The sequence below is a fragment of the Mytilus trossulus genome, chromosome 14, assembly GCF_036588685.1.
Source record: "Mytilus trossulus isolate FHL-02 chromosome 14, PNRI_Mtr1.1.1.hap1, whole genome shotgun sequence".
NCBI classification, from domain to species: domain Eukaryota; kingdom Metazoa; phylum Mollusca; class Bivalvia; order Mytilida; family Mytilidae; genus Mytilus; species Mytilus trossulus.
Window position 1 is genome coordinate 52850595 of NC_086386.1, and position 72089 is coordinate 52922683.

At 31.8% G+C, this 72089-nt stretch overlaps 1 protein-coding gene across 2 annotated transcripts; it reads left to right on the plus strand.

The window, feature by feature from the left end:
* Positions 1 to 18847: 18847 nt before the first annotated feature.
* On the plus strand, positions 18848 to 44791 carry LOC134697182 (motile sperm domain-containing protein 2-like). Of its 2 annotated transcripts, XM_063559269.1 has the most exons (17): positions 18848 to 18920; positions 22334 to 22388; positions 23377 to 23541; positions 25089 to 25175; positions 26128 to 26282; positions 27154 to 27214; positions 30887 to 30925; positions 31782 to 31906; positions 32582 to 32653; positions 33772 to 33849; positions 34450 to 34467; positions 35338 to 35426; positions 36282 to 36381; positions 37382 to 37478; positions 38769 to 38889; positions 40933 to 41026; positions 41984 to 44791. In XM_063559269.1, exons 1-17 carry the CDS (start codon positions 18903 to 18905, stop codon positions 42170 to 42172), a joined length of 1563 nt encoding a protein of 520 aa, XP_063415339.1. In that variant the 5' UTR covers positions 18848 to 18902; the 3' UTR covers positions 42173 to 44791. The 2 variants fall into 2 exon arrangements, with proteins under 2 accessions (XP_063415339.1, XP_063415340.1); XM_063559270.1 differs by lacking the exon at positions 34450 to 34467.
* Positions 44792 to 72089: the final 27298 nt, after the last annotated feature.

The window sequence follows — 72089 nt, forward strand, 5'->3', positions numbered from 1 at the left end:
AAGGGGGATACCTTGAAATGGATTTTCAAATGATAAACATCAGCTATAAAAGGCGAAATACCTTCACTGTTTAGTAAATGAGCAACAACGTTGTTGACGCATAAAACAGTCATATCAATCATAGGAGATGCAGTGTATACATCAATCAAACCAACAACTCAAAACTGAACGTTATGAAATTCGCTGTGTTTTGTTTGTTGTATTGTTTTAGGAGAATCTCAGTGTAAAAAAAAAATACTTCTGTCCACGTGCAAGTGGTGGAGTTTCAAAAAAATAGTCTGACTATTGTTGATATGAAAAAAGAATTAATCCAGAAAGCCGTGGCGGAGGTTTTTTTTTCTTTTCTGTTTGGTCATTTGTCTCTTCGTTTAGTTTTTGCTTACATGTACGGGTAAATTCAGTAAAAAAATCTCCCATTGACTTTAATGCTAATCTATGTGTGGGAATAAATTTATACCTGATTTACCTTTATAAATTAAAATCTTTCATATATCATTCATGAAAGTACAAATGTAGCCCTATCTTTTGCAACAATAAAAACATAGGGTCATGCGGCATTTTTGGGCATTCACATGGCCTTGTTTACAAACAATGTAGATTCGCACTGAATTCCTATACTGACCCCCATTACTTTTCAACCCTGAAGGGAAAAAAGTTAGTACATTCAGCATATATTTTTTTTTTCAACTCTAGTTTTGATCCATCTACCAAAAATATTTATTACAAACATTATCTGCCAATCAGAAGAGCATATAACTTCAGTGTTATACAGAAAGCTCTCCCCGAAATGGGCGGTCCCTGATGACGTATGTTTATTTACTGAATTTACCCCTGTATGTGTCTGCAGAAAACTAGTAGTACACATTTTAGACACAATGTAGTTCCTACGAGTAGCTGTTACTTTGTGCAAAAGTAAAAGACAATGGGCAATGAATTGATACAAATTGAAAGGCTCCACGTTACAGGGTGACGGTGGAACCCGTGACGGAAGTTTCACGTGAATAATGAAATAAATATTTGAAAGTATGATGTGTTTGCCTTGTTGCCCAAATCGGAAGTACCTGTTCTTATACTATGATCCACTTTTCGGAAACCAGTGTGCTCTACCATGTAATATGTTGCCTTTTCTCATCACAGTCAAGTCGGGATCAGATAATTTGGCTATCAAATAAATGCCACTTTGTTGTAACTTAAGTCGAAATAGTCATCAATGCTTAAGATTGCATAGTGGTTTTATTTTAGAAAACACATTTGAAGCAAGTGCGTGTGTGCAATTCTATATCATTCGTGTTTTTTTCTCTTCTTCTCTCACAAAAATACAAATAAAAGCTAATGTTTAACTAGACTTGAGGTGAATTTCTAACACAATGGCTTTAATTTGCATGGAATATTTGCCACTGGACGTTAAGCAAAAACAATCAAATCAATCCACTACACTTGATGCAGAGAAACACTCGCAGTGCTTATTCTATCCGATTTATATGATATTTTTGTCAGCAATTAGTGCACATGGAAAATTAAGTACTGCGTGAATAAAAGGAGAAGAGAGGTCCTTGACAATGAGCAAAAAGGGGGGGCATAGCCATTTAGATATGATAAACGACCTTTCACGACAACGTACCTGACGTGGGACCCACACACGTTTAATAAAATGTAAATGGGATGATTATACAGCTCTTTTTTTAAATGTTATTACTAACACCCCCCTTTTGTCAATCATCTGAAGAGGACAGAAAAGGGAAACCTGGTAGCTAAGATTAAAGTCTTTCGCCTCACGAACGTACCGGTTTCATACCGTCCCGTTCAGGGCAACGTTCCCAACAGATTTAGACTGTGGTTTGAAATCATAGCATGCAGTGCAAACTTAAATGTATAGATTATTCAATTAAAAGGGTGTACTATATCGAATTTTTGCAAAATTTTTGTTTGTTATTACGAAAAAGCCCTGACAAAGACTCATTCTATGATTGAGTCGGTGTTTTAGATTTTTACAGATTATTATATTTTAATCTATGCAGAGCACAACTTCAAAAAACAAGAAAAACGCCACAAGCCGCAAACGTATACTATACGTATATAACCAACCAGATTTTTGCCAATACCTTCTCTGAGGAAACTTTACAAAATGGGTAGTATATAACGATTTCAAACCCATTACATCGTATGCTTACATCTGAAAGACGAAGCTTGTTTTGTTACGGTAATGTTTGGAAAACAATTTTTTGGTGTTTTTTGCTTTTTGCATTGTTTTGGTTTAAATTATTTTATGAGGAAAAGGGGGATACCTTGAAATGGATTTTCAAATGATAAACATCAGCTATAAAAGGCGAAATACCTTCACTGTTTAGTAAATGAGCAACAACGTTGTTGACGCATAAAACAGTCATATCAATCATAGGAGATGCAGTGTATACATCAATCAAACCAACAACTCAAAACTGAACGTTATGAAATTCGCTGTGTTTTGTTTGTTGTATTGTTTTAGGAGAATCTCAGTGTAAAAAAAAAATACTTCTGTCCACGTGCAAGTGGTGGAGTTTCAAAAAAATAGTCTGACTATTGTTGATATGAAAAAAGAATTAATCCAGAAAGCCGTGGCGGAGGTTTTTTTTTCTTTTCTGTTTGGTCATTTGTCTCTTCGTTTAGTTTTTGCTTACATGTACGGGTAAATTCAGTAAAAAAATCTCCCATTGACTTTAATGCTAATCTATGTGTGGGAATAAATTTATACCTGATTTACCTTTATAAATTAAAATCTTTCATATATCATTCATGAAAGTACAAATGTAGCCCTATCTTTTGCAACAATAAAAACATAGGGTCATGCGGCATTTTTGGGCATTCACATGGCCTTGTTTACAAACAATGTAGATTCGCACTGAATTCCTATACTGACCCCCATTACTTTTCAACCCTGAAGGGAAAAAAGTTAGTACATTCAGCATATATTTTTTTTTTCAACTCTAGTTTTGATCCATCTACCAAAAATATTTATTACAAACATTATCTGCCAATCAGAAGAGCATATAACTTCAGTGTTATACAGAAAGCTCTCCCCGAAATGGGCGGTCCCTGATGACGTATGTTTATTTACTGAATTTACCCCTGTATGTGTCTGCAGAAAACTAGTAGTACACATTTTAGACACAATGTAGTTCCTACGAGTAGCTGTTACTTTGTGCAAAAGTAAAAGACAATGGGCAATGAATTGATACAAATTGAAAGGCTCCACGTTACAGGGTGACGGTGGAACCCGTGACGGAAGTTTCACGTGAATAATGAAATAAATATTTGAAAGTATGATGTGTTTGCCTTGTTGCCCAAATCGGAAGTACCTGTTCTTATACTATGATCCACTTTTCGGAAACCAGTGTGCTCTACCATGTAATATGTTGCCTTTTCTCATCACAGTCAAGTCGGGATCAGATAATTTGGCTATCAAATAAATGCCACTTTGTTGTAACTTAAGTCGAAATAGTCATCAATGCTTAAGATTGCATAGTGGTTTTATTTTAGAAAACACATTTGAAGCAAGTGCGTGTGTGCAATTCTATATCATTCGTGTTTTTTTCTCTTCTTCTCTCACAAAAATACAAATAAAAGCTAATGTTTAACTAGACTTGAGGTGAATTTCTAACACAATGGCTTTAATTTGCATGGAATATTTGCCACTGGACGTTAAGCAAAAACAATCAAATCAATCCACTACACTTGATGCAGAGAAACACTCGCAGTGCTTATTCTATCCGATTTATATGATATTTTTGTCAGCAATTAGTGCACATGGAAAATTAAGTACTGCGTGAATAAAAGGAGATGAGAGGTCCTTGACAATGAGCAAAAAGGGGGGGCATAGCCATTTAGATATGATAAACGACCTTTCACGACAACGTACCTGACGTGGGACCCACACACGTTTAATAAAATGTAAATGGGATGATTATACAGCTCTTTTTTTAAATGTTATTACTAACACCCCCCTTTTGTCAATCATCTGAAGAGGACAGAAAAGGGAAACCTGGTAGCTAAGATTAAAGTCTTTCGCCTCACGAACGTACCGGTTTCATACCGTCCCGTTCAGGGCAACGTTCCCAACAGATTTAGACTGTGGTTTGAAATCATAGCATGCAGTGCAAACTTAAATGTATAGATTATTCAATTAAAAGGGTGTACTATATCGAATTTTTGCAAAATTTTTGTTTGTTATTACGAAAAAGCCCTGACAAAGACTCATTCTATGATTGAGTCGGTGTTTTAGATTTTTACAGATTATTATATTTTAATCTATGCAGAGCACAACTTCAAAAAACAAGAAAAACGCCACAAGCCGCAAACGTATACTATACGTATATAACCAACCAGATTTTTGCCAATACCTTCTCTGAGGAAACTTTACAAAATGGGTAGTATATAACGATTTCAAACCCATTACATCGTATGCTTACATCTGAAAGACGAAGCTTGTTTTGTTACGGTAATGTTTGGAAAACAATTTTTTGGTGTTTTTTGCTTTTTGCATTGTTTTGGTTTAAATTATTTTATGAGGAAAAGGGGGATACCTTGAAATGGATTTTCAAATGATAAACATCAGCTATAAAAGGCGAAATACCTTCACTGTTTAGTAAATGAGCAACAACGTTGTTGACGCATAAAACAGTCATATCAATCATAGGAGATGCAGTGTATACATCAATCAAACCAACAACTCAAAACTGAACGTTATGAAATTCGCTGTGTTTTGTTTGTTGTATTGTTTTAGGAGAATCTCAGTGTAAAAAAAAAATACTTCTGTCCACGTGCAAGTGGTGGAGTTTCAAAAAAATAGTCTGACTATTGTTGATATGAAAAAAGAATTAATCCAGAAAGCCGTGGCGGAGGTTTTTTTTTTCTTTTCTGTTTGGTCATTTGTCTCTTCGTTTAGTTTTTGCTTACATGTACGGGTAAATTCAGTAAAAAAATCTCCCATTGACTTTAATGCTAATCTATGTGTGGGAATAAATTTATACCTGATTTACCTTTATAAATTAAAATCTTTCATATATCATTCATGAAAGTACAAATGTAGCCCTATCTTTTGCAACAATAAAAACATAGGGTCATGCGGCATTTTTGGGCATTCACATGGCCTTGTTTACAAACAATGTAGATTCGCACTGAATTCCTATACTGACCCCCATTACTTTTCAACCCTGAAGGGAAAAAAGTTAGTACATTCAGCATATATTTTTTTTTTCAACTCTAGTTTTGATCCATCTACCAAAAATATTTATTACAAACATTATCTGCCAATCAGAAGAGCATATAACTTCAGTGTTATACAGAAAGCTCTCCCCGAAATGGGCGGTCCCTGATGACGTATGTTTATTTACTGAATTTACCCCTGTATGTGTCTGCAGAAAACTAGTAGTACACATTTTAGACACAATGTAGTTCCTACGAGTAGCTGTTACTTTGTGCAAAAGTAAAAGACAATGGGCAATGAATTGATACAAATTGAAAGGCTCCACGTTACAGGGTGACGGTGGAACCCGTGACGGAAGTTTCACGTGAATAATGAAATAAATATTTGAAAGTATGATGTGTTTGCCTTGTTGCCCAAATCGGAAGTACCTGTTCTTATACTATGATCCACTTTTCGGAAACCAGTGTGCTCTACCATGTAATATGTTGCCTTTTCTCATCACAGTCAAGTCGGGATCAGATAATTTGGCTATCAAATAAATGCCACTTTGTTGTAACTTAAGTCGAAATAGTCATCAATGCTTAAGATTGCATAGTGGTTTTATTTTAGAAAACACATTTGAAGCAAGTGCGTGTGTGCAATTCTATATCATTCGTGTTTTTTTCTCTTCTTCTCTCACAAAAATACAAATAAAAGCTAATGTTTAACTAGACTTGAGGTGAATTTCTAACACAATGGCTTTAATTTGCATGGAATATTTGCCACTGGACGTTAAGCAAAAACAATCAAATCAATCCACTACACTTGATGCAGAGAAACACTCGCAGTGCTTATTCTATCCGATTTATATGATATTTTTGTCAGCAATTAGTGCACATGGAAAATTAAGTACTGCGTGAATAAAAGGAGATGAGAGGTCCTTGACAATGAGCAAAAAGGGGGGGCATAGCCATTTAGATATGATAAACGACCTTTCACGACAACGTACCTGACGTGGGACCCACACACGTTTAATAAAATGTAAATGGGATGATTATACAGCTCTTTTTTTAAATGTTATTACTAACACCCCCCTTTTGTCAATCATCTGAAGAGGACAGAAAAGGGAAACCTGGTAGCTAAGATTAAAGTCTTTCGCCTCACGAACGTACCGGTTTCATACCGTCCCGTTCAGGGCAACGTTCCCAACAGATTTAGACTGTGGTTTGAAATCATAGCATGCAGTGCAAACTTAAATGTATAGATTATTCAATTAAAAGGGTGTACTATATCGAATTTTTGCAAAATTTTTGTTTGTTATTACGAAAAAGCCCTGACAAAGACTCATTCTATGATTGAGTCGGTGTTTTAGATTTTTACAGATTATTATATTTTAATCTATGCAGAGCACAACTTCAAAAAACAAGAAAAACGCCACAAGCCGCAAACGTATACTATACGTATATAACCAACCAGATTTTTGCCAATACCTTCTCTGAGGAAACTTTACAAAATGGGTAGTATATAACGATTTCAAACCCATTACATCGTATGCTTACATCTGAAAGACGAAGCTTGTTTTGTTACGGTAATGTTTGGAAAACAATTTTTTGGTGTTTTTTGCTTTTTGCATTGTTTTGGTTTAAATTATTTTATGAGGAAAAGGGGGATACCTTGAAATGGATTTTCAAATGATAAACATCAGCTATAAAAGGCGAAATACCTTCACTGTTTAGTAAATGAGCAACAACGTTGTTGACGCATAAAACAGTCATATCAATCATAGGAGATGCAGTGTATACATCAATCAAACCAACAACTCAAAACTGAACGTTATGAAATTCGCTGTGTTTTGTTTGTTGTATTGTTTTAGGAGAATCTCAGTGTAAAAAAAAAATACTTCTGTCCACGTGCAAGTGGTGGAGTTTCAAAAAAATAGTCTGACTATTGTTGATATGAAAAAAGAATTAATCCAGAAAGCCGTGGCGGAGGTTTTTTTTTCTTTTCTGTTTGGTCATTTGTCTCTTCGTTTAGTTTTTGCTTACATGTACGGGTAAATTCAGTAAAAAAATCTCCCATTGACTTTAATGCTAATCTATGTGTGGGAATAAATTTATACCTGATTTACCTTTATAAATTAAAATCTTTCATATATCATTCATGAAAGTACAAATGTAGCCCTATCTTTTGCAACAATAAAAACATAGGGTCATGCGGCATTTTTGGGCATTCACATGGCCTTGTTTACAAACAATGTAGATTCGCACTGAATTCCTATACTGACCCCCATTACTTTTCAACCCTGAAGGGAAAAAAGTTAGTACATTCAGCATATATTTTTTTTTTCAACTCTAGTTTTGATCCATCTACCAAAAATATTTATTACAAACATTATCTGCCAATCAGAAGAGCATATAACTTCAGTGTTATACAGAAAGCTCTCCCCGAAATGGGCGGTCCCTGATGACGTATGTTTATTTACTGAATTTACCCCTGTATGTGTCTGCAGAAAACTAGTAGTACACATTTTAGACACAATGTAGTTCCTACGAGTAGCTGTTACTTTGTGCAAAAGTAAAAGACAATGGGCAATGAATTGATACAAATTGAAAGGCTCCACGTTACAGGGTGACGGTGGAACCCGTGACGGAAGTTTCACGTGAATAATGAAATAAATATTTGAAAGTATGATGTGTTTGCCTTGTTGCCCAAATCGGAAGTACCTGTTCTTATACTATGATCCACTTTTCGGAAACCAGTGTGCTCTACCATGTAATATGTTGCCTTTTCTCATCACAGTCAAGTCGGGATCAGATAATTTGGCTATCAAATAAATGCCACTTTGTTGTAACTTAAGTCGAAATAGTCATCAATGCTTAAGATTGCATAGTGGTTTTATTTTAGAAAACACATTTGAAGCAAGTGCGTGTGTGCAATTCTATATCATTCGTGTTTTTTTCTCTTCTTCTCTCACAAAAATACAAATAAAAGCTAATGTTTAACTAGACTTGAGGTGAATTTCTAACACAATGGCTTTAATTTGCATGGAATATTTGCCACTGGACGTTAAGCAAAAACAATCAAATCAATCCACTACACTTGATGCAGAGAAACACTCGCAGTGCTTATTCTATCCGATTTATATGATATTTTTGTCAGCAATTAGTGCACATGGAAAATTAAGTACTGCGTGAATAAAAGGAGATGAGAGGTCCTTGACAATGAGCAAAAAGGGGGGGCATAGCCATTTAGATATGATAAACGACCTTTCACGACAACGTACCTGACGTGGGACCCACACACGTTTAATAAAATGTAAATGGGATGATTATACAGCTCTTTTTTTAAATGTTATTACTAACACCCCCCTTTTGTCAATCATCTGAAGAGGACAGAAAAGGGAAACCTGGTAGCTAAGATTAAAGTCTTTCGCCTCACGAACGTACCGGTTTCATACCGTCCCGTTCAGGGCAACGTTCCCAACAGATTTAGACTGTGGTTTGAAATCATAGCATGCAGTGCAAACTTAAATGTATAGATTATTCAATTAAAAGGGTGTACTATATCGAATTTTTGCAAAATTTTTGTTTGTTATTACGAAAAAGCCCTGACAAAGACTCATTCTATGATTGAGTCGGTGTTTTAGATTTTTACAGATTATTATATTTTAATCTATGCAGAGCACAACTTCAAAAAACAAGAAAAACGCCACAAGCCGCAAACGTATACTATACGTATATAACCAACCAGATTTTTGCCAATACCTTCTCTGAGGAAACTTTACAAAATGGGTAGTATATAACGATTTCAAACCCATTACATCGTATGCTTACATCTGAAAGACGAAGCTTGTTTTGTTACGGTAATGTTTGGAAAACAATTTTTTGGTGTTTTTTGCTTTTTGCATTGTTTTGGTTTAAATTATTTTATGAGGAAAAGGGGGATACCTTGAAATGGATTTTCAAATGATAAACATCAGCTATAAAAGGCGAAATACCTTCACTGTTTAGTAAATGAGCAACAACGTTGTTGACGCATAAAACAGTCATATCAATCATAGGAGATGCAGTGTATACATCAATCAAACCAACAACTCAAAACTGAACGTTATGAAATTCGCTGTGTTTTGTTTGTTGTATTGTTTTAGGAGAATCTCAGTGTAAAAAAAAAATACTTCTGTCCACGTGCAAGTGGTGGAGTTTCAAAAAAATAGTCTGACTATTGTTGATATGAAAAAAGAATTAATCCAGAAAGCCGTGGCGGAGGTTTTTTTTTCTTTTCTGTTTGGTCATTTGTCTCTTCGTTTAGTTTTTGCTTACATGTACGGGTAAATTCAGTAAAAAAATCTCCCATTGACTTTAATGCTAATCTATGTGTGGGAATAAATTTATACCTGATTTACCTTTATAAATTAAAATCTTTCATATATCATTCATGAAAGTACAAATGTAGCCCTATCTTTTGCAACAATAAAAACATAGGGTCATGCGGCATTTTTGGGCATTCACATGGCCTTGTTTACAAACAATGTAGATTCGCACTGAATTCCTATACTGACCCCCATTACTTTTCAACCCTGAAGGGAAAAAAGTTAGTACATTCAGCATATATTTTTTTTTTCAACTCTAGTTTTGATCCATCTACCAAAAATATTTATTACAAACATTATCTGCCAATCAGAAGAGCATATAACTTCAGTGTTATACAGAAAGCTCTCCCCGAAATGGGCGGTCCCTGATGACGTATGTTTATTTACTGAATTTACCCCTGTATGTGTCTGCAGAAAACTAGTAGTACACATTTTAGACACAATGTAGTTCCTACGAGTAGCTGTTACTTTGTGCAAAAGTAAAAGACAATGGGCAATGAATTGATACAAATTGAAAGGCTCCACGTTACAGGGTGACGGTGGAACCCGTGACGGAAGTTTCACGTGAATAATGAAATAAATATTTGAAAGTATGATGTGTTTGCCTTGTTGCCCAAATCGGAAGTACCTGTTCTTATACTATGATCCACTTTTCGGAAACCAGTGTGCTCTACCATGTAATATGTTGCCTTTTCTCATCACAGTCAAGTCGGGATCAGATAATTTGGCTATCAAATAAATGCCACTTTGTTGTAACTTAAGTCGAAATAGTCATCAATGCTTAAGATTGCATAGTGGTTTTATTTTAGAAAACACATTTGAAGCAAGTGCGTGTGTGCAATTCTATATCATTCGTGTTTTTTTCTCTTCTTCTCTCACAAAAATACAAATAAAAGCTAATGTTTAACTAGACTTGAGGTGAATTTCTAACACAATGGCTTTAATTTGCATGGAATATTTGCCACTGGACGTTAAGCAAAAACAATCAAATCAATCCACTACACTTGATGCAGAGAAACACTCGCAGTGCTTATTCTATCCGATTTATATGATATTTTTGTCAGCAATTAGTGCACATGGAAAATTAAGTACTGCGTGAATAAAAGGAGATGAGAGGTCCTTGACAATGAGCAAAAAGGGGGGGCATAGCCATTTAGATATGATAAACGACCTTTCACGACAACGTACCTGACGTGGGACCCACACACGTTTAATAAAATGTAAATGGGATGATTATACAGCTCTTTTTTTAAATGTTATTACTAACACCCCCCTTTTGTCAATCATCTGAAGAGGACAGAAAAGGGAAACCTGGTAGCTAAGATTAAAGTCTTTCGCCTCACGAACGTACCGGTTTCATACCGTCCCGTTCAGGGCAACGTTCCCAACAGATTTAGACTGTGGTTTGAAATCATAGCATGCAGTGCAAACTTAAATGTATAGATTATTCAATTAAAAGGGTGTACTATATCGAATTTTTGCAAAATTTTTGTTTGTTATTACGAAAAAGCCCTGACAAAGACTCATTCTATGATTGAGTCGGTGTTTTAGATTTTTACAGATTATTATATTTTAATCTATGCAGAGCACAACTTCAAAAAACAAGAAAAACGCCACAAGCCGCAAACGTATACTATACGTATATAACCAACCAGATTTTTGCCAATACCTTCTCTGAGGAAACTTTACAAAATGGGTAGTATATAACGATTTCAAACCCATTACATCGTATGCTTACATCTGAAAGACGAAGCTTGTTTTGTTACGGTAATGTTTGGAAAACAATTTTTTGGTGTTTTTTGCTTTTTGCATTGTTTTGGTTTAAATTATTTTATGAGGAAAAGGGGGATACCTTGAAATGGATTTTCAAATGATAAACATCAGCTATAAAAGGCGAAATACCTTCACTGTTTAGTAAATGAGCAACAACGTTGTTGACGCATAAAACAGTCATATCAATCATAGGAGATGCAGTGTATACATCAATCAAACCAACAACTCAAAACTGAACGTTATGAAATTCGCTGTGTTTTGTTTGTTGTATTGTTTTAGGAGAATCTCAGTGTAAAAAAAAAATACTTCTGTCCACGTGCAAGTGGTGGAGTTTCAAAAAAATAGTCTGACTATTGTTGATATGAAAAAAGAATTAATCCAGAAAGCCGTGGCGGAGGTTTTTTTTTCTTTTCTGTTTGGTCATTTGTCTCTTCGTTTAGTTTTTGCTTACATGTACGGGTAAATTCAGTAAAAAAATCTCCCATTGACTTTAATGCTAATCTATGTGTGGGAATAAATTTATACCTGATTTACCTTTATAAATTAAAATCTTTCATATATCATTCATGAAAGTACAAATGTAGCCCTATCTTTTGCAACAATAAAAACATAGGGTCATGCGGCATTTTTGGGCATTCACATGGCCTTGTTTACAAACAATGTAGATTCGCACTGAATTCCTATACTGACCCCCATTACTTTTCAACCCTGAAGGGAAAAAAGTTAGTACATTCAGCATATATTTTTTTTTTCAACTCTAGTTTTGATCCATCTACCAAAAATATTTATTACAAACATTATCTGCCAATCAGAAGAGCATATAACTTCAGTGTTATACAGAAAGCTCTCCCCGAAATGGGCGGTCCCTGATGACGTATGTTTATTTACTGAATTTACCCCTGTATGTGTCTGCAGAAAACTAGTAGTACACATTTTAGACACAATGTAGTTCCTACGAGTAGCTGTTACTTTGTGCAAAAGTAAAAGACAATGGGCAATGAATTGATACAAATTGAAAGGCTCCACGTTACAGGGTGACGGTGGAACCCGTGACGGAAGTTTCACGTGAATAATGAAATAAATATTTGAAAGTATGATGTGTTTGCCTTGTTGCCCAAATCGGAAGTACCTGTTCTTATACTATGATCCACTTTTCGGAAACCAGTGTGCTCTACCATGTAATATGTTGCCTTTTCTCATCACAGTCAAGTCGGGATCAGATAATTTGGCTATCAAATAAATGCCACTTTGTTGTAACTTAAGTCGAAATAGTCATCAATGCTTAAGATTGCATAGTGGTTTTATTTTAGAAAACACATTTGAAGCAAGTGCGTGTGTGCAATTCTATATCATTCGTGTTTTTTTCTCTTCTTCTCTCACAAAAATACAAATAAAAGCTAATGTTTAACTAGACTTGAGGTGAATTTCTAACACAATGGCTTTAATTTGCATGGAATATTTGCCACTGGACGTTAAGCAAAAACAATCAAATCAATCCACTACACTTGATGCAGAGAAACACTCGCAGTGCTTATTCTATCCGATTTATATGATATTTTTGTCAGCAATTAGTGCACATGGAAAATTAAGTACTGCGTGAATAAAAGGAGATGAGAGGTCCTTGACAATGAGCAAAAAGGGGGGGCATAGCCATTTAGATATGATAAACGACCTTTCACGACAACGTACCTGACGTGGGACCCACACACGTTTAATAAAATGTAAATGGGATGATTATACAGCTCTTTTTTTAAATGTTATTACTAACACCCCCCTTTTGTCAATCATCTGAAGAGGACAGAAAAGGGAAACCTGGTAGCTAAGATTAAAGTCTTTCGCCTCACGAACGTACCGGTTTCATACCGTCCCGTTCAGGGCAACGTTCCCAACAGATTTAGACTGTGGTTTGAAATCATAGCATGCAGTGCAAACTTAAATGTATAGATTATTCAATTAAAAGGGTGTACTATATCGAATTTTTGCAAAATTTTTGTTTGTTATTACGAAAAAGCCCTGACAAAGACTCATTCTATGATTGAGTCGGTGTTTTAGATTTTTACAGATTATTATATTTTAATCTATGCAGAGCACAACTTCAAAAAACAAGAAAAACGCCACAAGCCGCAAACGTATACTATACGTATATAACCAACCAGATTTTTGCCAATACCTTCTCTGAGGAAACTTTACAAAATGGGTAGTATATAACGATTTCAAACCCATTACATCGTATGCTTACATCTGAAAGACGAAGCTTGTTTTGTTACGGTAATGTTTGGAAAACAATTTTTTGGTGTTTTTTGCTTTTTGCATTGTTTTGGTTTAAATTATTTTATGAGGAAAAGGGGGATACCTTGAAATGGATTTTCAAATGATAAACATCAGCTATAAAAGGCGAAATACCTTCACTGTTTAGTAAATGAGCAACAACGTTGTTGACGCATAAAACAGTCATATCAATCATAGGAGATGCAGTGTATACATCAATCAAACCAACAACTCAAAACTGAACGTTATGAAATTCGCTGTGTTTTGTTTGTTGTATTGTTTTAGGAGAATCTCAGTGTAAAAAAAAAATACTTCTGTCCACGTGCAAGTGGTGGAGTTTCAAAAAAATAGTCTGACTATTGTTGATATGAAAAAAGAATTAATCCAGAAAGCCGTGGCGGAGGTTTTTTTTTCTTTTCTGTTTGGTCATTTGTCTCTTCGTTTAGTTTTTGCTTACATGTACGGGTAAATTCAGTAAAAAAATCTCCCATTGACTTTAATGCTAATCTATGTGTGGGAATAAATTTATACCTGATTTACCTTTATAAATTAAAATCTTTCATATATCATTCATGAAAGTACAAATGTAGCCCTATCTTTTGCAACAATAAAAACATAGGGTCATGCGGCATTTTTGGGCATTCACATGGCCTTGTTTACAAACAATGTAGATTCGCACTGAATTCCTATACTGACCCCCATTACTTTTCAACCCTGAAGGGAAAAAAGTTAGTACATTCAGCATATATTTTTTTTTTCAACTCTAGTTTTGATCCATCTACCAAAAATATTTATTACAAACATTATCTGCCAATCAGAAGAGCATATAACTTCAGTGTTATACAGAAAGCTCTCCCCGAAATGGGCGGTCCCTGATGACGTATGTTTATTTACTGAATTTACCCCTGTATGTGTCTGCAGAAAACTAGTAGTACACATTTTAGACACAATGTAGTTCCTACGAGTAGCTGTTACTTTGTGCAAAAGTAAAAGACAATGGGCAATGAATTGATACAAATTGAAAGGCTCCACGTTACAGGGTGACGGTGGAACCCGTGACGGAAGTTTCACGTGAATAATGAAATAAATATTTGAAAGTATGATGTGTTTGCCTTGTTGCCCAAATCGGAAGTACCTGTTCTTATACTATGATCCACTTTTCGGAAACCAGTGTGCTCTACCATGTAATATGTTGCCTTTTCTCATCACAGTCAAGTCGGGATCAGATAATTTGGCTATCAAATAAATGCCACTTTGTTGTAACTTAAGTCGAAATAGTCATCAATGCTTAAGATTGCATAGTGGTTTTATTTTAGAAAACACATTTGAAGCAAGTGCTACGGGGCGCCGAATGGGACTCATGTGGTTTTGTACTCAAAATTCAATTTTGTACGGACAAAAGTGACTTTTGTTCAACAAAAATGAGTTCATTTTAACAAAATTTGTATCATACTACTAATTTAAAATTTTGTCATACAAAATTATCTATCAGCGGACAAAAGTCACTTTTGTGTTGACAAAATACATTTTTGTTACACAGAATTGAATTTTGTTACCTAATTTGAAAATTGGGCGACAAAAGTGAATTTTGTATTCAAATTAGTTAAGTTTGGTTTCTGTGAACTAATTTGCATACAAAATCGACTTTTGTTACACAAAATTGACTTTTGTTACACAAAATTGACTTTTGTTACACAAAATTGACTTTTGTTACACAAAATTGACTTTTGTTACACAAAATTGACTTTTGTTACACAAAATTGACTTTTGTCTCAACAAAATTGACAAAATTGACTTTTGTCTCAACAAAATTGACAAAATTGACTTTTGTCTCAACAAAATTGACAAAATTGACTTTTGTGAGACAAAATTGACCAATGTGAGACAAAATTGACTTTTGTCTCAAAAAAAATTGACAAAATTGAATTTTGTCTCAACAAAATTGATTTTTGTCTCACGAAAGTCAATTTTGTCTCACGAAACTCAATTTTGTCTCATAAAAGTCAATTTTGTTGTTACAAAATTGAATTTTGTCGTCACAAAAATGAATTTTGTCGTCACAAAAATGAATTTTGTCGTCACAAAAATGAATTTTGTCGGCACAAAATTGACTTTTGTCTCAACAAAATTGACAAAATTGACTTTTGTCTCAACAAAATTAACAAAATTGACTTTTGTCTCAACAAAATTGACAAAATTGATTTTTGTCTCAACAAAATTGACAAAATTGACTTTTGTCTCAACAAAATTAACAAAATTGACTTTTGTCTCAACAAAATTGACTTTTGTCTCAACAAAATTGACAAAATTGATTTTTGTCTCAACAAAATTGACAAAATTCACTTTTGTCTCATCAAAATTAACAAAATTCACTTTTGTCTCAACAAAATTGACAAAATTGAATTTTGTCTCACAAAAGTTAATTTTGTCTAACAAAATTGAATCTTACCTCACACAATTGACTTTTGTGATTTAATTTCCATATCAGGTAACAAAAGTCAATTTTGTATGCAAATATGTTTATATTTGCATACCTTTTAGACAAAATTGACTTTTGTCATGACAAATATGAATTTTGTCTACAAAAATGAATTTTGTAATGACAAAAATGAATTTTGTCTACACAAATGAATTTTGTCATCACAAAATTGAAGTTCTCACAAAACAAGTCTGTAGCACATAGTTTTGTAAGACAAAAATGATTTTGTTATGACAAAATTGAATTTTGTACAAAACCATAAGAGTCCCATTCGGCGCCCCGTAAGTGCGTGTGTGCAATTCTTTATCATTCGTGTTTTTTCTCTTCTTCTCTCACAAAAATACAAATAAAAGCTAATGTTTAACTAGACTTGAGGTGAATTTCTAACACAATGGCTTTAATTTGCATGGAATATTTGCCACTGGACGTTAAGCAAAAACAATCAAATCAATCCACTACACTTGATACAAAGAAACACTCGCAGTGCTTAGTCTATCCGATTTATATGATATTTTTGTCAGCAATAAGTGCACATGGAAAATTAAGTACTGCGTGAATAAAAGGAGATGAGAGGTCCTTGACAATTTAGATATGATAAACGACCTTTCACGACAACGTACCTGACGTGGGACCCACACACGTTTAATAAAATGTAAATGGGATGATTATAAAGCTCTTTTTTTAAATGTTATTACTAACACCCCCTTTTGTCAATCATCTGAAGAGGACAGAAAAGGGACATCTGGTAGCTAAGATTAAAGTCTTTCGCCTCACGAACGTACGGGTTTCATACCGTCCCGTTCAGGGCAACGTTCCCAACAGATTTAGACTGTGGTTTGAAATCATAGCATGCAGTGCAAACTTAAATGTACAGATTATTCAATTAAAAGGGTGTACTATATCGAATTTTTGCAAAATTTTTGTTTGTTATTACGAAAAAGCCCTGACAAAGACTCATTCTATGATTGAGTCGGTGTTTTAGATTTTTTTAGAGATTATTAGATTTTAATCTATGCAGAGCACAACTTCAAAAAAAAACAAAAAAACGCCACAAGCCGCAAACGTAAACTATACGTATATAACCAACCAGACTTTTGCCAATACCTTCAGTCACGTTTAGGGGTTAAGAGGGGTCCTTATCCCGAAATCCCGGGCTTAAAAACACGAAATCCCGAGGTCCCGATTTTTTATAAACTTTAAATCCCGACATCCCGATAATCGAAAAAAGAATTCCCGGATCCCGAAAGAGTCTATCCCGCAATCCCGAGCTTGATCCCGGAGTCCTGATAAAAATCCTATCCCCCTCATACCTTATAACTGTTGAGGATCTCGGAGTAGCAAGGACCCTAGAGATGAAGAGTGTAGACCAATCGGCGTGTGGATACCTTGCCCCAGCTATGGGTTAATAGCCGGCTAGATGGAAGTCGTCAGCCTTTGAAGGCAAGTCATAAAGGAGAAGAAAACTCTGATATAAAATTCCGGGTAGATTTGACTGGTCAGCCTTGGCCGGCAATGGATATATGGGCGTTTTTCAATAAAAACGTGTTTTCTGGTCCCAGTCACTTTTAAAAAAAATGTGTTTGATCTTTGCAAGTGTTTTTTGTGCAGTCAGTATATACATTGATTTTTAAGCAAAGAAACAGTTTATTTTTTAGAGGGATTGATAACTCCTGAATGGTCCAAAACAACCGCAAAAATGGCATGTCCCTAGACCGCCTGTTCAACATTCATACTCTAAAATATCGTAAAAAAATGTAAAAATACATGTTATTTTTCTTAATATAAGTTCTTTAATAATTCAAAAGTATGTTTAGAGCCAACATATTTTAATAAACAGCTTTTAACATAGGATTTTTTTAATTTTATTTCAGAAGGTGTGTCTCTGACAAAATGTCCACTACGAAACGAAGTCATTAAAATTTGTTAATAAACAGTTTTGATAAAATCAATGTACATAATTTTGTTTGCAAGAGATATAAACATTAGGGTCTTTCAAAAAAGTGATGCTTTTATATCGGCAGTTAAATTGTTGGTAAGACAATGTAATTTTAGTATTTTTTTATTAACATAGAATAGGACACTACGAAACGGTTTTGTCCACTACGAAACGGTTTTGTCAACTACGAAACGGTTTTGTTAACTACGAAACGCATCAAAATGTCCACTACGTAACATGAGTTGTATGTGAAGTACTGTCTAATCTGTATCGATAAAAAAATGCCGGTTCTCCAATTCAGAAAAAAATTAGATTTTTCTAGTATTTAGAGTAAACAAACTGGAATGTCTATAGGAGACATTTAAAATTGCAATAAGATGTGTGCTGAAGCAGTTTCGTAGGGGACAAAAGTCCCCTACGAAACAGTACACAAATTTTGAAAATAATATCATTTTAAAGCCGAGCATTTTTAAGCCTTGCCCTTTTTGTTTACAAACAGGTCTATAATAGGGGTAATCAAAATAACTCTTGAAATAAAATTTTAGACAAGTTGATTTTCCATTTTTTTTAAGGTCTGAAAGTCACGCTTTTATTGAAAAACGCACATATACATTTTTGTAGGAAAGAAACCTTGAGTAAAGATTCTCTGTTTCTCCAGGTTGGGGATTGAGCGCAGTAGGCCAACAATCTATCCTTGTAAAATAACTTAAAAGTTACAGAAACTCGAAATAGTCCTTATAGTCCCCTTATAATAAGGTTCGAGTTCACTTTATGTACGTTCCCTGTTGACTTATTGACAGTCCCAGTACTCATTAGGACCGATTTAGTTGTCTGTTTTACATACGGTCCGAGTTACATTTGGGCCGAATATCACACGAGCGTTATCGTCCCTGGAGGTCAGCAGACGACAACAACAATGGCGGATGGCGATAAGGTTTAAAAATATTTATTTTGAAATCCTCGCATGATGATCTTTTTATCTTTGTAAAAAACTATTCATGTAGGAAATGAAAAGAACATTTTGAATGTTAAGGCTGTGAGTGAAAAAAAGCTGGTCAGGTTGTGATGAAACACCACGAAATACATAATAAACAATGTTTCTTATCAACTGATCGAGAACTGATCAGTCCACGGTCCATCAGTGTCATTTCATAACACAAATGCCTGAAATTTCACCAATTCAGATATCTAGCGCAAAAAAACCCAAACATATAAAATATAAAATGATCTGAAAACCTAGCTATAGCCAATAATTTCTGTGACATAAAAAACTGTTCAGACTCAGTGTACATGTAGTCCAAATAATTATGACGTCTGGGACGGCTATTTTATTATTTTTCTGGGACGCCTTCCTACAACGTCGTAGGAAGGCGTCCCAGAAAAAAAAAAAAATAGCCTTGCCAGACGTCATAATTATTTGGACTAGTGTACATGCAATGACATGTGTATTGACTAAAATTGCAATAAAATTTACACCTTGGTGGTCTTAAGCACAGAAGTTTGAAATCCTATCAATAACGGGGTAAAAATATACTGAACTCGAACTATCACAGAAGAGCTTCTCTGGTCAAGTTTGTTATATTTTCAAGAGAAGCTCTTTACTGTAATAGTCGAGTTTGGTATATGGACCATAATTTGCTATTGGGCTCCGTTTCCTATAGTCCAAATAATTATGACGTCTTGAAAGGCTATTATAATTTTTTTCTTTGACGCCTTACATCAACGTCGAAGTAAGGCGTCAAAGAAAAAAATTATAATATCCTTTCAAGACGTCATAATTATTTTGACTACGTTTCCTATAACTATAGAAAAGTGATAAAATGTGAATTACTGTAAGAAAAGTTGTAACTACATCTAAAGATGCCATTATTTTTATCAACATACAAGTGTATGCTACTCTTCCCTAGAAAAAAAATTGAAATACATTCTACAACCGTATTTTTGTGTCGTTTCTCGCGTTTCTTCTTTTTGCTTCCGAAGAGCATAACGCTGACTGATTTATAGATAATCGTCACCGGCAAATTCGTAACTTTTGCTTTCAAATAACAAAGAACATCGACTAATAAGAATAGTGAGAAGAAAAATGCAGAGAACTATAAGTATTTATGTAGCAGATGTAAGAACAGTGGCGTGATTTTTGTGTCCGATTTCGTAACGCAAATTTTAGATGATGTAATCTGCTTTGTTGTAATAGAATTCTTAAAAACAATATGCAAATATGAACTCTCGCGAGATGTTCAAACAGGTAAATCAGAGATGATTGACATTCTTGTTTTGATCTTCGTAATAATTAAGTAAGAAAATGACGTTATCGTTATGATTTACATTTCACACGAAACAGAAGTCCAGTTATTTATTAAAATTGTTTTTGTCCTTAAGTTCTAATCATTTCCGGTCATACGTGAAACATGTGACTAACATGTGATAACGCCATTACGGCCGGATGTACGAAATACTAGGTCTTAACATTGTTTTTGTTTCCAACGGGATGTTAGCAAACATAATCTGTAGACTTGTTTCGTTTTGTTTAAAAGAGGAAAATACAATTGTCAAAGAGATTGGGCCGGTGGTCTGTTATTTTTCCTATGTGCATAATGTTACATACGATCCTGTGTGAAAATAAATGCCCAATGACTTGACAAAATCGATTTCATATTTGACAGACGTTAGAACACACTTCGTTTCCCGATAACGTGAAGAGTCCTTGGAAAAATCAATCGAAATTACGTCTCTTATCATTGTACCAATGCTCGTTGGATTGATTTAACTTCAGCAGTAAATATTACTGGATATTTTAGGTGAATAAATATAATTTAATAAAAAATACATGTTAATACATGTATACCGTTACACTTGGAATGTACAAAGTTGGCATCTTTGTCACAGTTTTTAATTAATATTTTTTATTCATGTTCTGCAAACTCTTATCAGAAACGCAATAAACTTGTCAAAGGAGAAGTAAACTTTTACCATGCATGACTTGAAAATGAAAGGAAGTACTTTATTGATTTTAGTTCCAAGTTAAAAGTTTTTTTCTTTACTGGATTTAAAGAATGTTACATTGCCAATGATTTGGAATAAATTGTATATAACTGGAATATCAAAACCAAATATAAATACATTTTTTTGGCTTAACATCAAGATACAACGATTATGGTATCCTGTATCAATGAAGAAAATATGGAAAATTCTGAATAAATTGTACTGATTGTTTCCAAAACAAGCACATATTTAGGAGTTTTTTTAATACTGTTACATTTAAGATGGATTTTAAGAAAAAGTATACTGTTCAGATTATTTTAAGCAGATTTTGCAATAAAATTAAATTAAAAAAATGCTTTCGGTTTCTTATGGTTTCCTGTCAGGTTTAAAAAAAACTTTAATATAACATTGAAAATAGATTTTAAATATTAACATGAAGCAAGTAACACTATTAATGGTGTTTATTTATGCCTTTTGAATTATATTGTGCAAAATAAAGAAAATAAAGATTGGTTTCCTGTTTGGTTTCATGTCACGTAAACGGTGAATCAAAATGTATTAATTTTTTCTCGAAAAACTCAATTGTTCCATTCATAATATTCTAACACCAACACAACCCACAAAATAAAAGTTAAAATTTTAGAACTTATAAAAAAGGATACAAAAAGAAACCAAAGGCCTAATACCAAATTATGGTCCATATTTTTACCTCGTTATTGATAGGATTTTAAACTCCTGTGTCTCAAGGTAGGTTTACACTATAAACGGTACCAATTTTTGAACATAATTCCTAAAATACTTACTGAAAAGTGAGGTTCCCATACCTGCCAATTGTCACTATGTTGTATTTGGAGTACTTATTTCACCAATGTCAGACATGTCAGAAAGCTTCCAAATGGAAATTTTGAAAGTGCAATTTTTTTTCCCACAATTTAAAACAAAACAATCATTTAACATCCATGGCTATAGATTTGTATAAGTGTGAAGAAGTGAAAAAAGGCCCTTTAAAGGTTTTACAGAACTTTGTCTGAGAGCCATCTTTCACATAAACATGATAAAACCCCTGTTTGCATATTGAAATTATGGCATGTGGAGTGGGGGGGGGGGGGGTTGTCAATCAATCCAAAGACTTTACAATTGGTATTTGCTGCTTCTATGCTAAGCACTCATCTGTTAAGAAGTACAAATGTAAGAGCAAATATGATGTACAGCAACAAATGACATTCACTGACTTACAGGCTCAAGAGTACTCACTGTAGTGATAGACCTATTTTATTAAGAATAAAATGAGTTAATCCTCCCCTTACCTGCATATATTGTTTATATATATTTCCATTCTCAATTTTCTATTTAATTATTTTTTAGGCCATAGAGAATGAAGCTGACAAATTAAGAGTAGCTTTTCATGGCAAATACAGTGGTGAGTAAATTTACTAAGTTACATTGTCATGATTTTATTTCAACAATTGCCAGCTGATTCAAATCAGAAAAATACAACAACAAAGGGAAACAACTAATTGGTACCAACTTTTTCCTAGTGAATTCAAAGCCCATCAGAGAGGAACCAGCATGTATTATGCAGAATCTTACAACAATTTTGAATTAGCAAGAGCTTAAATTTGCAGTTACACCAATGTACACATTTGATAGAAATTTGCAAAAAAAACCATGAAGATGAACATTGATGAAATAAATGATAAACTCGAAGAAAACCATAACAGTTTACGAAATTCATACATTTTCTATCCATAAAAGATACATTGTACAGTTAAAATGAGGAGATGTGGTATGATGCCAATGGAACAACTATCCATAAGAAATTATTTGAAGTGGATGTAAGAAATTATACATGTACTATGGCAATGTATGGAAAGACCTTCAACAATGAGATAAACCCAAACGTACATTGTTATATCTGTAAAAAAAAACTGACATGGAAAATGTGAAACATTTAATTTCAACATGTTCAAAGAAGGAAAACAAATATGACAGACATGAATAAATGACAACCACTAAACTCAAGGCTCCTGCATGACTTGGGACCGACACATAACAGACTGACAGAGAGGCAAAAGATACCAAAGGCATATATTCAAACTTATAAGTCCAAATTAAACTGACAATATCATGGCCTAAACAGAAAACGACTGTAAATCAAACAATTAATATTATAGTACACAAAACACCACAAACACTAAAGACTGAGAAAAACAGACCCCAATGCCACCAAAAACTGGGGGTGATATCAGGTGCTTCAGAAGGGTAAGCAGATACTGTTCCATATGTGACACTCTGACATTGTGTTGCTCATGAAAGAGCTCACATAAAGAATTTGGCTCAACCCTTCCTCTAATCTGGGAGAATGGTGTAACTGCATATTCAATTGGTCAGTCATTCTTTTTTTTTAGTTTCAGATTTTGTGGAGAAGAAGTTGTATGACCAAAGAGATATTGACAATATAAAAAGTAATGATTTATATGTACAACAGTTCATTAGGAAAACAGAACCTATAACTGAGGCTGCAGACAGATTACACGAAGCATTGAAATGGAGGAAAGAATGTGGGATCAGAGGTAATGAATATTGTTGATGATAAACAAATTATATCATCATATATCTGGCTTAGGCCATGGAAAAATAATTGATGGTTTCCCCTAACCCGACCGGATCATTTTTTAACCGCCGGGTCATTAAATTTTATTGCAAAAATTATGCCAGTTTATAGTTTCACTATAGAAACAAAACATATAGATATAAAATTATGTATGGTAACAAAAAAAAAAAAGCCTGCTGCCGGGTCGTTAAAATTTTCCCATGTTAGGGGAAACCAACAATTCATTTTCCATGGCCTTATCAACATAATAAATTTACTAGACATTATATTTACCTACCATATCATACCAATTATGAATATAATTTCACTGCTAAAATTGTTTTACCACACATTAACATAATTGAATCATTGTTGATAAAATGTGATAATTGACAGCTTTCTTACTCAAATTTTAAAACACTATAACCACAAAGTAAGAAAAAATATCCTTGCCCAAATCAGTGTCAAAACAGTTCCAGAAATATTGATGTTTTTTGGGGGGCCACTGACTGATTTTAGAGTTGAATCATTCCTGTGTAAGCTTGAAATTATTACATAAATATACAATGTACCATGTGAACTTATGGCCCACTGAACATTTGTCAGATAGTAAAGGATAGCAGAAACTTGTCATATATATCATAATGGGAAAAATATGCTGATCTGAAATTGAACTTATATATTTTTCTACTGTAGATTCAGAAATTATGGCGTGCATTTATTATTGTGATTTTGTCATTTCGGACTAAAATGTGATTTCAATTTTTGCCATATTGAGAAAATTCCTGTTTAATTCATATAACAAATTTCAAAATGCAAGTTTAAATTTTTGCAATTTTATAACCCTGTTGCTTTTTTCGCGATGATAAAAACATCGCAATAATTTCTGAAAATACAGTATTGTATTTTAATTGCTTATTATGTTGTTTGAATGACTATTGGATCATTCCAATATTGATCATATTCTTTTTATGCCCACCTACGATAGTAGAGGGGCATTATGTTTTCTGGTCTGTGGGTCTGTACGTTCGTCCGTCCGTTCATTCGTCCCATTTCAGGTTAAAGTTTTTGGTCAAGGTAGTTTTTGATGAAGTTGAAGTCAAATCAATTTGTAACTTAGTAAACATGTTCCTCATGATATGATCTTTCTAATTTTAATGCCAAGTTAGAGATTTTACCACATTTGCACAGTCCACTGAACATAGAAAATGATAGTGGGAATGGGGCATCTGTGTACTATTTTTGTTTTTCAAATAACACAACGACATCCTCTTGTATTTACAAACCAATTTAAAAAATAAAAAATATTTGACAATTAAAGATGAATGCTTATTTTTACAGCTTACCTTTACTCCTTCTACATAATGTTTATTTTTCATTTATTCTCCTTATTCACAACAATATAATATAAGTTTTACATGTACATGTATATTACATATAAATGTGATTGTTGTGCTGTGTCTCTATTCCAAAGTCATGATATAAGTATCTTGCATCTTATTATTATATAAAATGTTTATTTTTTAGATGCCACAGAAGAATCATTTCCTCGATGGGCTTTGGAGAGAGGTGCAATATATTTTCATAATGTAGATAAAGATGGTAAAAAGTTGTGTAAGTGTACTATGTCTTCAAAATCATGCTTTGATGCCTTTTATCATTAGTTTTCATTTTATTCTACATACACATCAATTCATTATCCTCAAACAGGAAGATCAACACTTCAAAAAATATTTGAACGATTTTTTCTTGAATTTTTCTTGAAATTAGATTTTTATATGTGTTTGACATTTAATTCAAAATTATATAGTTCCCTTTAAATGTACTAATGTTTGGAGAAAATTTTTAATTATCTTGTATATAAGGGAAATTATTTCTAAGGTAAAAAAAAAATATAGTTATGAATGAAATAAAAGATAGAATATATTTATATGCTCTTGTTACCTTAAACTTAAAAAAAACAATATTAAAACCATTTCATATGCAGTGATAGTGTTTTTGCTAAAATGTTGGGTTGTTGTTTCTTTTACATATTCTCTTTTCCATTCTTAATTTCAATTATGTCCCCTTGAATTTTCATTCTAGATCAAATCACAAATTAAATGTGTAAGAAATTCCGAATTATATAGATCTGGATAAGACAAAATGTTTAAATAGGTAATTATTATATTAAAGTTAATGTAAGGGATCATAGATTTATTCTTACGAGGAAGCTGAGCATGTTTGGAGGATGCTCAGAGCTTTTTCAGTAGACTCTTCTCTGCAGTTTATGTGAAAATAATTATCATGATCCATTAAAATGTTAATCAAATCTACACCACTTCTATAATAAGGAAAGTAGAGCATTAAAGAGGAAGCTCAATAAACACCTGTGTAAACAAATCATCTATTCAAATACATTTTGCCAGAAATTTAACAAAACTATAGAACAGGTAAGAGCTTCCTCGTAAGAATAAATCTATGATCCTTAATAATCTCTAATACCACTTTGCCAAAATTGTTAATTTGGATTGTCAGTCTTTCACTAAAGACAAAAGTCTTGTTTTACTGATTCTTTTATCTTTAGTATTTGTGAGAGTGAAAGAACATAAGAAAGATGCCAGCGTTTTACCAGATATTAAGAGGTTCTTTGCCTACCACCTAGAAACACAGTATAATGAAGATCCACATTCAGAAATCACACTTGTATTTGATATGGCTGATGCAGGCTTATCTAATTTAGTAAGTTTTATTTTAAAAAGATGAACATGAAATATGTAAATTATCCATTGAATAAATGTGATTCCATATTTTTCAATTTCAAGCTCTCAAATTTTCAGAAATAAATTATGATTTAGGACCTATCATCGATGATTATCAAATATATTTCAATTTATATTCTATTTTCAGAATTAAATAATGAATTTATGGACTTTGATATAAGACAATGCTTTTTTTGTTTAAAATATACCTTTTTCATGAGTTTTACATGCATGACATGACAGTAAAATAATGAAATAATGCAAGATATTGACTATTAGGCAATGTTTCATTACTTTGTGGACTTGCAGGGCCAAATAAGACCAAAAAGTACCTTGTCCTTTAAAATCTAACGGTCAGAAACTTAAAAATGAAAAAAATCTGTTATTGCCTGAGATCAAGTAATTGATTTTGGTAATGTTACCTACTTTTTGGATTTACATATATATAATATATAAACAAATGTTTTCCTTATATAGAGTTGAATTATCTTTTTAGAAATCCTCATCATTTTCTCAGAAATATTTGTCTGATAATCATTATTTATGACCATTATTTTAAGCAGTAACTGCATACATGGCATATGAGCATATGTATTGTAAATTCTGAAATTAATGGGAGGTTTTTATTATTGCGAAAAATGCAACTGAGTTGTAAATGCAATAATTTAAACTCGCATTTTGAAATATTTTATATGAATTTAACAGGATTTTTCTCAAAATCGTAAAAATTAAAATCGCATTTAATTCTAAAATGACAAAATCACAATAATAAATGCACACAATAATTTCTGAATTTACAGTATTTTATTGTTTGACAATGATGTATTATCCTAATTTGTTGTTTCTTTCAGGATATGGACCTGATTAAGTTTGTTATTACATGTTTCAAGGTTTATTATCCATCTCTTTTAAGTAAGTTGATAATTACTTCAAGTTTAGTTAAATATCACATGAGTTAATGAAAATGTCTTACATGATATTATACAAATATAGCCTTTGTATGAGGTCGATACAAGGATATATTGACCTGAAAGAAGTATATTGACTGAGGACGAAGTCCGAGGTCGATATACTTCTTTGGGTCGATATATCCTGTATTGACCTCATACAAAGGCTATATTTGTTATATTATTAATTTCCAACCATATTTGTATCAAAATCGTCATTTAGGTTTGTTGGAATTTTATAGATATAACATCAATCTGTCTCCTTGACAATAACAACATATTACAGTAGATTCCGGTTATTTGCATAGCCTATTTGTCAGACAAAATTATGCAATAAAGCGGAGTATGCTTATATCCGAAATGCCAAATGACAGAGTCAAAAAACATCGATAGAACAGGTCAGGAAATCCCTGAAGAAAGCCTGTAATCCACATACGGCATACTGAATGTTGATTTATTCTAATAAAAATTCTATGTCTAGTGTCTTATGTGTTATTATATTTTGTTTCTTTAAATAAAGATTATAAACACATTTTGATTTAGTTTATTTGTGTTCCGACTTTGCTTTACCTGGGGTACAAAAACAAACTGTTCTAAAAATAGATTTGTTTCTATGACCCATATGTACTATGTCATTGCTATGCTTTGATTAAAATAAACTTTTAAACAATACTTCACAGTTTATAATTATTTTAACAATAGATGTGTAATGAATTGCCTTTGATATGCAGTTGGACAGTGAACTAACACATCGTTAGTTTTGAATTTGTAAATGCAAAGCAGTAATGGGGCCCTGTACGGGTTATTTGCAGGACACAAGTGTTGAAAGTGAGAAATTATAATAATAAAAAGTGAATGCTCTTTTCATAAAATATCAAAAATAAATGATTGATGTATAAAATTCTGTAACCATATATAAATGCCCTACAATATTTAACATTAACATACAAATCACCCCAAGCCCAATTACTAAAGTTCACATTGGTTATGTCATGATCGATAATTAGCCGGAATTAAGCCTATTGTTTTTTTAAATTAACCCCAAATGTTATCTATGGACAATTGTTTAAATCCAATCAATTATTAACACCCTTTCAAGTTTGAGATAGAATGGTCAGTGTTTTTACAACAATTATCTGTTTGACATTTTTATGACCTCGAGGCTTAAAATAGAACATGGGAAACTTTACCTGTGTAGGCATAAAAGTTTATTTTTAAATCAAATTCCATAAAATAAACATGAAAGAAACTGTTTTAAAACTTTATTTTAATAACACAAAAGTAAACATGAAATAATAACGAAAATAAGAACGCATTTAAGAAAATTATACTTACCAAATTGCCGTTTCCGGTAAAAAATCTCGTCAGTTTTAACTGAGCATATCTAGACGGCAATAATTTTCTATGCAATAAACCGAAAGGCCACTTGTAGAGCTATGCATATAACCGGACAATTTAACATTAGATGAATGGGGAATGGTTTTGTGCAGGAGAAAACTATGCAATTAACTGAATTATGCTATTAAGCGGTATGCAATAAAGTGGATTCGACTGTAGTTGTTATTTCATTTACTTTTTTTTGACATCTTATGTATTTGAAGATTTTTTTCGTCAAATTATCGATCACAGATATCATGTGTTTCAAAACGATAAACAATATCCTAAAATTCATTACATGATGTCACAAAGTTTGTGACGTCATGTAATGAATTTTAGGATATGAAAGTATATCGGTTTTTAGATATTCTAAAAATAACCGTGCGATATGCTTTTTGCTGGTCAATATGCTTTTTGCTATACGCCGTTTTCTCTCTACCTTTGAAAATATAGTTTAACATGTGACTATCCCTAAACGAATCAAATTTGTTAAATTATACGAATTAATAATATACAGCAATACAACAGCTAATGATATTAGTTAGAATAATGTATTTTTTGTTGGTAAAAACTGTATTTAAAGTTACAAAAACTTATAATCCCTGAGGCATTCAGACATAAGCAATGACAGCTGTAGAAGGGCAATACAAGTATTAACCTTCTACAGATGAGCATGCATTCTTCAGCATCATATTTGGTCTGCAGCTTGACAGTGATGAGTTAGTGACTGTTACTTAGGATTTCTGAAGAAAGGACACAAAAGGGAAATTCAAACATAAGCAGTATGCGCCAAAAACTCTTTCATCTACCAGTCCTGAAACTGAATTTCATAAAATCACCCTATATAACTATATAGAATTAAGAAAATTTTCACTAGTCCAAATCAATATTTACTAGTCTGGGCATCAGACTAGCGGCTTACAGTGCTGACTACATAAGTCAAAAATAAACAACAATGCATGGCAACAAAAGAAAAACGCAAACAAACAAACAACAGTACACAACACAACAAAGAAAACCCAAGATTGAACAACACCAACCCCATCAAACCAGACGGTGATCTCATACATGTACTTCGGAAGAGTAACCAGATGTTGAATGAAAACATATGTTTTCAACAACACCCTTTTCATGAACTACTTAACAGAATTGAGCTGCGTCCGATGGAAATCGATCTAACGCAAGTGTATGTAAATATGTACATCTATAAGACTCTGATCGACATGACTTTGGTTCCACAACTTTTAAAAAAAAGGTTTGTTGTTTGCCCTTTTATGAATTTGCAGAAACCTACAAAATTGATCTAATACTTTTAATTTTTTGAAAAGTTGAATGGAAACAATTTTTGTCTCACTTCCTCTCTGGAACTAATTGACAGAATATTTGGTCAACAGCTTGAAATAAAATTGAGAAAGGAAATGGGGAATGTGTCAAAGCGACAACAACAGACCATAGAGCAGACAACAGCTGAAGGCCACAAATGGGTCTTCAATGTAGCGAGAATTCCCGTACCCATAGGTGTCCTTCAGCTGGCCCCTAAAAATATGTATACTAGTACAGTGATAATGGACGTCATACTAAACTCAGAATTATACACAAGAAACTAAAATGAAAACATGAAAGCTTGAAAAACACTAATTTTTCTGTTCTGAGATTCATTGAATGATGACATAGTATTGTTTTGTTTAGCATAATATTTACATACATTTGAGCTGCGTCGGATAGAAATCGACCTAATGCAAGTGTACATAAATATGTACATCTATAAGACTGATCGATTTTGGAACATTCATACACAAAATACAAGAAATATAAGATGAAATTTAGTCCCTTTTGTAGCATTTCATTTACAATTCAACTTGCAAACCGTCTCGGACCTTCCGTTGATTATTTTTTCAAAACCGAAATAGGTTTTAATACAGATTAATGCATTAAAAAAACAAATATTTTATCAAGTAAATTGAAGTTAGATATTGTTATGAATATCCTTTTCATATTGCATTAAAATTTTATTAGGGCTGATGCAGACATTTTGTAGTCAAAGCATTTCAACTGAGGTACTACACAGGCGTCAAAAGGCGTCATTATGGAGGAAAGGGTTAAGATTCACTTGTTCATGGAAATATTTTTATTCCAGTTACAAATGAAACTGAAAAAAAATACTCATATTGCTAGTATGCAAACTCAATCCAAGTATTAAATTCATCTCATCAGCCTACAAGCATTCTCTGTATTGATATATATTATATATATTTTTCAGATGTCATGTTAATTTATGAAATGCCTTGGTTGTTTAATGGTAAGAAGATTAAAATAAGTAAAATTAACTATGTTGTGTAAGATGAAATATTAAAATTACCTGTTTTTAGATTCAATTCATGGAGGAATAAAAGGTTATGCTTAGCAATAATCTAATCTTGGTCAAAAAAACATATGTGGTTTTAGTAATATTTTGTCCTTTATTTTTTAAATACAAAAATGTGAATTGATAACTTTTGAAAATTTTGATGTAATTAACTGATATTTTGCTATACAAAAAGTCATCTAGTTAATTTGTACTAGATCTAGATCAATCAAATCTTACACTAACAAGTTTCATATACATGCAAAACATATAGCATGCAAAGTATTCAGACTAATGTATAAAGGGAAATGTTTTTCAGAGGTTTATCTTTTTTCTAATTTTGGGATGAAAATATTTTACTGTAAAATGTCTGTCTGCCATTCATGTCATAAATAAATAAAACTCGAAAAGGAAATATCATTAACATTTAGATCCTACAAATCGTGCATTCAAACTCTGTCTTAAGGTGATATGGGTCTTTCGCCATCTTGGATTGTAAAAATCTTTTCCTAATTTATTTTACAATTCTATCTTTTTGTTTAGTTCTATTCACAAAATGCTGTTTTTTCCTGTACAATAAATTTATCATTTTGTCACAACCTGTAGCTTGAGAAAATGCCCGGTAACCTATCATTTTTATAATATTTTTGAACATGTATCAATAGATACTACATTTTAACAAAGTATGAATAAATTCTATTATTTTCATTTTATACTCCCATACCACCTAAAACAATAATAATACAAAGCATAACTCGATTACATACTATCATTCTTTTGTACTCCATTACATATTATTATTCTTTTGTAGCTGCTTGGAAAATTATAAAGACATGGTTAAGTGCTGAGGCTGTCAAGAAGATAAAATTTATAACCAGAAGTGATGCACAAGCATATATTAACAAAGATCAACTATTAGAACACATGGGTGGAACAGTTGAGTTTAAATTAACATATAGAATTTTGCCAATTTAAAATCTTAACCATGGATGAGTCTGAATGCCTATTGATTTACCGTTTTCTGTCAGTATATAAGTCAAAGTTATATAAGCTTGAAATTTGCTTTCAAGTTGATTTTTTATAACATAAGAAAAAGATCAATAATTTCTTATCAATGCATGCTTCTTTTGAAGGCAAATTGTGAGCTTAAATGAAAGGTAACCACCTTTTTATGCCCCACCTACAATAGTAGAGGGGCATTATGTTTTCTGGTCTGTGCGTCCGTTCTTTCGTCTATCTAGATCTGTTACACTTCAGGTTAAAGTTTTTGGTCAAGGTAGTTTTTGATGAAGTTGAAGTCCAATCAACCTGAAACGTATACATGTTCCCTTTGATAAGATCGTTCTAATTTTAATGCCAAATTAGATAATTTATTCCAATTTCACGGTCCAGTAAACATAGAAAATGAGTGTGCGAGTGGGGCATCCGTGTACTGTGGACACATTCTTGTTTAATTTTATTTTTCAATTAATTATATGATAAAGTTCATTGATAGAAAAAAATAGTAAAATTCTTAATTTATAAAAAATAGAATTTATACCCTGGAGTCCCCTTAAGTTAATACCTTGTGTTAGCCAGTACTGGTTAATACTTTTTGATTTACTCTTTTAGGATAAATTCCAATTCCGTTATTTAACTCCAGAGGAAAGATTAGAGGAAGAAAATAAAGCAAATAGAAAGAAGGTAATACTCACTGGACTTTGTTTAATGAATAAGACATTACCTTTACAACACAAAAAAATCAAGGAATCTATCTAGAAGTCAACATGCTGTCACCATCAATAGATAGTGCTTATACATTATCAAGCTTTAAAGTATACATAATCTAAAATTGATGAAAAATGGTACTGGGGAAAACAACACCAAATGACAAAATCAGGATTTCTTTTTTATAATATCTGACAATTTCATCTTTTGATATATAAAAAAGGAGATGTGGTATGATTGCCAATGAGACAACTATCCATAAAAGACCAAAATCTCACAAACATTAACAATTATAGGTCACCGTACGGCCTTCAACAATGAGCACAGCCCATACCACATATAGTCAGCTATAAAAAGCCCCGATAAGACAATGTAAAACAATTCAAACAAGAAAACTAACGGTCTTATTTATGTAAAAAAATGAGGTCATTACATTGACATGTGGCCTGGTTTTACCAAGGTTGTTTTTTTTAAGATCTAGTTTGCTTACTTATGAGCAATGAATTATCAATTTTATTTATGAAAGGATCAATTCAGAAAAAATAGTGCAGGAAAAGTAATAAGGTCTGCAGTAACTATTACATACTGCAGATTCATTTATTTTTTAGTGGGTACCAATTTTTCTGTTATAAGGAAAGCTTACATGTTTGTAGATATTTCATTCATGGTTTTGCCAAAGTCTGCACACTTGACTTCAGAAAACTTTTCAATCTTTAAAATTTTAATTCCATTGTTCACACAGTATCCTCGAAAATTGGTATCCAATGAATAATAAAGATCAACGTTGTATAAAAAAAAGAAGGTCCTGTAATGCTTATTGTGTTTACATTTACTGAAGGCAAGCAGCACATAGTATTTTTGACCTGATAATATTAAATCATGCCATTCTACACTATAAAGTTTGTAGTTTTACTTTACAGTAGATTACACACAGTAACATTATGAAGAGTATCTTGTACATTGCACAGATAAAAAAGAGCAGATAATTTTAGTTACCGTTTAATACTTATCAGATGTCTTGGTTATAAGTGAAATCCTTTTAGGAAAGATTTAACACTCTTATTAATTTTTGACATGGTTTTCTTTTTTGTCAGGTTACGTTTGCTGATGTGGATAAATCACCAGTAGACTCTTCCCCAGATAATCTTAATAATTCTGCACCAACCAAGCAGGTTTGTTTATAATATAGAATTCAATGGTTTTAATTGGTTGAATAAAAATAAACCAAATATTAGAAAAAAATCAATAAGTACATGGGTATGTTATAACCAGTTTTCTTTCCAGCTTAGTAATTTGTTACGAAAATATCAGTTTTTAAATTTTGTGTGTTTGAATCACTTTTCTGAATTACTCTTCCATCAGTTCAAACCCTTGCACAAAAACCAGTGATGCATACAAAGGTGAATAGTTTAGAAGATATATGAACCAAAGGGACCAAAAGGAATGAGAGAAAGGAACATACATATTGACTAATTAGTAAAGCTTACAATGCTATATGGGTTTTACTCATTGTTGAAGGCTACTGGGAAATATAGTTGTAAATTTCTGTGCCATTGGTCTTTTGTAGAGAGATGTCTCATTCTTACTTTTATATTACCTACAGCCCTCATAACAATATAACTTAGAATATCTTGTAGGATTCTAAATTATAAGATGAAAGCAAACAACCGCAATTTGTTAATTTAAGTGTCCCTCATCTCCTTTCCACAAACAATTTTAGAACAGCTCTTTGCAATGAACTTATTCTCATAGTATAAATCATTTTGTTTCAGATAACTTTGAAGATTACGGTAATTGTTTGTGTAGCTTATCTGTTTTTGAGCATTCTAAAATTTAAAAAACTTATTATTCTTCAATAAAAATATATAAAAAAAATTCAAAAAAAAATTCAAATATGATTAATACATTAATAGGCATGATTGTCTGAGGTCTTCGTGACTAAATAAGCTTTTCCAATTATGATATAAAACAAGAAGAAGTGTGAATTTCCAGAATTATAAGAATTTTTTCCTTATTCCTCCCCTTAAATGACAATACATTGTATATGTAAATTCATGAAAATTATAAAACACTAATATACTTATGTTGGAAATGATTTAATTAGATATAGAAAATTACTTTGTTAACAATTGGGCGCAATTGCTACTTTTATAGATAGTAACTTTTATATATGAAATTTTTTTTTGGATTTTACTTATTGAAAAATATAAAATTATCTGCAACAAGATTTGCAGAACTATAAAAATAACTTCAGTTGTTTAAAATATTTTTTTTTAATGTTTGTTTAATTTGTTGACTGTTATTTGTTCGCATATTGTTATGCACATGTTCCAAAAATTGTGAAATATGTTTGCGTTCTTTTCATGTATTTACTTAATTTCAAGATTGTCAAGAAAAACAAAACTAAGTTACCTGTGATTAAGCCTAAATTTATTATTTTTTTGTGGCATTGATTGAATACACAACTGAAACAATAAGCCAGGGTTGTTATTTGTTTAAAAAAAATAATACTCTGGAAGCCATTATTTGAAGATAGAAATAAATAAAGAAATGTTTTTGTATCATTGAATTGATGTTGATAAAAAAAAAAATAATAATATCATTTGTGCCATTTAATTTTAGAAATATCGTTTGTGATGCCTATAATATATATTTTGCAGCAAACTAGTCCAAATAAATCCAGTTTTAAAAGTCCCCACCAAAGAAGAACAGAAGACAATAGTTTTATTGGTAGACTGTTAACCATCAGGCAAGTAGAATTTCTTTTGAGTAGAAATATGAGTAAAAAGTATGTTAGAATAACACAAAAGAGACCACAACAGAACAATGTAAAAATTATTGCTAGTGGATTATGAGCACACTTGAACAGGATGCAGGGTTTTACATTTTGCTAAGCTATGTATGATTACTCCACAAGACGAGACTTGCTGTTAAAAAATAAACCAAGACTACCATTATGTGCATTGATTACAGATCTTTTCTAAGTCAGTTGCTCGAAGAAAACCATTCACTTCAAAATACTCTTTAAAAAGAAGTTCAGTTTGTCGATATTATTTTCATATAAAAAAGAAGATGTGGTATGATTGCCAATGAGACAACTCTCCACAAAAGACCAAATGACATAGAAAGTAACCACTATAGGTCACTGTATGGCCTTCAACATTGAGCAAAGTCCATACCACATAGTCAGCTATAAAAGGCCCTGAAATGGCAATGTAAAACAATTCAAATGAGAAAAGTAATGTACAAAAAATGAACAAAAATCAAATATGCGTACTTTATCTGCACTTCGTGTATCTGCATTAGGGAAAATGTGACAGTCTCAGATTTGTTATAATAAAAACTTGCAATTACAATTTCAGTTGTCCTTCTTCAAATTTTTGCAATCACATTATATAGATTTTTACAATATTGCCATTGGTCAAGGATTTGGTGATGATGATAAATAGCATGCATTAATTTCTTAATTTACAGAAGTAGCCATCTAGAAATGTTGTGCACTTTACATTCATCTTCTTAATGGACAAACTAATTTTATGAAATAACTTCAGCTGTAGTAGTGTAGTTTATGGAGTTGATAATTCTCTAATTATTTATTTTGTAGTCCTGGTGATGAACTATTATTCACAACAGATGAAACAGGAAAAGAAACATTTGATGTTATTTCACTGAAAAATACTCTTCCATATGCAATTGCATACAAGGTAATATATATGAATTAAAAAGATGTGCCAATGGGGTGACAAGCCACCAGAGACAAATTGATTAAGATGTTGTCAACTGCAGGCTATATTAGCTACCATAGGGCCTTTACCAATGAGCAAAACCCATACCACATAGCAAGCCATAAAAGGCCATGACATGATCAAATAGAATGTAATTCAATCGAGAAGATGTATTTATTGTCAACAGAAAAAATCAAATATGATATACAGTAACAAGCAATGACCACTGAAATACAGGTTCATGACTTTGGACAGGCATATACGTATTGATTTCAGTTCAAGTATAATGACTCGTCAAAGTAAGCTCAGCTATAAAAGAAATTTGTTTGTAAAAACACACACACTATCTTGATTTTATCATCTGTATTCTCTAATTTTTGTGCTATTTTCACATTTCCTGACCGGTGTGAGAAAAATATTTCTCCTCACTAGTGAAAAATCTGTTCTCGGCACCTGATTGGTCAAAATTTGATTATGATGTCTAAATGTTTTGTTTACTTCTGAATTTTCCTATTGTGACGTCATGAAAAAAGGCGACCATGCCTGATGATGTCGCATATAAAGAACACAAGTTTCTGAAAATCTTTGAAAAAGAAGGATAAAAATCATTAGAGAAACAGATTTCTATACTATAACTCGTGTATTACGATATTTCTCCACTCTCGACAGTTAAATTTTAGTTATTGAAAGAGCTTGGCAAGCCTCGCGCTTTAAATAATAAAATTTAACTGTCTCGAGTGGAGAAATATCGTAATACACTTGTTGCAGTGTAGGAATCTATATTTCTATCATGATTGCTTTTCAGGTTACATACTGTGAAGAAAAACCAAACCGGAAAGTGTTGAGTTTTTCACATTTATATGCTAATTAAATTATTTTGTTGACTACAGGAAAATTAATTAGAATGATATATTTTGATTTGTTTAAGGTATTATGCATTTAGCCAACAAACCTGTTAAATACATCTTAAATTTTGCAGGTAAAAACCACCTCTCCAGAGAAATACAGAGTAAGACCAAGTGCTGGAATTGTCAAGGCTGGTTCAACTGTGGATGTTCATGTGTATCTACAGCAAGGTAAATAACTGTTCATGTTTAATCAGAGTCAGTATAAACTGTTGATCTGCAACTCCAATGGTCCTTATTTTCTAATTTGTGCAGACCAAAGAGTGTCTGCAAATTGTAAAAAATATCTTAAGGACCTAAGAGCTATTGTTCCACAGCTTTGGTCAGTATGTTTTGTTTTGAAGGTGGCAATATAACATTTCCCTCATTGATTTATCAATATATTCAACTTGGATTAGTTGACATGTGACCTTAAAAAATGGGGTTGCTACAACAGTTTAAACTTTCTTCAAAGGTTCCTTTGACCACTGAAAAAAAATATCATACCATAAATTTCAATAACACAAATTGAATAAGTACACTGTTTTGAATCTTAATTTTAAACCATTTCCATATTGGTTTGTAGTATGAGAAATCTGAAGGGATATTGACCCATATTGCTGCCTGTTCAACAAATTCAATGAGTAAAATAAAAACTTGTATAAGAAGAGTATTTCATGGTTGTTTTACATAAGAATATGAATTTTTATCTACAGAAAGCTTAATACAGTTAACTCTTGTTGTTTTGAACTTGGTTGACTAGAAATTTTGGATGAGTTTTCTCATAGTCCCACACTTTGTTCGATATGAATAAATGTATTTCCATTCCTGATAAGTATACCAAGATATCTCTCTTGGCTAAAAACCACTGTAAAAAATTATAACTTCACAAAGAATATTGATCCCCTACCCATATTAATCAGGATTTTTTTAGCCTTACCAAGCTTATCAAGAGTTGTGTCCCTTGGACTGTCAAACTTTCAGTTTTTGTTTAAGTAGAACTATAAGTATCTCAAAATATTTCCTTGTTCTGGTTGACTTCTATTTTATGAAAGTTGACTGTATTTATGATTGTCCTGAGTATGCATGAAACATTTGTCAGTACTACTGAGTAGATATCAAGCAAGTGATTTTCAATGAATTGAAATTTTTTTCCACCATCAGTATTTTTCTGTGGAAGAATTCCTGTCCTAGCATAGGTTCCTGTTTGCTGCCTTGTGGTAAAGCAATGACAGAATACTACAGCATAAATTTATTGAAGAACTGACTGCTATATACACAGGTATCAGAACCAAGCAACCTTATAACAGTAATACAGCATCAATTTAATACCAGTAAGATTGGGAAGAAAAAAAAGGTCTGTTAGGTGACCTCTGATCAATTGGAAAGAAACACTTTAATGAGGATTTTGACATTAGTGAAGACTTATTCATAATATAATCAAATGTTTACAAAAAAATGTATATCTTTTGTATTTGTTAGGTTATAACACAGTATCAAAAGACAAGTTTCTGATCATGGCTATGGAGTTGACCAGTGATTCTGCTGATAATTTACAACAGCTTTGGAAAACAGTTCCTAGAGAAAATATCATGGAACATAGGTATGGTAAACTATAGAAACATATCTCACTTGATCTTGAATATAGACAGTACTGTGGATTCATTTCTTTTAGGTGGGTACCAATTTTTGTGGTTTGTGGAAAACTTGCATATTTGTTGATATTTTAAAATTTCATAGTTTTTTGCAATGTCCTCATACATTCCTTTAATAAAATTACCCTAGAAATCTATGAAAATTAGTATCCACCATATATTAATGAATCCACAGTATCCTATATAGAAGCCTATCAGAAAATCCAGACTATTCTATATGGAATGATCCTCCATTTTGTGTGCTTATCCAAACAAAATATAAAAAAGGGGATGTGTTATGATTACCAATAAGAAAACTATCCAACAAAGTTCAAATGTACAAAAAGTTAAATTTTCAGACATGTAACATTGACAAGAACTAAACTACAGGTTCCTGACTTGGGACAGGCACATATAAATATAATTGTAGCAGTGTTAAACATGTTTGTGATCGCTAAAAAAAATACAGACTGGATATGGCAGTTGTTTATACATTCAATCCTTAACAAGAAAACAGACAGAGTATATATCTTATATGTTTATTTGCTGTCAACCCTAAATCATACTCTTGCCTTTCAGAAAGACAAATATAATACAAATATTTTTGCAATGCAAAATGTTTTTCTACTGATCTATTGACCGTTATGGAATAACCGTTTCACAAATGATATCGGATATGTTCCTTACGTTGTAACTACAATCCCCTTCCCTTTCATGAATTTGACCTACCGAATTAGACTATTTACCGGATTTGTAATCACATAAGCAACACGACGGGTGCCGCATGTGGAGCAGGATCTGCTTACCCTTCCGGAGCACCTGAGATCACCCCTAGATTTTGGTGGGGTTTGTGTTGTTTATTCTTTAGTTTTCTATGTTGTGTCATGTGTACTATTGTTTTCTGTTTGTCTTTTCCATTTTTAGCCATGGCGTTGTCAGTTTGTTTTAGATTTACGAGTTTGACTGTCCCTTTGGTATCTTTCCTCCCTCTTTTGATCTATATTTAAATTTTTTTTTTGGAAAAATAGAATTAAATTTATAATGCTAACATTGTCTTCTATTCAACAATTTAATAATATTTGAGTTGTATTTCTTGTATTACCAGTCAGGGGCGTTACTTAAACCAGTAACTTTTTTTGTTACTTAAATAGGTAACTTTTGTTTTTAAAAAATATAAAATAGAGTTATTTTAAATTTCAATAGAAGCAGTGACTGAATGTAGTTTTCATGAACTTTTACATCATTTTATATCATAAATTTAAGAATTTGTACGATTTGAGAGGAAAATAGACATAAAGGGTTACTTTAAAAAGAATAACAAAAATGTTACTTGAATAAGTTATTTTGCACATCTATGAAAGAATTAGTAATAACAATTATTTAAGGAATATATGTTATTGTTTTGGGTTACAAATTATAAATAACTTCAAGTCTTAATGAATCCATAAGTTTCTATCTATTTATATCTGTCTACCTTCAAGATTTTGAAGGAAAACAATATTTTAATAGTCCCAAGAGACCAATCTTTGACCAAGAAGCGTTGATATCAAAGATATGTGCGTCAGAAAAGCAATTAGTGTTTCAGAAGGATTAGATTTTATATTTCATGGGAAAAATAACCAGATGACTGTAAAAATTTGTTAAAACTAGTAAAATTTATATAATTGGTCACCTATAAAAATAATATTTAGAAAAGTTACTTTTATAAGTAATTTTTAAAATAGCCTCGTTTTCAGCATTACTTATATAGGTAATTTTAAAAGTAAAAGTTACTTGTTTAAGTAATGCTCCTGACTGATTACTGCTATACGATGTGATCAATACATACAGCTAATTTAACATTAATCCATTGATTGATAATTTTTATGCCCCACCTACGATAGTCTGTTCGTTCGTCCGTCTGTCCGTCCAGTCGTTCGTCTGTCCGTTCGTCCGTCTGTCCCGCTTCAGGTTAAAGTTAATGAGGCCACAAACTAAATGTATGGCCTATAACATTTATCATGTCCTTGTAGATTAAAGTGTAGTCAAGTACACAAGAATGGATCACAGGCCAGTATAGCTTCCAGTGCTTCATCATTAGACCAAGTAGACAAGCTTAATACCAAGGTAAGGTTTAAGAGAACAAATTTAAATTGGTTTTAGGTCAGTGCACTTTGTATTGCCTTCAAGTCCGATTATGGAGTAATGGTTTTCTAAAGGAATCAAATAGTTTTATTAAAGAAAGTCTTTCATGTTTAAATATATGTGACTTTAAAAATAAGAAAATGTGTTATGTATTGCAATGAGCCGACACTCCTCCAGAGTCAAAATGAAGTTTACATTATAGGTCACTGTATGGCCTTCAACAATGAGCAAACACCATACCAATAGTAAGTGAAAATAGGGCCCAAAACAAAAATGTAAAACTATTCAAATGAGAAAAGTAATGGCCTGATTTATAGGTTGAAATTGATGATAGCTTATCGAGAGTTATTGTTTATGATGATGAATGTGTTGTTCAAGCTTGTATTTAGCAGTCATTTAAAATCAGTTGTAATTATTTGAACAGAATCATTTTATGTAATTGCTTTATTTTTATTCAATTTCAATGCATTTTATTAAATGTAAGAATTTTCAGTTATACAGAGTTGATTGCATCTTCTTTTTATTCTTTTTCAAATAAATTTCCTGTGTCCATTATTATGCATAATTAGCTGACAGTTTTTAAATGGCTGTACGCAATTTGAAAAACTAGGCAGTTACATATCTGGTGATGATTTCAGACTATTGGGATCCAATCCTTTTTGGTATTTAGCTCTTTACCTGTTTTGGTTCTTATACATTCTTGATGTTCAAATATTGAGTTTTGATCTTTTTTGACGAGGGTAAATCAAGAAAAAAGATTTAGAGCTATAAAATTAATTAAAGTCTTGGTTTTCGTGTATTTTTTTTAAGAGTAATTTGAGAGTTAAAAGAGCTTGTTATATGTTTGTTGTGTAGGAGTAATTTTAATGAGGTCTTGTGTGGTTCAGTTGCTGTTTTGAAAATACCTTTTTGTTCATATAATTTTTTGTATTATTTCAGATGGACCAGTTAATGGAAAGTAACAGAAAGTTGGAACAAACTGTTAGAATGATGTTTATAGTACAAATATTATTTTTAATACTCATTCTGATGTATTATGTAATTTCATATTTCTTTCCATCATCTTTGCCCCCTCCGGCTCCAAAGGGCAATATTTCAGATTATTGTGCTGGAAGCAATTTATTTTAGTTTTAAATGTTTGTTTTTTTTTTATTATGAATAGATTTGCTATAAAAAGAAACAAAAGAAAAAGAGCATTAATGACATTGAATAATATATATATTCAAAGTTTTATATTTTTTTTTAATTAAAGAAGACATTTTATTTTAAATATTGATAGAAATGACTCGTTTTACTCAGGTTACTAGTCTAACGTCTACAAAATTAAATACACAAAGTTTAAAAATACCATTGATTGATTGTACTTTGTATTTGATTGTGTTTTGGCCTATTATTTCACTCCTGTTTAAACTAATTATTTTGCCGATAAAGATTCACAAATGTTCTGGGTTTTTTTAAAGGCTTAGTCAAACATATGGCAATCAGTATGGTGCTATTCCATTTAAAGTAAAATTAGGGGGAAGGAACACTTTTTTTGGTTAAAAGTCTTTGGTCATGTGTGCTTTAATATGGCAATGATGGATCAAATGCTTGCCAAATTTCTCAAAAAACAATCATAGTTTGTGGAGTATTTTAAAAGTTTATACCTTCCCTTTTATAATTTTTCCTAATGAAATAGCACATAAAGACGAAAGAAATCTTACCAAGAGAACAAGTTGCCTAGAGTTTAAGTCTTAGTTGTATTTTTATAAGTCATATGTAGTATTTCTAGTTTTTATTTCATTCTTGGCACAAAAGGATATATCAGTAGGGTATAGAGGATCATCTTGTTATACATTTCTGTCCTTATTTTGGAGTTAATATCGATAAAAATGAAAAGTGGTTTCAACTGGGATCTATAGCACACAAACTCTGAAAAGAAAAGTTTAGATGTTTTGTGTTGTTAAGATGCTGTTTTTATAATGTGTACTAAAATATCCCTTTGTTCTTTTTAAAGTATGATATATATTTGATTTCCCTTTTAATGAAATATGAAATGGATAAAATAATTTCTCTCCAGATTACTTTAAATTGAATAATTCTGCAGCATATAAGAATGTTTTTTTCTGCTGTTTGGTTAGATTGTTGTCTCTTGAACTCGTTCCTAATTTTAATTACTATTTTATTCCTTATCCTGTAATGTTCATTGACCTTATAAATGTATTATTTAACATGACTGTGTATTTTTCATTTTTTTTTACTTATCTAGATTTGTAAGCTCTTGTCTGTGATATATTTTTTATGCATTAGATGATTGTACATGTATGTTTAATTGTGAATTTTATGTTTTAATTGGATGTACTTATACAGTCATTGGACACAAGTGAGTTCCCAGTCCAAAAAAGTCCTATCATTTCAACTAAAATCGATAATTTTCAAAAAATTATTACGAAGTAACTGTATGAGCGATTTTCTAAATATAGATACCAAAAGATGTAGAAATATCTGAAGTTTTATTGTTTATTTGGTTATAACATTATTCATGCATGCTCATTTTAATTTTCTGACGAGATAAACACAATGAAAAAAACTTGAAAGGTTTGCTATCATTCTAACCAAATTAAATTCGTAAAAATTTGCATTTGAGTTTAACTTATCAGATGATGAAAACAAAACTCAAGAAAATTATGACTGAATAAACAATAAAATTTCAGACTTTTTTACATCTCTTGGTATCTAATTTATAAAAATCGCTCATACATTTAGTTGGTAATATTTTTTTGAAAAATATCGATTTTGGTTGAAATGATAGGACATTTTTTGAGTGGGAACTCACTTTTGTCCCATGACTGTATGTATACTATTTTTAGAAATAAGTTTAATCTGTTGTCAGAATGTGATGAAAATGCCATGTATTTTATAAGGAAAATACTAAACTCATAAATATAAAAGGATTTATAATATGTAACAAATTCATTTTACCAGGAGAAATTAAATATTGATTTACAAAGCACTAAACACAATATTAAAAAGATCAAAAGAAGAAAAGGGTACTAAGTGCTAATCAAATTATTAATCAAAGAAATTTAGACAACCATGACTTTAAAATGACATAAAAACATCAAACTACAAAATAGTTTAAGCAATACAAATCCTACCAAAATGGGGTAAACTTGGGGGTACTTGTTGAAGACCATACATTGACCTGTAATGGTTTACTTTTATACATTATTACTTGGATGTAGAGTTGTCTGATTGGAACTCATACCACATCTTCCTATATCTATAAACCAGTACTTACTCCAATGGTGGCAGTCACTCACTACAAGCAAAATTTGAAAGCCTTATTAAAGATGAACTAACATTAACCCAACCAAAAACATTGAGGTAAATTCAGAGGTTTAGGAGGACCAGTGCACTCTACTCTTCTAGTAGCATTTTTCAGTCACATATTACAATAAAATATCTCAAATGAGACAAGACTTATTTTTCTAACATTACTTGAACAATAACATGTTGGATTTTGAATAGTATTTAAATGAAATAAAATGCATATTTTTTTGAGAACTAGCTAGTGTTTGATGATTTGTTTATGTTTTATATTTGCTTCACAGATTGAGCAGAACTTGCAATATGTAAATGTGTTCATATATGTAATAGAGTTAGTTCCATGATACTCAACTTTTAAAATGCTGCTCTGAAATAAACTGTTTGCAAATTGTTTAAAACTTTTTGTTTATTTTAGCTAATTAAAGATGTGAAGATAGATATCTCAAATTTTTCATTACATGCAACTCTTGAGCATAAGTTTTTTATGCCCCATCTACGATAGTAGAGGGGCATTATGTTTTCTGGTCTGTTTGTCTGTCAGTCCATGCGTCTTTCCGTGCATCCGCTCATCCATCTGTCCCCCTTCAGGTGAAAGTTTTTGGTCAAGGAACTTTTTGATGAAGTTGACTCCAATCAACTTGAAACTTAGTAAACATGTTCCCTATGATATGATCTTTCTATTTTTAATGCCAAATTAGAGATTTTATCCCATTTTCACGGTCAACTGAACACAGAAAATAATAGTGCAGATGGGGCATCCATGTACTATGGACACATTCTTGTTTTTTATATATTATTGGATGTATATACATGAATGATGATACATTGTTGCTATATGGAATATTATTTGTTTGGGGATATTGATTTTTTAACTGGTCTACTTATATGTGTTACTGAAAGATAATTTGAATGTGGACATTGAATGTGAAATTTAAAACTGCCAAACAGGAACCATTATATAATTAACACATAGCTGAGAGGGTGATGAAGCAGATTGGTACCCATAGAAAACATTGGAAACCGCGATGAAATGTGCATCTGGTGTAAATATAAAATTTCATTTCTGGTATCTATGATGAGTTTATTTATACAAACCTTTTTACAATGAAGTGCTTCCATTTTTCATACTAAATGTACTTTAGTCCACGCTTTTACACCCCTATAAATTTACTAATAAAACATTCAAATCTTAGATAAATTATGTTTTGATTTATATCATATTTTGGTAGGACATATTACCCAAACATTTCTGCTGGAAAATATTTTTACATTTGTCTAATAAAAACAGCTACCCAATGGCTTTTGAAAATATATTGTTATATTTTATTTTCTTCTATAGTTTGATATTTTTAAGGAACAAATGTTATATTTTATTTTCTTCTATAGTTTGATATTTTTAAGGAACAAATGTTATATTTGATCCTTTGATTCCACAAATAACAATGCTGTGAAACATTTGTATAACAAATTGTGTCTGTTTAAATGTAACTCGTCTGCACTGTGTTTTAAGGCCACACCAATTTGATTCCTTGTTCGACGGACCCGCCCGCACCTATTTTTTTCAAAACAGATTTTTTTTATATTTTTTTTATATTCCCGCTTCCCGCATCCGGAAATGTAATCATGTCCATTTCCCACACTGTTGTTTTTGTAAATATTATAAAAGATATCAACATTTGTAATAAAATCACAGTCTAACCTGTATATAACAACTTTTAACATAAAATCACCCCACCACAAGGTGTAAATATCTGTGAGAATATTTGCTTCAGCATGAAACCTATTCATCCAAAGAGGGAGGAGTGCTCCGATATAAATTTATAACAGCGCGGAAATTCATGTAAAATCAAACAATTGGTTTCTCTCCCCCTTACTTATATTCCCTATCAAAACATGTTCGCTGTTAGAATAAAGTACGAAGAACTTTAGAAGAATTTGCTTTCATCTGCAATTATATTGTATGCTGGCGAAACAAAACTATCTATAGCCACTGCATGTTTATGCACCTGTCCTGATTGATTCAGGGGCCTGTCGTTCAGCAGTTATCGTTTGTTGACGTTGTTCATAATTTGGTATTTTCCTGTTTGGATATATATGTATATATATAAATTAGACCGTTGGTTTTCCTGTTCGAATTGTGTACGCTAATAATTTTGGGGTCCTTTATAGCTTGCTGTTTGGTCTGTATCAAAGCCCTGTGTAAAAGGTCGTACTTTGACCCGTGTTTGTTATTATCAGGTTGAGAACAACCCTCCCTCAGATAAGGGGTCATTTTATTGATGTAGAAAAGAAAACAGAAATACCAAGGATTTGTATAGTTTTTCTATACAAAACCTTTGAAAACTTTGAATTTTGTACTAAAAAAAACTGTTAAAGTAATTGTGTTAACATAATTAAGGTCCAGGAATATTACCAAATTCATGGACATGTTTTGACCATTTAATACCAGATATATATATAGTTCTTTGAGAAAATATGAGCTCTTTTATACAAACAAATATATTATAACTTATATTGATCCCTCATAAAACATGTAAAAGGGATATTTAAAACATTAAGGGGTTGCCCCCAAACTGATTATGACTTGAATGAAGAATTGTCTCATTGTCAGTCACACACACATAGACCAGATGTAACTATTTCTTGGTGAACAGGGAAAAATACATCAGAAATTAAAGAAATGTCAACGTACAAGTGATAAATCAAGTTTTAATATTGTCAAAATCTACTTTTTAATGTTTACAAAAAAAAAATATAATCGCTCGCCTTTACTTTTCAAGCTTCGCCTCAAAAATTTGCAAATTCAATATTTTTTTATTAAAATTTTCAAATCGCTCGCTCGCCCCATATTTTGGAGTCCAAAAATCTGTAGAACAAGAAATTAAATTGGTGTGGCCTAAGCCTTTAATTTTTTTTGGTGGATATGTCATGATGCGTTTGAATAAATGTATTGATAGACTGATATTATTCCATTAAATTGCTTATATAAATTTTCTTTATATTTTGCAGACTTAAAAAGTATAAGTTTGATATGATAATTTGGTATAAATTTAAGATCATAATGCAAGATCTTTTTTGGAAGAAATCTATGACATAAAATGACCATTGCTTATAAATTTGTATTTATTGTTAGAAGTCAATATAGGAAACAAGTATCTGTATGCCTCACAATATTCGAGGGGGTATTAAGTTTTACTCTTGTCTGTCAATACATCCCATAATTGGTTTCCGCTCTCTTTCTTTAGTTTGCCTCAACGAAATGTTATGAGACTTTAAATGCTTATTCCATACAATACAGATCAAGTGTGGGTGTGGGTGGCGTCACTTTAACCTTTCCTGAGTTATGCTTCCATATAAACATGATAATTGCTGAATTTTTCATTTCCATATTCTAACCTAAGTTTGCCTCAACCAAATGTAATGAAACTTATACACAATCCTTATTACCACTTAATACAGATCAAGTACGAAATTGGGTGATGTCACTTTTACCATTCTTGGTTTCTGATCTCTTTTCCTCAACCAAATGTTATCAGACTTTTACGCAGATCAAATTTGAATTTTAGTGATGTCACTTTTACCATTATGTAGTTAAGTGCTTGTTTACAGATGGAAAAACTGCTGAATTTTTCGTTGCTGTTCTCTTACCTAAGTCGGTGTTTACTCGCGTGCACTTCATGTAAACTCCGCGTTAACTCTGCTTTATCTCCGAAATTTTAGTAGACATAAATAGTAAACGGGCGTTTACTTTCACATTTTCCTCCGCGTTAATGCGAAAACCGTGCGTCTTCTAATTTTGTAAAGAATAAACGGGCGTTTACTTTTGCGTTTACCTCGCGTTAATGCAAAAGAGGCGTGTCTTCTATTTTTGTAAAAAAAAAAAGTAAACAGGTTTGTAGTAAACGCGTGTGAACGCAGATTGTCCTTGTATCCTGGATACACTGACCTAATATATCACATAAGGTACATCAAAATATCCATCTGTCCATTTTCGATCAACATATTGACAATTGCATTTAATGAAATGACACCTCTTTAATTAATTTATTGAAAATTAATCATTGCATATAAGAACAAAATGGAAATTCGTCCAGGAACTGTAAAATCTACAAGACTTTCAGTTTACATTTGTGAGAGGATATTAAGTTTAAGAAGATCTGACAAAAACATTACTGAAGTTAGAGATGAGTTGAAACGATCAGATAATCTTCAAGTTTCTAGACAGGGGATAAGTGCATTTCTACGACGTCAGAGTGGATCTGTTACTGACTGTAAAGTAAACACCAGACAGAATTTACTACAGGAAGTGCATCTATAATTTATTGACGAAACAACATAAATAAATGTACAAATGCACACGCCGATTATTTTTTAATATACACAATTAGTTAACGCGAAAAGTAAACACGCATTTACTTTGAAGTGCACGTAAAAATACAATTGAGAAATCTGTAGTAAACGCCCGTTTACTTTTACGTGCACGCATGATTAAATTTGTGAAATCTGAAGTAAAGGGACACAGAGTAAAAGGGCGTTTACTCGAGTAGACATTAGAAATTTCCATTTTGACGGCGTTAATGTAAATGAAGTAAACGGGGGTTTACTAGTAAAAGCGAAATTTAAAGTTAACTAACGAAATATGCACGCCGCGTTAATTTGCGTTTACTTTATGTAATGCTTGGTCTGCACCCAACTGTATTGGAAGATGTGGTGTGAGTGCCAATGAGACAATTTTCAATCCAAATGACAATTAATGAAAGTAAACCATTATAGGTATGTCTTTCCAACTTTATGAAATACAAGCAGGACGTCATCTGTGTCCCATGGACACATTCCTTATTTATTCATATATATAAGTGTTGGCCCATTATACTCTATAATGTTAACCTCACCTTATTTTATACTCTGATTCATATGGTAAATAGTTTTTTAGAACGACAATGTAATGACAGAATATCCAATGTATGTTATTGTAACTTGCATAATATATATTCCTGGGATAAGAAAATTTTTAATATACCGTTAAATTCCCACTTCTGTAAACAGTAAATTTATAAAAAAAAATTATATATATAATTGATATTCTTGTCAACTCCGAAGTGCTTACTACTGAGCTGGTAATACCCTAGGGGATGAAACTTTCATCATAAGCTGGGACGTCATATACCAAATGTATGTCACCTTGACGTTTGACCCTTATGATAGTATAACCTTGTGCATATCTGCACTACAAAAGTCTAAAGGTCTGAAAAGACCAGTTTTTGTCTGAATTTGCATGAATTTTTACTCGACATTCTTAATTTGTCTGAATAATTTTTAAAATTTCTTGACATAGTATTAATTTGTCTAATAAGGTTCTTGATTTTTCTTGACAAGTGTCTTGACAGTATGAACATTGTCTTAAAATTTCTCGACACATCCTGTATCATCTGATAAGAGTCTGGATTAGTCTCGACCAATTCTTGACTGTCTTAAATTTGTCTCGATCTGTCTTGACATATTCTTGACATTCTTAATAATGTCTCAATCTGTCTTGACATATTCTTGACATTCTTAATAATGTCTGAATGTGTCTTGACATATTCTTGACATTCTAAATAATGTCTGAATATGTCTCGACACATTCTTGACAGTCTTAAATATATCTTGACACTATCCCAACAGTATAAATTTCGCCTTAAAATGTGAACAGACTTATTCTGCACTGATTATGACATTCTATTGCTGTTATATACTTATTATGGCTAAACTAAACTTTGAAGAATCAAGGATTAATTTGGTATAGTAAGATATCCTTTTGGTGCAACTAGATTGGAATACCCTGAATACTCCCCAATGTAGTTTAATTAAGGTCTTTCCTTTTACAAAAGGGAAAGACCTTACTGTATTTCTTCTGTTTATTATTATTATTATTATTATTATTCTTTTTCCGCCAAACTTTGACAAATTTAGCCGCGTTAACCGTAAGACGTGTCGCTTTCATGTTCACACTTTGTATCGGTGTCATGAATACCTATCTGGAACTCACCCTGTTAGTCGAAATATTTTGTCGGTTCGGAGTTATCCCTCCGAAACCAAAAAACCTTGTTATCGTTCCAACACCGTAACCGTAATAGGTAGAAAAAAACCAAAGGGTGAAATTTGTTCAGGACCAGACCCCGGTTCTTCGTTACATTTGGATCGAAAAGATTCAACGACTCATTGGTAGGGTTATGCCCCTATGAAAATTAACCGGTGTCGGTTGATAACCAAAACTCAGAAACTGTAAGTCGTAGACACCTAGGATCTTCACCATTCATCATCAATTCATGTATCTTTATAAAATACCTCAAGGTCAAATTTGTATGTTGACCTTGACCTTTGACCTAACACCTTGTTATGAAATAATCTCAGAAACCATTATACTTACAGAAGTTTTAAATAGTGGAAAATGTTTGGGTCAGTATGGCGCAACTTTGTCACATTTTGACTAAAAAGATTTGACCTTTTTTTAAGGGGCATAACCTCTGTTTTAGGTTTCTGGAAAAACAAAATCAGCTTTTATTATATAACCAAAGGTCCTAGACCCATGGGGTCTTCAGCAATGAGATTGGGGAATAATGACCTTGACAAAGGTCAAAAGGTCAAAGGTCAAGGTCATGTCCCAGATAGCGAATTTAGTGTTTTTAACCTTATATAAAGGATTTTTAGTGTGTTTTGGAGCTTTTTAAGGTTGACCTTGACCTTTTCAATACATTCTACGTCTGTTGGAACATGTATTTTACATTACAAAAGGAAAGACCTCTCAATTGTTCAAGAACAATTGACAGTTTATTTTGATTTGTTTTTATTAAACGTTGAATTAATTGTTTTTACTTGGAATATAAGTTGAAGTTACTGACAAACAACATTTAGATTTTTGCCGTTCGTAAAACTGACAGTCAAATTTGCTTTCTTTACTAAGGCCGTGTTCACACCAAACGCCGTGTAGAGTAAACATGTTTACAATTAGTTTATTGTAGTGTACACTGGTTTCACATTACATTTGTTCACATCTATACACCTTGTTTAGCTTTCTGTACATAAGATTTGTTCCCACTTGTAAACTATATGTCATTTAAATGTTCATTACGTAGAACTGAATTCAAAAAAAAAATGGTCATACAGATGATAAAAAAAATATTCTGAATCAAGAGTTTCCCAATACATTATAGTGTAAATATTGAAAAAAAAAATATTTGATCACCAGCATCGAAAAAAGGAATAAAAACGTACGCGCGAAAAAAAAATCTGACTCAGATAAAAAAAAATAACCCTCCCCCTTTTTTTAAGTTAAGTGGTTGCTACTTTATGAAAGCCATTATAAAGTGCAGTAGTTTGAATATACTAGAGATGTCTCGATAACGCATTAGAAAACGTTAGCTGCAACAGCGTGCTTACAGCCGAAAAAAAGGATCGAGTTATATGGGATCACTACATTTTTATCTTTTCTGTTCGTTTCAAATGGTATTTCTTCTCCAAGGAGTATTTGGTAAAGGAATAGGGTAACGTTTTTTTTTAAATTTATTTTACGTGTTATTTAACGGATCTAAGAAACTAGACAAATATATCATTTACCTCACACTTTTTTTATTCATGCATTCATGCGTGAATCGTTTTTTGAGTAAAGACCAGTGGCGAATATTTCTGTGTACACCAAGTCGATTCGGGAAGACCTTTTCAAATGAATAAGGCAGCAACTAATTTCTTCAATTTTTTGTGGAGGGCGTCAGCTATTGATTTTTTTCAGGACAAATTTTGGTGACAAGTCGAAATCAATTTTAGCATTATATAAAGTGGCAGCTGAGGGTGAAACAAACAACTTTTTTTTTCAGGGCCAAAAACTAGAAACATTTTTTGTTTCCAAAACAAAATCCATAGCTCACCACTCCACTCCCTTGCCTTTATGTTTTATACTCAACTATAATAGCCCCCCCCCCCCCCCCCCCCCCCGAAAATCAATTGGTTGCTGCCTTATGGGTTCGGCAATAATGCTGCTTTGAGTCTTGATTAGGGGTTAATAAAGTACGTGAACTTTTTTTATACCAAAAACAATCTGTAAAATTTAGACAACTAATAATTATCAAAAATATCAATTTTACCCAAAAATAGTTTCCTCCTTAAATATAAACACGATAAAACTAATGTCCTAAATGCCTAGTTTTGTGTACACTTAACCTACAAAAGGCCTACATTGACTATCGACTGTGTGTAGGTAAAACATGATTTAAACTACATGTAAACATTGAGTTTTATCAATGGGAACGCAATTGTGTTTAGTTTACGTGTGAGTTACACTAACACAACACCGAATTTAGGTCAATGTGAACACGGCCTAAAACATGTAACATAGGTGTCGTGTAGGCAGTTTTAAAATGTGACCATGCGTCTCTTTTGAACCCTTCTCTGTGTGTGTGGCTAAAAAAATAGGGGGTGGGGAAGACTTTTGTGAAGGTCAAAGAATTTGTTCCCATCTTGATTCAAATACCTTATTCATTTTTAGGACAACCAAGACACATTCTTTATTCCAATTTGAGTGTGGAATTTTATAATTTTTTAACAAACATAAATATTTGTGATAACTCCTTCCGTAAAAGAAAATATGTTTAGATCTATATTATGCATCTCTTTTTGAGATCCATTTCATAAGACCAATGATTTCTATAGAAAATGGACCAATTATAAATACATTTTTTGTTATTATGCCTGGAGAAGATAACACTTTTCTTTTACTATTTGGGAAATATTCATTGTTTTTTTTATGTTAAAATAATTAACTTCATAATTTTGATGAAGAAAATCAATTTTTATTCAACGTTTTTTCATCAAAATGATGATTTTCATGTTCATATATGAACAAACTTTTACAATTGTAGTGACATGGTCGGTCAACTGATAAGTTGTATGGCTAATGTCAGGTAAAGCAGTAATTTCTATTTGACAGTTGCTTTTACTCAGGGGTGTGGAATACCTTATTTTTATGGGGAACATCCTGTCAATGTGTAATACTTCATATATATTCCAACAGATGACATTACACAAATTGTTCTTCTGTTAAATGAATGATTTGTATATCATCATAATTTGCTATTTATATAAGCCACATTTTGGTACAATAATTATTTACCATATACACATTGAATATTATGAATATAGATTGAAATATGTGTACAGTATGATTGGTTTTAATCATTTAATTTATAAGATTTAGGAATCAAAATTTGTAATTATTTAAAAACCCAATTTTAAATTGTTTTATATCAACACATCCACATTTAAATTATTTTAAACATTAGATTTCATAGCCATATATGCATTTGTAATATATTTATATACCCAAATTTTCAATTATTTTACATGCCCAACTTTTATTTTTGAAGTGTAACTTGAAACAACAGTATATTATATAAAGAGAAATAAAGATTTAAATTATATCATGAATAGTGGTCATGATTTGTAAAACTCAGAACTGTCAAGTAAATTTAAGACACAATTCAAAATGTTCAGAATATGTCAAGCCATACTGAGAAAAAATATGAATGTCGAGAACATGTCTAGAAATTTCAAGACAGTATTCAAATGTCAAGAAATTTTAAGACCATATTCAGAATGTCGAGAATATGTCAAGTAAATTTCATACAAATTTGATATAAATGAGAATTTGTCAAGACAAATTAAGACACAAGTCATACTTTTGGAAAATGTCAAGTAAAAGTTCATGCAAATTAAGACAAAAACTGGTCTTTTCAGACTTTTAGACTTGTGTAGTGCTGTTTAACATAAAAAGTTAATTTGCATTATTGGCTGGGGTTATGTCATTTTGACATTGACTTTGACCTTTGACCCCTATGATAGAAAAACCTTGTCCAATTTAGTTCCAGTGCATATCTTTTAAACCATAAAATTAAGGTTATTCAAACTTTTTGTTAGCTGATGCATCATGGATAGGTTACTCTGATATTGAACAAATATAGTTGACTTATTGCTTATAAATTAAGAAAAACAGACCAAAACACAAACACTTAACACTTAGCAATGGACCGTGAAAAAAAGGTCAAGGTCAAATAAAACCTGCGTAACAGACATATAGATCATAAAATATTTCCATACACCAAATATAGTTGACATAATGCATAAAAATAGACCAAAACTCAAAAACTTACCTTTGACCACTGAACCATGAAAATGAAGTCAAGGTCATATGACACCTGTCAGCTAGACATGTACACCTTACAATCATTCCATACACCCTATATAGTAGACCTATTGCATATAGTATAAGAAAAACAGACCAAAACACAAAAACGTAATTATAACCACTGAACCATGAAAATGAGGTCGAGGTCAGATGACACCTGCCTTTGACCACTGAACCATGAAAATGAAGTCAAGGTCATATGACACCTGTCAGCTAGACATGTACACCTTACAGTCCTTCCATACACCGAATATACTAGACCTATTGCTTATAGTATCTGAGATATGGACTTGACCACCAAAACTTAACCTAAGTCTTGTTCGCTGACCCATAAAATGTGGTCGAGGTCAAGTGAACACTGTCTGACGGGCATGAGGACCTTGCAATGTACGCACATACCAAATATAATTATCCAATAACTTATAATAAGAGAGAATTAAAAAAAACAAATGCTACATCTAAATATGGTAGATCGGCGCTTCGGAATATAATGACATAATGTTTTCTATTCTTCCGTTTGTACGTTAAATCTGGTACTGTAATAGCACGTCTTATAATAGTCTCAGATGATAAACAAATTTTATATCGGAAATTTAAATCGATAGATCTATAACAATGAACTATATAATAAGAACATATCAAGTTTGAATGTTTTTATTCAATCTGAAACAGCGAGCGCTATTTAAAAATTGTTAATATTAAACGTTATAAAAATAGATCATGATGTATTAATGACATCCGTTTTTTTCAGGTCGACTGACAATATAATTTATTTTTACTAAATACAAAGTTTACAGAAAAGGTATTTAAATTTCAATGTATCTAAGTTAACCCATATAAAAACAAAAAGTGGAATTAAAATGAAAAATATGTCTGTATGAGTGTATTCTATTTATAAGCTGACCTTCCTGTTAATTGAATACTTAAACAAATCAGTTAGTATTAACTACTTCGAGAACATAGTCTAGGTAAGACCATTTACATTATTTTTAATACAATTTCAGGGGGAAATGTTCATAAGCAGACACCATTGAAATTTTGCTTTTTAGCATGTAAAACGGACTATTTGTTTTTAAAGTGTTCTACAAAAGGTCTGCCGTTTTCTTTTGAAAAGGACACAACAAACATGGCTGATAAATTCAAATATTAAAGAGATGGATAATTACCTTAAGATATATATTTCATAAAACCGGTTTTTATACCTGCATTGAAGGAAGAGATGGAAAGTGGAACGCTTTCGATTTATCAGGGGGGGGGGGGGGGAAATTATGCACAGAATGCATGTTTGTCTCAGAAATACTCATTTCAGTAACCAGTGCCTGGGAATTGACATTATCTATGAATGGAAGATTCTTTCTTTTAGATATGTTAGAATTGAAAACTATTAAGAAACCAAGGTTTTAACTAAGTTAGTCAACTTTGAACTTGTGTGACTTATATATTGTTAATTAGAATGTAAGCATTTTGACAGCCAATGTTTGGTAGCAATTGAAAATCATTCAACATGTTGTTCTTACCACTGGCAATATGGTGGTCCCTTATCTAAAGAGGACTTCCAGTAACATTCACATCCTGTAAACATGATAAACATCATCAGTTAGGTCCAGGACATTTCCAGTTTATCTTTATTTAATATAATCCTTTGTAATAAATTCCATTTCTATGAATATGTACGTATTTAGAGTTTCCTAGAATTCAAGCTTCCTCAATGTATGCTTATTTTTGTTATGGAATTCAAAAGTTTTCAGCATTTTTCGAGGTGTTTTTAAAGAAACTGACACATGCTTGTAATCAATTTAAATTTGTGTGTGCATTCCAAGAGAAGAATTACAGAGGTGAGTATGTGTTCCTTATTGTAAAGATTTATACAATACGAAACACAGATTCAGTTCTGTTTAAAAATGTGTTTCTGTTTAGGTCGTATGGTCCTAGGTGTATTCTCATCATGTATCCCTGACGACATGTTTCACTTTTTGTAAAATTTTAAATTGTACGAATTAGATTTTTCACATATATATCATGAAAATGTTCTCTGTATCCCCATATAATGATATATAAATGTTAAATTTGAACAATTCTTAACATTACCAAAAGGAAAACATATGGTCATTATATCATATAATATCACTATTTTCATATTAACAAATTCTAATTCATTTTGTATCATATTACCTTTGTAGTTAATAAATGAAACTACACTTTAAGCAACATGTGGCTTTAAAATCATGGTTTTTAGTTTTATTTATATTTAGATCTAGAGTAAGTTGTCAGTTCGGTACTGGCATGAAAATACGGATTTTTTTGGTTTATTAGAATTTGCTGTTACAAAATGTTAGAAATTATTATAAACTAAGGAATCATGTATATTTTGGCCATGAGAATCACTGAAGAGTCATGTATTGTCGAAATGCGCATCTGGTGCAGTAAAATTGGTACCATTAATTTTATTGTCAATTTTCACAGAAACTACTAAATAGTAAAATCACAAAAATACTGAACTACGAGGAAAATTCAAAACGGAAAGTCCCTAATCAAATTTCAAAATCAAATGATAAAACAAATCAAACAAATGGATAACAACTGTCATATTCCTGACTTGGTACAGGCATTTTCAAATGTAGAAAATTGAGGGTAAATAAACAGTATAAATATATTTATATTGCTTTGTAGACCTTTTTAACTCAAAAGTAGATCATTTACAAAAGAAAGTGATCCATTGGTTGTTTCTATCAGTTTTAGATAACACAAAATAGCATTCTTACATTGAGTAAACCAATTCTAGATAACACTTGAATGCATGTTGATATATCAATATGTTTATAGAAAATGGAAGTGGTCGTAATGTATTAAGTACAAAGTGAAACACCATTTAAACCGTTTCATCAGTTTTTTTAAAATTACAAATCATCACACAAAAGAGTTGCGTGTATTGAAGTCAAAGAAGGCATTCTAGTACACTTTAAATATTATAATACACTGTTCCATAAAATAAGACACAAGAAAAACTCACAAAGAATAGTTTGATATCTATATAGTAGATAATGTGCTGCTTTTGAAAAGTACTTTTTATTATGTCCAGATGCTTTATGAGTGCATATTTTGCATATAAGATCAATTTGAAATTCTTGTAGAATAAGAATTTAAAACTGAAAATTTGGACATGCGTCTCTTATTAAAGAACATAAAATTATAATTGTAAAAAAAAGTTTCGAGTTTTTCATATTTGTTATAATTATAAACATACATAATCTTTAAAAAGAAATTATTGTCACTAAGGTATGTTAGTATGGTTATGGAAATATTAATCTATGCTGGAACAAAAACTACACTTTGGTTGTTATTTACCTGGTTTTTTTTCTTCAAATCTATATATACCATTGTACACAATGCAATATGATACACCTCAATATAAAATGTAGAAGGTATTTAAATCATTTAAACGCTGCGGCATCGACAAAATCAATATTGATACGAATAATAACTATTCAATGAGTGTATGTTATTTATAAAATGACCATCATTGGATCTAAAATTACAAAGCCTCTGTTTACGAGTTATTGTTATAATGAAGAGAACCTTTGAAATGTGACATCACGTAAGCTGCACATCAAGCGGAACACAATGTGCATTTGTTTTGACCTTTTGGATTATAGCTCTTCATCTTTTCTATAAGTTTTGTATTTCAAATATTTTGGCCACGAGCATCACTGAAGAGACATGTATTGTCGAAATGCGCATCTGGTGCAGGAAAATTTGTACCATTAATTTTATTGTCAATTTTCACAGAAACTACAAAAAAGTATAATCACAAAAATACTGAACTACGAGGAAAATTCAAAACGGAAAGTCCCCAATCAAATTGCAAAATCAAATGATAAAACAAATCAAACGAATGGATAACAACTGTCATATTCCTGACTTGGTACAGGCATTTTCAAATGTAGAAAATTGTGGGTAGATAAACAGTATAAATTTATTTATATTGTTTTGTAGACCTTTTTAACTCAAAAGTAGATCATTTACAAAAGAAAGTGACCCATTGGTTGTTTCTATCAGTTTTAGATAACACAAAATAACATTCTTACATTGAGTAAACCAATTCTAGAGAACACTTGAATGCATGTTGATATATCAATATGTTTATAGAAAATGGAAGTGGTCGTAATGTATTAAGTACAAAGTGAAACACCATTTAAACCGTTTCATCAGTCTTTTTAAAATTACAAATCACCACACAAAAGAGTTGCGTGTATTGAAGTCAAAGAAGGCATTCTAGTACACTTTTAATATTATCATACACTGTTCCATAAAATAAGATACACGAATTACTCACAAGAATAGTTTGATATTTATATAGTAGGTTATGTGCTGCTTTTAAATAGTACTTTTTATGTTTTAATTTGAAATTCCTCACGCTCTCTGGAATTAAGCCCTTAAAGTTAATGTAAGTGTACTCCCTTTTTTGATACCTTTGAGTACTTGTAAATAGACTTCCATAAACAAAATATTGTATCAATAAATAATATAGCATAACCGTATAAACCGTTTAAAAATAGATGAGGGCGAATGTCAAAGAGACAGCAACCCAAATAACACGAATAGTCATGAATAGGTTATCCTTGCGTCTGATTTGTTCTGATATCTGTTGGTAATTTGTCCTGGTTAAAAAAAGAGGAAGCTAGAACACCGAAGGTAAATTGAATACGTTTATCTAGTTTGAATGCCTTACCATGGCTTATTTCATTGTTTTGACTTTTGACTTTTGTTTTTGACTTTTCTTTTCAATTAAGTTCTTTTTGTTAGTACCCGTTTACATTTTAACAGAGCTTCAACAAGTAGAATAAAAATATAAAACTGAAAATTTGGACATGCGTCTCTCAATAAAGAACATAAAATTATAATTGTTAAATTTTTTTTTTTCGAGTTTTTCATAGTTGTTATAAATAATAATAAACATAGATAATCTTTAAAATAATTTATTGTCATTTCTTCTTAAGGTTAGGGAAATATTAATCTATGCTGTAACAAAAGCTACAAGTTGATTGTTATTCACCTAATTTTTTTCAAATCAATATCAACATAAACAATGCAATATGATTTATCTCAATTTTAAGTGTAGAAGGTATTTAAATCATTCAAACGCAGCGAACAATATCAACACTGATCCGAATAATAACTTTACAATGAGTGTATGTTATTTATAAACTGACCGTCATCGGATGTAAAATTACAAAGTATTTGTTTTAAAGTCTATAGTTACAATCAATAGAACCTTTGAAATGAGACATCACGTAAGTTGCACATCAAGCGGAACACCACGTAAAGTTATAAAAAATTCCTTATATGGATGTAATCAACCTTTAGACTAAAATAAATTTGGCTCGTTTAATTTTCATAAAATGATGGTACAATATTTACTTCGACCTGTTAATCAAGAAATTTAAACCACATTATTTACAGGAATGAATTCATTTGTAAATAATGTCAGTCTCACCCTTTTGATCCTTTGCTAAATATCTGGTCGAGAACACAAATTCAAAATAAGAAAGATGTATATTAAGCTTCGCTCTCCACCCATATGGAATCTACTGACCCCATATATACCGTATTAGGTCACTAGCACACTATGTAACTAATAATATGCATTGTTATTTATAAAGTCATGATGCTATAAGTAAAAGTCGGTGGAGATATCAGGTGCTAGTTAACAGATCGGAAAGTGCACTTTTAGGAATTCTGCTTTTTAACACACACACAAAATACATAAATAAGGAATTATTACAAGCACATTTTAAATTTTGTATATATACACCAGTTTGATTTCCAGACATAAATATGCAAACATTAAGATAGAAAAAAAACTAAATCTTTTTGATTTTTTTTTAGTTAAAGAGGGGCAAGTACTTTTTTTATAGATTTTTTTATATGGGCAAGGACTTTTTTTCAGAATTTAAAAGGATGGGCATTCACTTTTTTAATGTAATAATATTAAGAATGCACCGGCCCATCCATCTGGTAAATATTGAACGGTCCCTTAGATACATGAAGTAGCAATCAATGTTGATTATGTTTCAGCTTCCTTAACAAAAAGACAACAGTTGGATATTCTCATCACTTAATTTGTGTTTTTTGTTGTCTGATTACTTCTTAAGAAAAGTTCGTCTTTGAAAGCTCTTCCACTATTATCAATATAGTAGCCCAGTTTATAAAATATGTCCGCTGATCCTGCCTTCTAAATTCCATGACAAATATGGATATTTATAGAACTTAAAGATAAAATGCAAGTTTGGTTAAACATATTCCCTTTTCTGGATACATTAAAGTACTTGTAAACAGGCCTCCATAAACAAAATATTGTATAAATTAAAAATATTTCGCTAACCGTATAAACCGTATTAAAATAGATGGGGGTTAATGTCATTTTATGAAAATTAAACGAGCCAAATCTATTTTAGTCTAAAGGTTGATTACATCCATATAAGGAATTTTTTATAACTTTACGTGGTGTTCCGCTTGATGTGCAACTTACGTGATATGACTCAAAAGTTCTATTGATTGTAACTATAGACTTGTAAACAAATACTTTGTAATTTTACATCCGATGACGGTCAGTTTATAAATAACATACACTCATTGTAAAATTATTATTCGAATCAGTGTTGATATTTTTTTCGCTGCGTTTGAAAGATTTAAATACCTTTTACACTTGATATTGAGATGTTTCATATTGAATTGTGTATGTTGATTTGAAAAACAGATGAATAAATATAACAATCAAAGTGTGGTTTTTGTTACAGCATAGATTAATATTTCCCTCACCATGCTAACATTCATTAGGAAGAAGTGACAATAATTTTTTTTTTTACAGATTATCTATGTTTATAAATAAAACAAATATGAAAAACAGAGATTGAATTCAAACAAAGACCCATCTCTTACCGATTGAAAATTATTATTTGTGATATTTTGTAGACCTCAGCAAACGCCTTTTGATATAGTTAGTCTGCATTTCTTTCAGATCATTAGTTTGTGCAAAATGGTGATCTAATTGTACATATAGGTATTCTGCATATTATACTGTATAGACGGACAGACATCTAAGGTTTGTGTAATTTGTATCTCAAGAATTAGAATTTTATACATAACGTGTTCTTACGGGCAACAACATACTTTAGTATAAACGTACTGTTTCACTCATATTTATCATTTAACATGTGATATGATTATACTTCACATTAAAATGCAATATTTTGATTGGCTAATGCGAGGGTATTAATTTACTCTTTCACATAGCTGAGCGGATGACAATTATTTTGAATGTTACCCTCTCGTCTAGATCAATCAAAAATCAACAAAATAAAGAAAAATGAATTGAAGATACATCAAGTTATTAAAGACAATTATTAAGTTCTACATTTTGGCTCCGATTCTATTATTTGACTCAAAATTAAAAAAACAGATCTTGCTTCACTTCTTTTTAGATTTCTAATATCCGTAACGTTGTTATGTACGTGACGTCATAGACAATACGTTTAATTAAACTTCATCTGCAAAAGGCAATAATGATAGGACATTCAGTATAATAAATTAAATACCAGATAGCTGAGAGGGTGATAGAGCAGATTGTTACCCCGAGAAAACATTGTCAACCGCGGCGAAGCTATGTGTTATTTATGTATTATTTCAAGTGTTACAATGAAAGAAAATGTTGTTGTTTTGTTCAATATTATATTACAACACCGATACAATAAACTTAAGCAAAGTCTGTATCAGTAACAATAAAACAGTTACAAAGAGTCTTTCCAAAGGTGTTCCTTGTTGACCAGACCAATTTAAATCATACTCGTGTATTTACATTAGCAAAAATTCATTGGATATATAGCAGTTTGACAAACACTAATTTTGACCATTGTGAAGCTTTATTTTTTCTTTACCAATAATATGAGATAAAAACGTTCAGCCAATCTTTAAAAAGTTAACTACCCTAGGTGTTTAGTAATCCCAAAACTTGAACTTAAACATGAAACAAGTTTTACCTTTATTCATGTGAAACAATGTCAAAGTTGGGTACACTCTTTGTTCCGTAAGGCTGAACAGAACATACGACACAGAAGAGAACGTCTTACTACTCTATTGAGCAACACTAAAAAAATGTTTTGAAACGTGTCGTTGACATCACGTATGATCTAGAATGTATCATTTGATATATATATGATGTTATGTTATTCAATTTTTTTCCTTTATTTGCAACTAGACTTCAGATAGACCCCTCTATGCGCTTTACAAGTTTAGTGTCAGGCCATAATTTAGGCTTTCGTGCATGTTATATATGTGTTACTACTAAAATTATAGTATGGAGCTTCGTGGTATTTGTTAACTTTTAAATTAAAAAACACATTTTCTGAAAACAGTCGATTCCTAGAAATAGGCAATAATTGCATCGAAAAGGGAATGTCGATTACATTTTTTATGTTCAGGCGTGTTTGGATAGTCTATTTTGTCTTTAAAACATATAAAGCAAAAATATGAGATACATCTTCTCGCTTCAGATTCTATTATTTTTCTCATATTTAGGCTACATGTTGATTAAAAACTCGCACTTCTAAAACATGAAATATGGGCTTATTGATAAAAAAAAACCAACGAAATAATAGGTCTCATGGGAAACGTACCAATCGAAATCAACGAGTTAAACATCGTATAAATTATACACTTGATAATCTCCTATTAATATTTAAAAATAATTGTAGGCATCAATTATAATGTAAACTGGGTCAAATACCCATTAGTAAATTACACGATATTTTCAAAGAGTGTGACACCATCTTATTCTTCAGCCCACTGTATGAATATTCTCGTATAATTACAGCTTTTTGCCACAAAAGGCTGTTCCCGCGTATCGATAAACCTGAAGATCATAAACGTCATTTTTAAAAAATTAAATATATTAGCAGAGGTATTGATTTTATCATCTTATCTAGTATATGTAATTACTCTACCGTTCAAAAGTTAATATCTCCCTATTTTGATACTATAGAACCACCTACAATTGCATACACATACAAAAAACCCAGCAGAGGTTTAATTTTTAATTATACGTCGGTAACATCAGACGTGAATATAGATAGTAATACTCCCTCAACTTGAAACTGTGAATCGTCGAAGTTGAGATATGTTCCCTATGGCCATGTTATTACAGGGGACCTCAATATCTTCCAGGACAGAGAGTTTAAAAACTTTTTGAAAAAAAGGACCAAAATATCGTCCTCCATCTAAAATAGATTGGAAAGAGTGTCGTCAAGTCACCATAGATGCTCTTTCCTCGTTTTGTAAAAAATGGTGTAAACGGGAAAAATCTGATAAAAAATCTGTTGATTCTTATTTAAATAAATGTATGAATGTGGTAGATAAGGGACTATCACATTTTGAAAATAATTTAGAAGTAAATAATACAGTACACAATACACCTATTTCCAGAATAAGAAATACACTTCAAATACTTTCAAAGCGGTTTGTGTTTGTACCGGCCGACAAAGCAGCCAACAATGTGGTGGTGGTATGCCGTAAATACTACACGGACGTTCTTAAGAATGAAATTTTAAATTCATCTACATTCAAGTCCATCCGATCCACAGAAAGTCATATAGTAAACAAACATATCACAACCACATCAAAGCTAAGGCTTCTTCTGAACATTTGAAGGTCCCTACTATGTATTGGCTACCTAAACTACACAAAAAAAACATTTAAATATCGTTTCATCTCGGCCTCTAGTAAGTGTTATACACCTAATCTGGCAGAGCCCTTAACTAGTTCATCAACTACTATTTAAAAGCTTATCATAAAATATTGTAATAAAATATATGAACATAGTGGTACAAACCATTTTTGGATGTTTTAGATAAATAACGTGCTTTTGATGGTCCTTTTGATTCAGTTAATAGTTTTGATTTTTCTACTCTTTTCTACTCTTTACACTACACTTCCACACTATCTTATTAAACAAAAGTTTTCCTATTTAATTAAATGGTCGTTTGGTAAAGCTGAATGTAGATATATCTGCTGCAACTCATTTAAAGCCTTCTTCTCTAATGAGAAAGGTAAATATGCTAGATATACTGGAGGTGTAATGAGATGATTGAAGCTGTTAATTTTCTCTGTGGAAATATTTATGTACGTTTTGGCAACAACGTTTATCGAAAGGTTGTAGGTATCCCCATGGACACTAAGTGTGCCCCTTTAATAGCAGACTTGTTTTTGTACTGTTACGAATCGCAGTTCATGACTAAACTCAGTAAAGACCCGTCGAAATTGCATTTAATTGATAAATTCAACAACACTTACCGTTATATTGATGATATTTTTTCGTTAAATAATCAATAATTTTCTCAATATACTGCTGAAATTTACCCCAAGGAACTTACTTTAAATAAATCAAATTTATTCGGTAATAACTGTCCTTTCCTGGATTTAGATATTTCGGTTTTAAACGGGAAACTCCACACTAAAATTTACGACAAAAGAGACGATTTTTCGTTCCCTATTGTTAATTTTCCATTTTTAGATGGTGATGTTTCTTTGGCACTATCTTACGGTGTTTATATTTCACAACTTGTTCGCTATGCCCGTGTCTGTTGTGGCGTTTTTGATTTTAACGAACGCAACCTATGTATTACTGGCAGGGTTTCCCCTTGGTCAATTATTTTTTTTCGCCACCTCTTTCGCAAAAACAATATATTTTCCGCCACTTTAATATTTTTTTCGCCAAGGAACATATATATATTTTTCGTTTAAAATTTTCCTGTTTTTCCACCACCCCACCCCTAAATAAGATGAGTTTGCCCCGTTGTTTTCTATGATTATTCTCTCAAACTTATCTTAAGCGTCTACATTGTAAGGAATGCACACTAAACATTTACTTTTAAAAAGAAGAACTTTATTTTTAACTCAAAAGGGGGAAAATTTATTACATTTTGAACAACTTTAAAGGATATAAGTTCCGGATTATAACAAAATTCTTGGACATGTTTTAACCATATACTACCAGAAAGATGTACAGTTTTTTGGGAAAGTTTATTCAAAATAACAATATGTGCCCTTTTCTACTAAGAAGTGGTTTTTACAACAAAACAAAAAGTGTTTATCACAAGAAATTGATCCCTCATTGCAGGTGAAGTCATTACATTGAAGGGTTACTCTCATTCGAGGGGTTGTTCCCAGATCTTCCACTCTTCTCAACCTTTTGAATAGATTTCTTCATAACAACAGTTTTCTTTTCTAGACCATTATGAACGAAAAAGTTGAGAAGTAAAACTATGCTTGAAAACACGTGTGTCACTGAAACGACTTTGAACTTGAATACTCACTCAAACCTACAATGTATTATCTATATCAAAGTCAAAGGATAAAGTTTTCTTTTGAACATTTAACTTCATATTACCATTTTTTCCCCTTGACTATCATTAAAAGAAGGAGAGGAGACGTCAAAATTTTGCTCAAACACGTGCGTCACAAAATGGTTATAAATTCTTTATGTGACATGTGACGGACGCCATTTAACCATATCATTTTGTCATTGAACATTACAATCAACGCCTTTATTAATCAGTCTTTTTTTTGTCGATAGCTATACAATGCAATCAGCTGATTATTGATTTTCTGTCAAAATCTGAACGAGTTCAAGGTGAATTCCGAGTATTGTCCGATCAGGTAAAACCCGAGAAACCCGAAAAAAGTAAATAAACAAGATGATTGAAAATAAATCGTTATCTATATTTTTTTCGCCAAATACTTTCGCCAATGACGAATTTTAATCGCCACAATTATTATTTTTTCGCAAATTACGAAAATGGTGACCGCCAGCGGAAACCCTGATTACTGGTAAATTATTAAACCAGGGATATGGTTACCATCAATTACTTAAAACCTTTACTAAATCTTTCCATAGATATGAAGATTTGGTTTTGAGGTTTAGTTGTACCTGTAGAAAAATTATTTCAAACGGGATAGCACATCCTAATTTTTACGGAAATGTTGTTTACCGTGCCCGGAAATTTAGAAATGATCAATGTAAACTTGTCGCTCCTTTAAATAAACTTATTCTAAAAGGTTACCTATTCAACACTGTAATAAGATCATTGAATATTGTTTTATTGTTATAAATATTGATTTTGTTATCAGTAAATTAAAAGCTAACTAAATATTACTAGTATGGCATATGCATATACATATTCATGGATCTACAATCTGTCGATACCTGTAACTTGGCATTGCACAAGGTCATGTTTTTCTCTGGCTGTTTATGACGTCTTTACACTAAATCCATTGGATGTTGGATGTGTACGGATTGATAGTTAAGTCTTAGATGCATGATTCTTTTATTAGTTGTTAATGGCTTTGAACTACTAGCTGTCAGATAACTGCGAGTTCTCTCAGATCTGTGCATTGTGTCTTTTTGTGTCGGGATGTATAAGAACCGGGCCACGTCCACTTGTATGTTTGTCCATCTGATGAGTTAAGCCTTTTTCAACTGATTTTTATAGTTCGTTCTTATGTTGTACTGTTATACCACTGTCGAAGGTTGGGGGAGGGTTGGGATCCCGCTAACATGTTTAACCCCGCCACTTTATTTATGTATGTGCCTGTCCCAAGTCAGGAGCTTGTAATTCAGTGGTTGTCGTTTGTTTATGTGTTACATATTTGTTTTTCGTTCAATTTTTTTTACATAAATAAGGCCGTTAGATTTCTCGTTTGAATTGTTTTACATTGTCTTATCGGGGCCTTTTATAGCTGACTATGCGGAATGGGCTTTGCTCATTGTTGAAGGCCGTACGGTGACCTATAGTTGTTATTGTCTGTGTCATTTTCGTCTTTTGTGGATAGTTGTCTCATTGGCAATCATACCACATCTTCTATTTCATAAGTGTTCTACCTTTCTAATAGTCATAACAACTGAGTTGGTGTGTTTGAATAACAAATTTATACTGAAAACCCTGGGCGACAGATTTTATAAGTGGATCTACAAAATGGACTACTTAAACAAAATCAATTTTTGTATGAATTATTTAGGGTAATTAGTCTATAACCTCTGACAAATTTTAGTCTGCCCTCCTATGAAATATTTAATTAGATTTTATGTTTTGGTGTTTTTGAACTTCCGAAAAATTCCTCCTGACAAACGGTCAGACAGTATAAAGCATAAAAGTACATTAAACTATACTTAATATCTAGTAGACATATTTGTCTTTTAAAATACAACTGGCATATACGGATCTTATTGATGCAATATGGATAAATTTATCTGTTTTCAAGAGCTAAATTGACAGCATGTCATCCCTACATTGGCTTCCATTTTAACAATTGAAATTAATTAGGTAGTGTAATAGTAAAAGTAGAATCCTGACTTCATGTAAAAAAAGGGATTATAATGACAAATACTCTTTCCTGCTAATTGAATTTTGTATTCTCTTGAAATTGTATGGACGCCATTAATCGGCCTACAATTTTATGTTGCTGTATTTGTTTTAAATCTTTTATAAAATGCTCAATATGCTGACTTAGTTCCGCTGTAACTAGAAATAGTATACATTATTCAGAGATTAAAAGTATTTAAATGATCACTTTGCTAAGTTCTCGCAAAAAGATCACTTTCCTTTCATAAAACGTTAAAATAACAATGTTTTAATTTCGATTTATTACATATCAATATCAATTATTTCTATTGATAAACTTATTATGTGTATCGGTGACAATGTCGCATGATTGTCTGACCTGTATCTGTCCTGTCATATTTTCAAATATACAAAACCCATTCAGAATGAAACTTTTCCTATTAAATGTTCCAATAAATACAATAGGTCACATTTCTTTTATTTACTACATCAAGTGGAACAAGATTAAAAGATTGAAATATTTTTAAATGACACAAAAACATTCAAATTGTTTGTTATCGTTAATGTCAAGGATGGCTAGTTTTATATATTTTATTGAAAGTAATGTTCCGTAAAGCATGCAACGAACCATAATGTTACATAGAATAGCTCGATAAATAGTAGAACATTTGCAGCTTTTGACTTAGATTTAAGATTTGTTTCATATACAGTTTATTAGTGAAACTTGTCTTAATTATGTTGTTCAACAACGAGTTACAATGTTTTGTAAACATCAATCATGTCATTTTGAAATGGAAGAATAAGGCCGTGTTCACACCAAAAGCCATGTACAGTAAACACGTTTACATTTAGTTTACTGTAATGCACACTGGTTTCACATTACATTTGTTCACATCCATACATCTTGTTTAGCTACCTGTACATAAGATTTGTTCACACTTGTAAACTATGTGTCATTTAAATGTTCATTACGTAGAACCGAATGCAAATTTTTCGGACAGTTTTTCTTGCAGTTTGGGAACAACGGTTTTCCGTATGACTTTAAAAAGAGGGGTTGGGGGGTTACTTGCTAAATATTTTGATCCCCAATTTGATAAAAAAAAAAAATATTCCGGTCATACAGATGATTAAAAAAAAATCGGAATCCGGAGCTTCACCCATACATTACAGTGTTAAATATTGTAAAATAAATAAAATTTGATTGCTAGCATCGAAAAAACTGAATAAAAACTTTTGCGCCAAAAAAAAAGTCCCGATGAAGATGAAGGTGGTTGCTCCTTTTTGAAAGCCATTTTCAGATATTAGGGATCACTACATTTTTATCTTTTCTGTTTGTTTCAAATGGTATTTCTTCTCCAAGGAGTATTTGGTAAGGGAATAGGGTAACTTTTTTTTATATTTTACGTGTTATTTAACGGATCTGAGATACTAGACAAACATATCAATTACCTCACACTTTTTTTAGTCATGCATTTATGCGTGAATCGTTGTTTGAGTAAAGACCAGTGGCGAATATTTCTGTGTACGTCAAGTCGTTTCGGGAAGATCTTTTCAAATGAATTAGGTAGCACCTTCATATTTCGGTTTTTTTTTGGAAAGGGGGAGGGAGGGCGTGGGCTATATATTTTTTTCAGGTCAAATTTTGGAGACAATTCGAAATCAATTTTAGCATTATGTATAGTGGCAGCTGAGGGTAATACAAACAATTTTTTTTCAAGGCCAAAAACGGGAAACATTTTTTTTTCCAAAACAACATCCATACCCCACCACCCCAAACCCCCTGCCTTTATGTTTTATACTCAACTATAACCCCGCACCCCCAAAAAATAAATAAATTGGTTGCTGCCTTATGGGTTCGGCAATGATTGCTGCTTTGTGAGTCTTGATCAGGGGTTAACAAAGTACGTTAAATTTTTTTAACAAAAAAAAACCTGTTTAAAAATTTAGACAACAATTTCTGTAAAGAACTAAAAGTATACTTATAATTATCAAAAATATCAATTTTACTCAAAAATAGTTTTTCTTAAATATATATACTGTAAAACAAATGTCCTAAATGCCTAATTTTGTGTACACTTAACCTACACAAGGCCTACATTGACTATCGACTGTTTGTAGATAAAACATGATTTAAACTACATGTAAACATTGAGTTTTATCAATGGGAACGCAATTGTGTTTAGTTTACGTGTGAGTTACATTAACACAACACCGAATTTAGATCAATGTGAACACGGCCTAAGTCATTGAGATAATATTGTGTAAACTTTAAGTAGTCCAGTATTTTTCTTGATGACCTCGTTCTTGTCTAGGTACAGGCATTTACCTTTTCATACATCACAGATGTTCCCTTTTTTATTATTACGAAACTGTCTCGTCTTTGTTTGTAATTGTAAAGATTGCTGCCAATCTTTAATTTAAAAAACAATATCTTTGGTTTCTGGATATTAAATAATGACTAAACAACTTTTAAAGTATCTAAGATTATTAGACATGTGCGGAAACTGTCATACATCTACGATTAGGATTACAATTACACGTACAGGTAGCATGTAAATCTTGGGCTTTCTCAAAGTGTAAAAATAAACCGTCGATCCAAAACAATGAAACGGTAGTGATGTTTTTCTGTAGTTGAACACCGTTTTTTTCCTAATATATTTGCAGTAAATGTAAAATTTAGAATGGAAATAGGGAATGTGTCAAAGAGAAAACAACCCGACTATAGAGCAGACTACATTTGTAGCAATGTGTTAATATTAATATTAATTTATTTATTGTATACGGTGTTATCAAGGTATGAAATGCTATAATTGTACGAAGTATGATAGAATGAATTAACATTATTTCAAAAATAAATTCAACATGAGACATATTGCGATTGTCGTTGCAGGCGTTCGATTTGTGCTAGAAAGGTGCAATAAACCATGGAGCATTTTAGCATGTTTATGCTAAGACATATTTTCTCTCTTTTATTCTGTTTTAAAGAGAATGAGGAAATACAGTGGATGGGTGTCTTTGGAATTTTTATTCTTCATGAAATTTCACTAACCATTCGGTATAATTTTGAAATCTTTTATTTTTCCTGAATAGGACAAGCACTTGTGTCTACGTTTTTGGTTTCAATAGAAAAAAATCACAACTATTCGAGAAAAAAACACCAAAAAAAAACTAGTTATCAACGATCTTTTCTATGTCGGAAATATATTTTAGACTACTCGTAAGACTCAGTTGAAATGTAAGAATAGGTGTACTCAAATAGTTAAAACTTTCCTATCTATGTTTTCAACAGCAACACACAAATAATGATCAACGAGTTCAAAGTTGCTTTTCTTATATGCAATTATTGATAGAGAGCTTGGAAATCATAAAATTTGGGTGTTTTTTTTCCGCGGTGGCGATAAATATCGTTCAATGGCCATGAACATGGGTGGGACTGGTATGCTCGAAACATGAGCTTTAACCCCTGTTCCGAGACTGGTACTATTTTCATGGAAAAGTAATATAGAGCAATTTTCAAAATGGGATTCCAATAAAAGATAATGCGGGGGTAGGGGTCCGACCTTATGTTTCTATTCAACAAAAGCATTGATTGGCAAGAAATGGGTGTTCCAACCCCCGGAAAAGCCCGTCGGATCTCTCACTGCGACGTTGTTCATTTCAAAACAACGTTTATACGCAAATCTATTCAATTGATTGTTAGGGATAAAACAGGCGATCGCGAGAAAAAATTGGTAAAAAATATCACAATCTATGTACAACAGTACCCTTTTTCGCAGAGAAAGTCTATTGTTCCTGCTGATAATATTTATATCATACATCAATCTACACTTTAGGTCCTTATATTAAATCTTTGTCTTCAAATATTCGGCTTTGTGCAGTCCTGGTAGTAAATCAAGAAAAGCGATTCGGAAACATGAAATTTTCACGGGTTGCTTACAATTTTTTTTTTTTTTTTTATAGAAAACACATTTTCACTGCTATTTTGTTTCTGTTTTGTTAATTTGTTTTTTATTTTGATATGACCCCTTGTTTTTGTCACCTCTAATTGTAAGTCTAAAGTGTAATCCTTGGTGTAGACATTGTTTTCGCAAATGTCTAATAGTATCAATAATAATGATTACAGGTAAAT

Bases quoted from the DNA above. Each gene is read 5' to 3' on its own strand.
- LOC134697182 (XM_063559269.1), top strand. The intron at 37,479-38,768 runs GTAAATAACTGT...TGTATTTGTTAG, and splicing joins TCATGTGTATCTACAGCAAG to GTTATAACACAGTATCAAAA. The intron at 38,890-40,932 runs GTATGGTAAACT...ATGTCCTTGTAG, and splicing joins GAAAATATCATGGAACATAG to ATTAAAGTGTAGTCAAGTAC.